The sequence below is a fragment of the Pygocentrus nattereri genome, chromosome 13, assembly GCF_015220715.1.
Source record: "Pygocentrus nattereri isolate fPygNat1 chromosome 13, fPygNat1.pri, whole genome shotgun sequence".
Classification (NCBI taxonomy): Eukaryota; Metazoa; Chordata; class Actinopteri; order Characiformes; family Serrasalmidae; genus Pygocentrus; species Pygocentrus nattereri.
In genome coordinates, this window is record NC_051223.1 from 13,972,345 (window position 1) to 14,044,433 (window position 72,089).

General features: G+C 39.3%; 3 protein-coding genes across 7 annotated transcripts in view; 1 reads left to right on the forward strand and 2 right to left on the reverse strand.

Annotated features, from left to right (window-relative positions):
• The window catches only part of tefa (TEF transcription factor, PAR bZIP family member a), a 5,970-nt gene extending 3,325 nt beyond the window's left edge, over nucleotides 1-2,645 (forward strand). The window contains exons 2-4 of one of the 2 annotated variants that reach the window (XM_017705501.2): nucleotides 79-462; nucleotides 1,074-1,294; nucleotides 1,520-2,645. In XM_017705501.2, the coding sequence (XP_017560990.1) occupies nucleotides 79-462; nucleotides 1,074-1,294; nucleotides 1,520-1,735 (821 nt within the window). In that variant the 3' untranslated portion in view covers nucleotides 1,736-2,645. The remainder of the gene's footprint in view (nucleotides 1-78; nucleotides 463-1,073; nucleotides 1,295-1,519) is intronic. The other variant, XM_017705502.2, reaches the window with a different exon arrangement.
• Nucleotides 2,646-11,434: 8,789 nt separating this feature from the next.
• Nucleotides 11,435-16,297, reverse strand: phf5a (PHD finger protein 5A). Its single transcript, XM_017705449.2, has 4 exons — nucleotides 16,159-16,297; nucleotides 15,154-15,177; nucleotides 14,839-15,005; nucleotides 11,435-11,645 (listed from the first exon to the last, which is right to left on the reverse strand). Exons 1-4 carry the CDS (start codon nucleotides 16,208-16,210, stop codon nucleotides 11,556-11,558), a joined length of 333 nt encoding a protein of 110 aa, XP_017560938.1. The 5' UTR covers nucleotides 16,211-16,297; the 3' UTR covers nucleotides 11,435-11,555.
• Nucleotides 16,298-21,735: 5,438 nt separating this feature from the next.
• On the reverse strand, nucleotides 21,736-54,869 carry kctd17 (potassium channel tetramerization domain containing 17). 4 transcript variants are annotated; one of them, XM_017705509.2, is made up of 7 exons: nucleotides 54,418-54,869; nucleotides 40,145-40,253; nucleotides 39,968-40,059; nucleotides 38,978-39,073; nucleotides 37,327-37,452; nucleotides 36,875-36,996; nucleotides 21,736-22,527 (listed from the first exon to the last, which is right to left on the reverse strand). In XM_017705509.2, the coding sequence occupies exons 1-6, from the start codon at nucleotides 54,760-54,762 to the stop codon at nucleotides 36,904-36,906; spliced, it is 861 nt and encodes a 286-aa protein (XP_017560998.1). In that variant the 5' UTR covers nucleotides 54,763-54,869; the 3' UTR covers nucleotides 21,736-22,527; nucleotides 36,875-36,903. The 4 variants fall into 4 exon arrangements, with proteins under 4 accessions (XP_017560998.1, XP_017560996.1, XP_017560999.1 ...); XM_017705507.2 differs by having other exon boundaries at nucleotides 38,930-39,073; XM_017705506.2 differs by lacking the exon at nucleotides 21,736-22,527 and adding an exon at nucleotides 34,493-34,653 and having other exon boundaries at nucleotides 38,930-39,073.
• Nucleotides 54,870-72,089: the final 17,220 nt, after the last annotated feature.

The window sequence follows — 72,089 nt, forward strand, 5'->3', positions numbered from 1 at the left end:
AACAGTCTGGGGACAAATGGATGCCTTGGGAACTGAAATATATTTTTGCCAATATTTGTGCCAATTGTGGTATTTCAGAAAATGAGAAAGACAAACTGTCAGGGGATGATGTGGATGGTGGAGGAGGGGTCAGTGGGCTTGGACCATCAGCTGCCTTGACCCCTGCTATTTGGGAGAAGACTATTCCCTATGATGGTAAGACTTTCCACTTGGAGTACATGGATCTGGAGGAATTTTTGATGGAGAATGGTATTCCTGCCTCAGCTGATGAAGGTCAACAGAAAGAACTTGCCAAGAAGAACTCCCAACAGACACTGGAGAATCCACCTGCTGCCATCCTAAAGACAGAACCAACCCCATCAGCCGCAGTTTCTCAGCTGCCAATCATGGAACTTAACCAGTGTAAGGGGGAGGTGATCACAACCACTGCATCAAACTTAGAATCAACAGAGACCAAAACAGGTCAGTACTAGTATAGTATGGGGCAGTCCCAAAGGAATAATATATAACTTTACTGCAGTAAAAATGCAGCAGATTTTGTTTACTTCTAATTATTATTTTAAAATAATTTTACACTGTTACATTTTAAATGATTTTAAAACCTCTGCATAATTAATTTATTTAGATTTCAGTGGCTGACCGATACCTGTGGGACATTTGGGAGGCAAAATTCTTCAGTCATTTGGCAAAATCACTGGAATTTTCCTTTAATGGTTAATCCTGAATCCAATACAGTGGTAATAATAATATAATGGAAAATAACCAGTATTTGTTTTGGACTTGAAGTCAAATGACTATTGTTATTACTTAGCAGCATAACACCGTTATGCCAAAATAAAACATTCCATTATCAAACAAAACAACATAAGTAGAACTCAAAATTAATACACTGTATTGATTTTTAACTATACAGCATAGTACATTCACATAGTTTCAGAACTCAGGAATCTCAGTTCCTCTGTCAAAGACTCAGGATTATTTGCTAAACAGTGAAATAAGCGTTTTATACAATTTCCAGAATGTCTGAATTGTTCTTTATGACGCTCTAAACATGATCGAATCACACACTTCAGGCTTTATCACTAACATAGACCACATGACACCGAAGCCCATTAAACCAGAGGACATTGAAGTGGAGGTGAACTTTGAACCGGATCCCACAGACCTCGTTCTATCTACTGTACCTGGAGGAGAACTATTTGACCCTCGCAAACATTGCTTCACTGAGGAGGAACTCAAACCACAGCCCATAATCAAGAAAGCCAAGAAAATATTTGTGCCTGAAGACCAGAAGGTAGGCTTATTTACATCAAGATGAACATTTATAAATGAATCATACATTTAACTCTTTAAAGCGTAAGGATATGTGGCTTCACACTTAATTTTCTGTTTCAGAACTTACATATTAGTTTCACAGTAGTTAAGGAATAGTTATAGTTTTAAACAGTGAAGGTGCATAGTTGGAACTGTTGCATAAATGTCCTTGCATCCCAATGGTCATTTTCACAAATGATTTCAGAATGAGAAATACTGGCAGAAAAGGAAAAAGAACAACATTGCAGCTAAACGTTCGCGAGATGCCCGACGGCTAAAGGAGAATCAGATCACAGTCCGAGCAGCCTTTCTGGAATGGGAGAACTCTGCATTGAGACTGGAGGTGGCTGAGCTGCGAAAGGACTGTGGACGCTGCAAGAACATTGTGACTCGCTACGAAGCCAAATATGGACCACTGTAAGAGACAGATAATGGAAGCCTTTTTTGTAGTCACATTTCTTAGACGCACATACCTGCAGGAAAGTAATAAATTGATATAATTGATATAAATAGATTGTCTCAGAGTGAAAGATATTATAAAATAAAAGATAAGTGACAATAGCAATAAAAGACTCCCACTAGTCATATAAAGCAGTGCAATTTATAGCAACTTATAACATGAACAGTCACCAAATGTAGATAAATTAACCACATTTACATCCTGGACCACTCAAAGAAGAGTGAACTATGTTTTCACCTTGAAACCCCATATTTAAAAGTTTATTCTGCGTAACACAAACTGAGCAGAAATCCTACATGATGCATGCAGTTGTATGTACAAACCCAATTCCAAAAGAGTAGGTAAAATGCACATAAAACCAGAAGCAAATGGCTTCTTTTACAGTTATTTAATAGAAAAGCATAAAGAATAGACATTTAATATATTATCTAACTCTCTTTATTAATTTTTGTAAATATAAGCTAATTCCAAATTAGATGCCTTCAACATATTCTATAAACATTGGGACACCAACATTGTAAGACTGGGAAGTTAATGCAGTGGTCTACAACATCTGTTTTTCAAATTCTCTAAGTAACAGGTGATGCTAATTGCGAATGTAAGGAGCATTAACAAAATGAAAGCAAGAATAAGTCATGGTTTGCCACTTTCCCAAAAACTGTCAGGGGAAATAGTTCCAGTTAAAAAAACACCTAAATCTCTGTGGATAAACCACAAGGCCGAAAACTAATATAAAATGCCCATGGCTTTCGATCCATCAAAAGGCACTGTTTTAAAAATCAACATGCTGATGTAATGAATATAACCACATGAACTCTTGTATCTTGGAAAACCTTTTCAATAAACACAGTTCCTCGCTGCATCAACAAAAGCAAGTTAAGCATCTGTTTTGGTATGGGGTGTGACATGGGTAATTTGCACATCTGTGAAGGCACCATTAATGCTGAGGTGTACATATGCATTTAGAACCAATATATGATGCCATCTATGGATGTTGCCGCCTGTTTCAGCAAGCAAACATTCTGCACATGTTACAACAGGGTGGTTACAGGTGCTAGACCAGCCTGCCTGCAGGTTCCCATTGAAAATGTGTGGCACATTATGAAGCACACTGTACAACAATAGAGAGCCCAGACTGATGAGCAGCTGAAGTGTTATAAAAAACAAAAATAGGAAAAAAATCAATTTTTGCTACTACAGTTGATGTCCTCAGTAGAGCTGTCATGATCATAAAATTTAGCTGACAATTATTTGACATATCAGTATGTGATCAATTAATTCATTGTTTTTTTTGTTCATTGTATACAACTACTAAATTAGCAGCCTAAAGGTGGCCATATTAGCCATCTTGCTTCTTTGTTTATTAGGTAGCTAACACTATTAAGTAAATGATATACTACACGGTTGTGTGCGCACACGAACAGATGTCTACACCAAATCATCAAGCAAAGCTTAAATTTTTCTCAAGGGTTAAAATGTAAGCAAAAAACAAACAAACAAAAAAAAACCACTAAAAACTTTAGATTAAACTGCATAGCTAACACATAACCAAACGTTATTCAGTGCTGCCCTTTCAATATTTTACAGCACAAGTTAAAAGTTAGAGATTTCTTTTGTCTTTATAAGTCCCATGATGTCTCTTAATGCATTTACTGTTTTCTTTCCTTTATTTACATTTACCTGCCCATTTATTATTTTGCTAGGTGTGATATGATATGACCTTATCTCTAATGACTGTAGAACATGATGGTGATAATATAATTGCGATTAGGCAATTATGTAATGATTGTGACAGGCCTAGTAAACATTGTTAAAAAGATGTAACACAGTGGTTAACATGCCCCTGTCAGAACATGTTGCATGCATTGAATTTAGATTATCAGGGTTCCCCAGTAGGCGGTCCACAGGCCTAGTGTTAATCCATTGGACACAGGTACACATGTACGTTACTGCCGCAAAAAGCTCACTCTGTGGACATGGGGCACAAAGTCGTGCTTGTACTAAACCTGTGGCCAGTGCTATAGAACAAAAAGTTAATAATGAAAATAGACACCTGAGTTCTGTTTGGACCGAAGAATTTTATTTTACCAAATCATACTAATTAAGTATGCCGACTTGTTAGCTATGCTCTTAAAATGTATCTATCTGGATGGTTCTAATATTAAGTGGCACTTCGAAACTTCAGGCAAACTTACCTGCAAAATTTTTGTTTTGAAAATAAAAGACTGAAAATTTGAGTGCATCCTACAACTATTCTGTTATCTCCATTCACAAAACTACGTCTGCCAGCATGTCTCTGTGTCTTGTGGAACTTTGCGAAAGCTAAGAAGTCATTCATGGATGCTGAGTTGACGTAGACATGTGCAATTGATATGATGGAAGAATTTTTAAGTGACGCTGAAAAAGAAAGCGGTGACAGACTTGTTGAAGCAGGTGCCACTATCGGACAACACTGCAGTGAGAAGAATAGAAGCGGAGAACTGCCTGTCTGCTCTGCTCCCTGATTTAAAGAAAGCTGATTCCATGTCACTCACCACTGAGTGTGGTTACATGCACTTAATAATCCGATAACGGCAAAAAATCAGATTTTGTCAGTAATCCTTATCAACTTGTTTACATTCAGTTGATTAATCAGATAAAGAAAAACTCCGGGTCTACATGTTTCAGACAATAATCATATTTTGATTTGCCACCAGCTAATAAACTCACAGAAGAAGACATAAACATAATGTAAACTCAAACTTCATGCCACAGCTTTTTTTTCTTTTTTTTTTTTTTAAACATCGCACCACTTTTCCTGACAATACAAACGTACCTCATCATCTAGATTTGAATCCTTCATTTTCTCAAGCAGGTAGATGGTTTTCAGCATTGCTCCAAAAATTGTTTGCTTGCGACAACACTGCTTACTTATTTCTGGTACTGTGGTCTGTTTTCACACATGCTGAGAAATCTGAAAGAAATCAGAGTAACAGTGTAAATGCACTGGGAAATCAGATTACTGAGCTAAAATCCAGCTCTTTTTATCAGATTTCTTAACTAGATTTCTAGACAGTACGAAAACGAAATTGGAGTATTTTTTTGTAGCCTGTTAGCTTGCTAACGAGCCTAGTTGTTTAAGAAAATCAGTAGTTTTAACAACTTACTTTATCAGTACACTAGGTGTTCCATGTGAGCAGTATTAGAGTCAAGGATTACTCTGTTAACAGAGCAAAGTTTTTTTATGATGTGGTGCAGTACTGATACCAAATTCAGTTGTTGCAAGGCAGTCCTAGGTGTGCTTATAATAAGTATTTTACAATGGTTTTGAACACAGCTCAGCCAATCAAATTTTAGGACTACAATTATATTTATTTTTAAATAATTATTATTTATTTTATCTAAAATGGACTTGCATCTTTAAGTCGTACATGCATTCATCAGTCATTAATACATTCCAAATCAAAATCCATTATATGTGAATCGGTACTATAATGTTGGTGTAGAGGTATTTACCCAGCATTGCCTAATCCCGTTCATATTATGTACCTTGATGGAAGTAAAAGTATATTAGTGGTGATGGTTTCTTATATAGGACAGGGGAGAGAATGTAAAGAATGGGCTATTTGTGAGAGTTGTTGGAAAAAAAAACCCAAATTTCAACAGATATATCTTAGCCCAGAATGCCAAGTGTATATACAACTCATTTGCTGTTTACTTGCATTGCAAATCTTAGAAGTCTGGAGTCATTGTCCTTTTGCTATACTACTCAAATGTTATTACATCTTAAAATGATTAAATTCATTATATAACTTATTAAATTCTGCATTGAAAAGTTCATTTCAAAGTTAACAAATGACAAATATATGGAAAAATGTACCACTAAACAAAGAACCTTTAATCAAATGTAAATGCTAAAATATTTTCCACTTACAAACTCAAGTCATATGGTCTACCACAGTAATTACTATATGCTTGTTTTCATATTATGCTGTGAACTGTGAACTGTGTGTGTGTGTGTGTGTGTGTGTGTGAGAAGTGCCTTCTTCAGTGAACCAGAAGTGAAGTGACCTTGTCTCTGGCATATGGTTATTCTGTAGGAACCTCAACATGTTGGTTCAGATTACACTGGAAGGACGGAATTGGTTTGCAACAGCATGTAGTTGTAGCTTATTTTATGTTTTTCATTTTTGCTTTGCAGTTTTTAAAAAGTATTTTAATATGTGTTGTAATACATATTGTACATATTGGACAGGACATAAAGGAATACCTTAGTATTCTTAAAGTATGCAACACTGGCTATGAACATAACTATTGTAATTGTCGTCTGTGTTGTGAGCAGATTGTCAGTGTCCATGTCCATGACTATATGACATATACCCTATTTTGTAGTAACAGCTCAGGTCAAAACAGTACAAAATCATGTGAACTAGCAAATAAATTATACTGTATCTCCCATGCGCACACACACACACACACACACATATATATATATACACACACACACACGTGGACAAAATTGTTGGTACCCCTCGATTAATGAAAGAAAAACCCACAATAGTAACAAGAATAACTTTAATTTGACAAAAGTAATAATTAAAATTCTATGAAAATGAACAAATGAAAGTCAGATATTGCTTTTCAACCATGCTTCAACAGAATTATTTAAAAAAATAAACTCATGAAATAGGCCTGGACAGAAATGATGGTACCCTTAATTTAATATGTTGTTGCACAACCTTTTGAGGCAATCACTGCAATCAAACGATTCCTGTATCTGTCAGTGAGACTTCTGCACCTCTCAGCAGGTATTTTGGCCCACTCCTCATGAGCAAACTGCTCCAGTTGTCTCAGGTTTGAAGTGTGCCTTTTCCAGATGGCATGTTTCAGCTCCTTCCAAAGATGCTCAATAGGATTTAGGTCAGGGCTCATAGAAGGCCACTTCAGAATAGTCCAGTGTTTTCCTCTTAGCCATTCTTGGGTGTTTTTAGATGTGTGTTTTGGGTCATTATCCTGTTGCAAGACCCATGACCTGCGACTGAGACCAAGCTTTCTGACACTAGGCAGCACATTTCTCTCTAGAACTCCTTGATAGTCTTGAGATTTCATTGTACCCTGCACAGATTCAAGACACCCTGTGCCAGATGCAACAAAGCAGCCCCAGAACATAACAGAGCCTCCTCCATGTTTCACAGTAGGGACAGTGTTCTTTTCTTGATATGCTTCATTTTCCCGTTTATGAACATAGAGCTGATGTGCCTTGCCAAAAAGTTCCATTTTTGTCTCATCTGTCCATAGGACATTCTCCCAGAAGCTTTGTGGCTTGTAGTTTGGCAAATTCCACTCTGGCTTTTTTATGTTTTGTTTTCAACAATGGTGTCCTCCTTGGTCGTCTCCCATTAAGTCCACTTTGGCTCAAACATCGACGGATGGTACGATCTGACACTGATGTTCCTTGAGCTTGAAGTTCACCTTTAATCTCTTTAGAAGTTGTTCTTGGCTCTTTTGTTACCATTCGTATTATCCGTCTTTTTGATTTGTCATCAATTTTCCTCCTGCGTCCACGTCCAGGGAGGTTGGCTACAGTCCCATGGATCTTAAATTTCTGAATAATATATGCAAATGTAGTCACAGGAACATCAAGCTGCTTGGAGATGGTCTTATAACCTTTACCTTTAACATGCTTGTCTATAATTTTCTTTCTAATGTCCTGAGACAACTCTTTCCTTTGCTTCCTCTGGTCCATATTGAGTGTGGTACACACCTTGTCACCAAACAGTACAGTGACTACCTGTAGCCCTATATATAGGCCCACTGACTGATTACAAGATTGTAGACACCTGTGATGCTAATTAGTGAACACACCTTGATTTAACGTGTCCGTTTGGTCACATTTTTCAGGGGTACCATCATTTCTGTCCAGGCCTGTTTCATGAGTTTATTTTTTTAAATAATTCTGTTGAAGCATGTTTGAAAAGCAATATCTGACTTTCATTTGTTCATTTTCATAGAATTTTTATTTATTATTACTTTTGTCAAATTAAAGTTATTTTTGTTACTATTGTGGGTTTTTATTTCATTAATCGAGGGGTACCAACAATTTTGTCCACGTGTGTATATGAAAACATTGGTTCAATCTACAAATCAGTGTACTTGTTTACTTACAAAAGGCACAAATGTGTTATAAATCATCATCATCGTGCTTCTAGTTCATTTTATATGAATGAATATTTAAAGGTTTAACATTAATTCTTTCTTTTACTAATATGTTGGCACTGTTTGGGCTTAACTATGAATAGAGCTTATTTATACGCTTCTCCATGGCCATCTTTACCATGTTTGAAACTTTTTAAAGGAAATATAACCAAAATTTAAAATGATCTACAGTACTGCCTTAAGAACTTACTCCTTACTTATATTTCATGTCAGTGCTTTCTCTTCAAAAATGGAACATTATCTTCCTATCTTAGATTACTAGAGAATTTAAAGGGGATTACTTTTCTTTTCTACACTGTACAGGTTTTTTCTTTAGGTTCTGTTTTGTTAACTAAGCAGGAAATTTGTGTCTGGGAGAATTGTCAGTATGTCAGTAGGAGTGTGTGTCTCTCTCTTTTTTACAAGTAAACTATGTTTAGTAGTGTCCATGTCTTAAGTACACAAATAATTTGGAATTATTTGTTTTCAGTGATTATAGCGCACAATAGTGAAATCAATTTTAAAAATATTTTTATGACCCATATTCATTCAATATATCATTCAATATGGCCCATATAATTTTCTATTTACTGGAAAATATCCAATAGTTGTCATGGAACAGATTTAGAAACAGTATGTGCTTTGTACATTTTCTTTTAACAAAAATAATAAAACAAAAACCCAACACTGGGACAGTAAATGAAAAGGCAAATAAAAATAGAAAGCAGTGACTTGCTTGACCGGCATTTAAACAAAAACAGTACAATAAGTGTTGAATTAACTCACTGTGGCACTGAAATGGCACTGCCTTAAAGACCATCATGCATGTTTTGTGATGAATATCCCCACATGGGTTTGGGTATACTTTGACAAACTGCTGTCAATAAATGGCACTTCTCACTGCATCCACAAATGCAAGTTTGATAAGACTGTCCTATACGCAGCAGAAGCCATGTCAACAAAATCCAGAAATTACTTTTCCTGGCTCAAGCCAAAATGGACAGATGCACAATGGAAACATATTGTGGTCTGACAAATCAACCTTTGACTGATTATGGAGAAATGGATGATTTGTTCTCCAGGCCATAGAAAAAAAGGACCACTTATATGATGTAAGAAAATATAAAAAAAAGACAGCTTTCAAAAAGTTGTGTGCAAAATAATAGCAGTCTAACATCACTAATGTGTTTTATTACTGATTTTGACAGAAAAGAATACAACATGGGGGAAAAATTAATGACTAGGTGTAGCCGAGTAATGGCCAATCAACAGAATCAACAGTGATGACATGCACACTGTTAATTGGGTGTAATTGACTAATTTAATGAAAGGTGTGTTCAAATTAATAGTAGTGTGGTGTTGGCGACCTGTCCAGGGTTTATCCTGCCTTTCGCCCAATGACAGCTGGGATAGGCTCCAGCACCCCTGCGACCCAGAAGGAGAAGCAGCTTAGTGTGTGTGAGTGTGTGTGTGAGTTCAATTAGTGAGGTCATTCATTCTGTGAAGAAACAGGTGTCAATTATGGCCCTTATTTAAAGAAGGAGGGCAGCAAATGTTGTACCTGCTGGTTTTAGCCCTTGCTCAGTGAGTAAAATGGGTCGTTCCAGACATTTTACCGAAGGAGAAAGAACTTTGATCAAGAAGTTGATTGGAGAGGGGAAAACATATAAAGAAGTGCAGAAAATAATTGGCTCATAGAATAAGAATGGCAAAGAAGCATTCAATGATCAGCTCCATGGAAATCAAAGATGATCTTCAGTTAATAGTCAGTACTGTAACAATCAGAAGACGCCTACGTGAAGCCAAACTATTTGCAAGAAACCCTCGTAAAGTAGCATTGCTGAAAAAAAGACGTGTTGAAAAGGTTAGTTTACCAAAGAACACATTGACTGGCCTAAAGAGAAGTGGCACAACATTCTGTGGACAGATGAGAGCAAGATTGTTCTTATTGGGTCTAAAGGCCATAGACAGTTTGAGACGACCCATAAACACAGAATGCAAGCCACAATACACTGAAGACTATAAGACATGAAGGTGCAAACATACTGGTTTTGGGATATTTCTCATACTTGGGAGTCAAGCCCATTTATCACATACCAGACACCATGGCCCTGTTTGAATATACCAAAATACCAGAAGATGTCATGTTGCCTGAAGAACAAATGCCCTTGAAATGGACGTTTCTGCAGGACAATAACCCCAAATACACCAGCAAGTGGGCAACATCCTGGTTCGAGTCCAAGATTGATGTTATGAAGTGGCCAGCCCAATCCCCAGACCTCAATCCGTTTGAGAATTTGTGGAGTGACATCAAAATGCTGTTTTTGATGCACAACCCAAGAATGCAGAAGAACTGTGGACTGTAGTCCAGTCAGCTTGGGCTGGAATATCTGTTCACAGGTGTCAGATGTTAGTTGACTCCATGTCACCCAGATGTAAAGCAGTTATCAGAAATAAAGGTTATAAACTAAATATTAGTTGAATGTTTAACAGAAAAGCTGAACCTGTAAAAAAAGTTTTATACTGTAAATATACAAGTTTGTAAATGAAAATGCAGACAATGTTAGAAATCTTGGTGTTTTACTCGACTCATCACTCTGCAGCTAGAGTGCTCACCCACACTAAGCGTTCACCTCATATCACCCCCGTTCTCTCAGCTACACTGGCTACCGGTCCTGTCCCGTATAAAGTTTAAAATCTTACTTCTCACTTTCAAAGCTTTGCATAATCTTGCTCCCCCCTACCTCAGAGAACTGCTGACCTCTTACACTCCCTCTCACTCTCTCAGATCTTCCAGCAATAACTTACTTGCTGTTCCACGCACCAGACTTTCCACTTTGGGCGGGAGGTAATTTAGTGCCATGGCCCCCAAACTCTCTTTGAGGAATTCTCTTCCTCAATCTCTCAGGGACTGCTCTTCTCTTTCTTCTTTTAAATCTGACTTAAAGACTTTTCTGTTTAATGCACATTTTTCTTCCTCCTCCTCTGTATAGTTTTTTTTTGCAATGTGAAGCAACTTTGGGTTTGTGAAAGGTGCTATATAAATGTAATTTATTATTATTTATTAATGCTATTGTATTGAACAGCCCATTATTCTTTTTTTTCATTTTCAGTTTAAAATGTGATAGTTTGTTCATGTTTTCATTTGACATTGAATGTGCAGTGCTCCCATTGCCTTTGTATATATGGAAATAAATGCTATTATGAGGATTGAGCTTTTCCTGTTTTTTAAAATGCATTATTATGTGCTATTATTTTGCACATAACTATATTTGGAACTAACATTTGTATCTGAAATTGCCACTTCAGTGAGTTTTTCCATTTATGTACAATAACATGTCCATGTTAAAAAGGGAAAATTATTCAGACAGGTGATTCATTTTTAAAAATTTGTAACTAAATTGTGGCGCTCATGTTATTAAAGAAAATATCTTGTTAAAGATTCCATGTCATGACCTATTTTACAATTGTCAGAAAGAAACATGGCAGATTGTAAAACACCTTTTATTATATTGAAAAGACAATAAAGAAAGATCCTTTAACAAGTAAAAAAAAAAAAAACTTGAAATCACATCTGAAAGGTCATCTTCAGAGTTCTTAGAAGTCTTCACCTCTTTTTGAAGCCATATTTTTTTCTCTCGTAAAAGAGATCCGTTTTAGAGCTGCCCAGGTTCACAATCTTGGGACAGCCATCACGCTGTGTAGAAGAAAAAAAAAGAATTGCTGTTAATCACTAACAATGTGTTCTTTTTGCACAAACTCAGAAGGAAGCACGTGTGTGTAATATTTTATATATATATATATATATATATATATATATATATATATACACACACACACACACACATATATATACATATATACACACACACACACACACACACACACACACACACACACACACACACACACACACACGCCATTAAGTTCCATGCAAGCTGATTGATTCAACCAAAATTGGACTGAGCCATAAAACTCCAATAAAAAAAACAAAAAAAAGCTTGCTTTTTGGTAATGACAGTTTTGGAATTTAGTGTAAGGAGCTGGGGAATGAACTGCTAGCTGTGACATAGCAACAAGCTGCTTGTTACGGAACTACGATTTGGTGGAAGGAACTGTGAACACAGAACTGTGAAAACATTAAATTTTTCACATTCACAGTCCAAATCATTTCTTTATTTATTGTTGCATAAAAGCAATATAACACTCAAGGTTTTGTGTTATTGCTATAACCAAATCACAGCTGTTATGTTATTTTGCAGTAACACTCAGTTTAGTGTTCTATTGCTTTTACATATTTATATATAAAACACAACTTTCAGGCATTTTGTAGTTCTACAATTACAGACTGTACACCATCTGTTTCTCTGCATACTTTGTTAGCCCCCTTTTACCCTGTTCTTCAGTGGTCCTCATGGACCCTCATAGAGCAGGTCACTGTTTGGGTCTATTCTCAGCACTGCAGTAACACTGATGTGGTGGTGGGGTGAGTGGATCAGCAGTTTTTAAAAACCTCAGTGTCAATGCAGGACTAAGAGTTGTCCACCAACCAAAAATATCCAGTCAACAGCATCCTGTGACCACTGAGGACTACAGAATGACCAACACAAACTTGGCAGCAGCAGATGAGTGATCTCTGACTTTACATCTATAAGGTGGACTGACAGGGTAGGAGGGTCTAATAGAGTGGAGAATGTGTGGACACAATGTATAAAAACTCCATAACATTCTACAGAAACATCCATTTTTCTATCTATCTGTAGGTGTCACATGTCCTCATTGGTGTCACACATAAGAAAGGTAACACCTTTTTTTGACGTTTCAGGAAAAATTCATTTTACAAAATGGATGCTACAGAGCATCAAACCACATGTTAATCATGGAATATCCACTAAAATATGTGATTTAATCCATTTCTATTCTATTTTTTGACAACTAAAAGCTTCATATGAAATCATGAGCTAAATGAGAACATTTCTTATATTTGAAAAGACAGTGAACTTACCATGTGCTTTTTTTCACAGATCCTCAGAAAATAGTTAAAAGTCAGGTGATAATGTGTTTGTTTCAAAATGATTTTTTGCAGTAACACTAGTGAGATCACTCCTGGGGACAACAACTATCATTATACACTGCTCAAAAAAATAAAGGGAACACTTAACACAATATAACTCCAAGTAAATCAAACTTCTGTGAAATCAAACTGTCCACTTAGGAAGCAACACTGATTGACAATCAATTTCACATGCTGTTGTGCAAATGGAATAGACAACAGGTGGAAATTTTTGGCAATTAGCAAGACACACTCAATAAAGGAGTGGTTCTGCAGGTGGGGATCACAGACCACTTCTCAGTACCTTTCTGCTTTCTGGCTGATGTTTTGGTCACTTTTGAATGCTGGTGGTGCTTTCACACTCGTGGTAGCATGAGATGGACTCTACAACCCACACAAGTGGCTCAGGTAGTGCAGCTCATCCAAGATGGCACATCAATGTGAGCTGTGGCAAGAAGGTTTACTGTGTCTGTCAGCGTAGTGTCCAGAGGCTGGAGGCGCTACCAGGAGACAGGCCAGTACACCAGGAGACGTGGAGGAGGCCATAGGACGGCAACAACCCAACAGCAGGACCGCTACCTCCGCCTTTGTGCAAGGAGGAACAGGAGGAGCAGTGCCAGAGCCCTGTAAAATGACCTCCAGCAGGCCACAAATGTGCATGTGTCTGCATAAATGGTTAGAAACAGATGCCATGAGGATGGTATGAGGGCCCAACGTCCACAGATGGGGGTTGTGCTCACAGCCCAACACCGTGTAGGACGCTTGGCATTTGCCAGAGAACACCAGGATTGGCAAATTCACCACTGGCACCCTGTGCTCTTCACAGATGAAAGCAGGTTCACACTGAGCACGTGACCGACGTGACAGAGTCTGGAGATGCCGTGGAGAGTGATCTGCTGCCTGCAACATCCTTCAGCATGACCGGTTTGGTAGTGGGTCAGTAATGGTGTGGGGTGGCATTTCTTTGGAGGGATGCACAGCCCTCCATGTGCTCGCCAGAGGTAGCCTGACTGCCATTAGGTACCGAGATGAGATCCTCAGACCCCTCGTGAGACCATATGCTGGTGCGGCTGGCCCTGGAGGTGGCGGATGCTTTAGTCCAGGTCTGGGAGGAGATCCCTCAGGAGACCATCCGCCACCTCATCAGGAGCATGCCCAGGCGTTGTAGGGAGGTCATACAGGTGCGTGGAGGCCACACACACAATACTGAGCCTCATTTTGACTTGTTTTAAGGACATTACATCAAAGTTGGATCAGCCTGTAGTGTGTTTTTCCACTTTAATTTTGTGTGACTCCAAATCCAGGCCTCCATTGGTTAATAAATTTGATTTGTGTGATTTTGTTATCAGCACATTCAACTTTTTTCTGTACAAAGTATTCAACAGGAATATTTAATTCATTCAGATCTAGGATGTGTTAGTGTTCCCTTTATTTTTTGAGCAGTGTATATATTATATCTATTTGGCACTTGTTTAGGTCATTTAAATCATATTTCCTAGTCATGTACAGATTACTGCAGAAAAACTTTTTTTTTTCCCCTTTACACATGGCTGTGGAGGCAAGCACATCTGTTGTGCTTGGAATTCTAGATAATTGAGAGAAAACCATTATTGCTTTTGATGGCTCAAGAAGGTGTAATTGTTAAAATAACTTAAACAGTTTTAAAGTAATAAATCTGTAAATGCTAGGGACACAAAAACGGACATTTATATAGAATGACCCATATACTCTTTTTTTTTTTTTTTTTTTTTTTTTCCTCTTTCCTGGATCACAGTGAATGGAGAAGCAGGCAAAACTCTGGCTGGGTCAGAGCTCAATAAAACAAAGATTTACCCACATCTTTCTCCTGAATGGTGCATTCCTTGCAGTAGTAAGCGTCCGACACTCCTGGGCCTCCACATATCACACAGCGTCCTTGGTAGGACCCATAGTTACATTCGTCACAAATGCGTACAAGTGTGCAAGGTCTGACGTAAGAATCACAGATAACACATTTCCCATCACCTGAGTGGAAAACATACATATGGGTCATTACGTTAAGCTTATATAATACTTAAACATAAAGATCTCAGTCAAAAATCAGTTACACAAGAAATCTAAATTCTCACACACACCATCAAAATGGTAAATCAGCTAATACTCTAAAACTTACATTTTTCACAAAGCCTCCCAATAGCTGTAAAAACAAAAAACAAAAAGTTAGTATAAGGAAAAAAATCTGCATGACTCAGAAGTCATTCTGAGTGATTTAATATGATGCGATTCCAGTCATTATTGTTCACAAGGTAACACGAAGCATTAGAAAACTTAATTCTTTTACATTAATTGTTACCCAACACATTGCCTAATGAAATTGTGTACTGTAAGTTTGAGATAAGGATTTGGCTTAAAATCTATTGTTTTAAAGATACATCATCATATGGACAAGTTAATACATTCTGTACAGAGAACAAACATAAACAGCCTTTTTGCAAATTGTAGAGCACAATTTCTATTTATTTACTAAGTTTAACACATTGGAGAAAATAAAACAAATGCGCCATTTGCACAAGCCACATTTTATGGCTTTTCCTCCCGTATATGTTAAATTTAGCAAATAACCTGTAATAAGCAATGCAACGAATATGTAGAGCCGAGTTCTCTGTGAAAATGTGTACTTTTTTCATTTTTTAAAAACACACACACACACACACACACACATTTTCTAAGCCACCTCTCCCTCAGGGTCGCGGGGGATGCTGGAGTTTTAAACTTAAATAAATAAATAAATAAATAAATAAATAAATTCCCCTTTAAAGTCAGTCACGGACCAGAGCTAATTGTAAGCGACAGACTCCTTCAGCTCCATAAACCTCATGAAAGATCTGCCTTTGTTGTTTGAAAAGTACTTATTTAATATGAGCAACAGCAAATCGACAAAATGCACATTTTGTAACTTGCATGCACAACTCCTTTCCACAACAGCTCAAACACACCAGCGCTCATCTATATTAGAGTTACAATAGCAAAGCTTTGCTATGCTAATGTAGCTAACTAGCAGCGTGACCAGCGAGCTGGCTCTACAGCGCATCATTTCAGTCCAATTACTGAGTATATTTTTGGCCTTGCGAAACCTGCTACAACAAAATACGACCATCTAGTTGATGGTACAACTTACCGACACCAGCCTGTTTCCTACAGAAGATCAAATCTGGATGATGTTTAGCCATTGTATATTAGCCTGTAGAGCAGCCTGCTTGGAGTAGGGCTCATCAAGCTTTTATACGACAGCTCTGAAATACAGCGCCACTTGCTGGATAGGCTGTCCACAGTGATATCAGGGCCAGTGTTACTGTAAATTCGAGTAGGGTCTGACAGCATAGCAGGAGGCAGCTGTTCCAGGACCGCAAATCCAGAACCCTGTGTTGTGGATATAAGGACCGAATTTAAAGCGTGGAAAAATGGGTGATGACAGTCGGAGTGCGACTACAGATCGTGATTCAAGTTTTATATAATTAACTTTAAAACGTTCTGCTGTTTTGAATTAGACAGCAAAGTTACGTCAACTAGCAAACTACATAGTCAAGGCACTGTACGCAGTTAACCTGTTAGCTTATGATAGATTAAATCAGCATAGATTTTTGTTTTCGGTGTAAATACTTAATACTTACTATTCTACCATTTTAATTATGCTTAAATAATCGTACCAATTAAACTGTCCTGTTGTTGAAGCAAGGCTAAGGTGAGAGGTTCAAATCAGTGAGCAGCAGTTTGGTTTCATGCCCAGAAAGAGTACCACAGATGCAATTTTTGCGTTGAGAGTGTTGGTAGAGAAGTACAGAGAAGATCAGAAGGAGCTACGTTGTGTCTTTGTGGATCTAGAGAAGGCATATGATAGGGTGCCAAGAGAGGAACTGTGGTACTGTATGAGGAAGTCAGGTGTAGCTGAAAAGTATGTTAGGGTGGTGCAGGACATGTATGAGGATAGTGAGACAGTGGTGAGGTGTGCAGTTGGAGTGACAAATGGTTTCAAGGTGAAGGTAGGGTTACATCAGGGATCAGCTTTGAGCCCCTTCTTGTTTGCAATGGTGATGGACAGGTTGACAGATGAGGTCAGGCAGGAGGCTCCATGGACCATGATGTTTGCAGATGACATTGTAATCTGTGGTGAGAGTAGAGAACAGGTGGAAGAGAATGTGGAGAGGTGGAGGTTTGCACTGGAGAGGAGAGGAATGAAGGTCAGTAGAGATAAGACGGAATACATGTGTGTGAATGAGAGGGAGGCAGGTGGAAAGGTGAAGATGCAAGGAGTAGAGGTCGTAAAGGTGGATGACTTAAAATATCTTGGGTCAACCATCCAGAGCAATGGACAGTGTAGAAAAGAGGTGAAGAAGAGGGTGCAGGCAGGATGGAGTGGGTGGAGACGGGTGTCAGGGCTGATGTGTGACAGAAGGATAGCAGCAAGAGTGAAAGGGAAGGTTTACAAGACAGTAGTGCGTCCTGCTATGATGTATGGTTTGGAGACTGTGGCTCTGTCTAAAAGACAGGAGGCTGAGCTGGAGGTGGCGGAGATGAAGATGCTGAGATTTTTGTTGGGAGTGACAAGGATGCACAAGATTAGAAATGAGCAGATCAGAGGGACAGTGAAGGTGGAGCAGTTTGGAGATAAAGCCAGAGAGGCCAGGTTGAGATGGTTTGGACATGTGTTGAGGAGGAATAGTGGATATATTGGTCAAAGAATGTTGGAGATGGAGCTGCCGGGTAGAAGGAGAAGAGGTAGACCTCAGAGAAGGTTTATGGATGTAGTTAAGGTGGACATGGAGATGGTTGGTGTGAAACTAGAGGAGGCAATGGATAGGGCAAGACGGAGGCAGATGATCCGCTGTGGCGACCCCTAAAGGGAGCAGCCGAAAGAAGAAGAAGACTGTCTGTTTACCCCACAATATGTGGTGTTCATTCTTCATAGTTATGATATCAAAAGGTGTTAACAGACCTATGTACAAAGACTTTATTGGTATAAATGTATATTTAAAAAAAAACTGTTTAAAAATGATCATCTTTTTCATTTGGTAGGCAATCATATATATGGCCTAACTGTGCTGAAGAATTTATCCTTGCAGAAGACTGAGGAAGTCGTCCTCTGTGGTCCAGTTTATCACCACAGGTGAGAGTAGATCATGTAATTGTTTTTACATAATGGCATACAATATTGGTCAATGCTTAAAATTAAAATTCTTAAAATCTATTGCAGGAGTCATTGAGAAACCATCCTAACTCTAAATGTCGCTTTTTAACCCATTTGCTGTTTTGTATGTGTGTGTGATTGAGGGGGATTATACCTTTCTTGTTGAATCTTTTTGGTTGTTATTGTTGATATTTTAAATAAATATTATGGCACCAAAGCCTGTCTTGTTTCTCAAATATCTGGTTGAGATTTAATAACTGTAAAAACAATATGTGCAATTGATTGTATCTTTATTTTTACATAATTACACAAAATGCAACTCTTTGTAAACAAGTTTAATTCTGAGACAAAGTAGTAATTGGATGGGATAAAATTAAAACGATTAGCTAGATAAGGTTGTAGTATTTGGGTGAGATAATCCTTTAAAACTGTAAGTTAGATGAAGTAGTTGTATTCGGGTGGAAAAGGCCTTTAAAACTGTAAGTGGTTAGGTAGACAGGAAGGAGCATTGGTCATCCACGTCGCTAGGCGGCAGTGACGCAAAAACATATGGTCCTGGATATAGTATAGTATATATAGTATAGGGGGGTAAATTCAGAGCCGGTGTTGTGCCGAATTGGCCACTCCTGCCGCGAGTACCACCCCCTCACGTGAGGGCGCGCGCAAATTGTTTTACTTTACATATATGGATTTGAAGAACTTTCCAAACATTACTTTCTTTTTGATCAACAACACAATAAATTGCTGTTTTACATAAAAGAATATATTCTTCTAAAGTACAGTGACTCGTAAATAGTAATCCAAAAGTATAGTGTAGCCTATACATCGCTGCTTACTTATTCTTCCACATAGCAGTCTGCATTCACCGTAAAATGCGGTTTAGACGCGCACTTGAACCTTTAGTGTAGATAGCGCGACCGAGCCTTTTCTAAGTGCAGCCCGTTTAGCTTTGTCCTTCTTACTGTATTTTGTGGTGTGTATTTGATTTTTATGTGTATTAAGATTAGAAGTTATTGATGGATTTGTGTCAGATTATGTTTCTCGAGCTAAACTCGGTTCTTAACGTCAGGTGCAGAATTCCTGCTGGTCCGGATGGCTAATTAGCACGATCATTGATTAAAGAAACAAAAGCTACCGAGAGCAGTCCATCCAATCTAGATTACTCTATGTCTGATGATTGCAACAAAACAAATTAGGTGAAATTCGATTGAGTAATAAGGGAGTTGTGGCCGATTTAGTGCTCAGAATTCATCATCTCTCAATACAAGTGAATTTGTTCAGAAGCGGATCTTGACCGCTCTAACATGGCGGACACGCCGACGTATCACCTCAGATGGAGAACAACAGACAACGCGGCATCTAGGTATGTATATGACTCCGAGTAACATCGATTTAATGCGCCATTTCTAATTTAATTACCTTACATACAGACATATTCTGTTGTTCACACTTTTTAAGGTGTATTTATTCATCATCATTTAAAATGTAATTGCACAATTGACAGGTTAATTATAAATATTCTGGGTGATGATCTGTCAAGTGTATACAGCTGTACCGTCAACTGCTCTGAGCCCCACATCTTTACATGCTCAGCCAACGTATCTCCCCATCTGTACTGCTACAGAGTGGAAGGAAAAGTGTTTCTTTGCTTGTAAATTTCCTCCAGGTGCATGATGAGGAACAATCTCAAATCTAGTTGCAGTTTTGGAATTATCTTCCAGTCAGTGTTCGAGACTCAGACACATCCTATGTCGTTAAGTCTAGGCTAAAAACCCACTTGTTTGGTCAAGTCTGTTAGATAAGAGGTGTAGAGCTGGGGGTTCATGGATATAAAGGATTATGGTAAACTGGGAGTGTTGGTGCTGTCGATTGTTTGATTGTTCTCACACATTCACTCAAGGTTTGCTGATGGTGGAGCAGAGGGGTGCCAACATCTCAGGGAGCCCTCATGTCTCTGTTAACTTCTGGCTCTCCCGTTTAGATAGGCTGTAACAGCTAGACTTTTTTTTTTGGCTTGCTCACCTGGGGGTTTTACATTTCATGTTAAAACTTTATCTTTACTGGAATTCTGTGAAACTGCTTTGTCACATCAGTTATAAAAAACGCTATACAAATAAATTTGATTTGATAGGCCTGCCGGAGTCTGTGCTGCACTCTTCACATCCTGTATACTGTAATGTATCACTTTTTACAGAACTGTGTTTTCTTTTCTTTGCCAAGTTGAACTACTGCCCATCCTGTGCGGTCTGAGGCTGTTGCTTCTTCTTGCTTGATCGGGTACCCACTACTTGCCAGCCTTCTGGACCACCATGGCGCTTCAACACTGTGCAGACCTCACCTGCATAAACTCACCCTTCTGATGATAATGATACTGCACATAATCTATTTAATTATAAAATTTAATTATATATAATAATATAATTCACCTGCTTTTCCATTTTACTACTGTTTTCAGTACTACAGTGTCAACCAGAGGAGGATGGGCTCTTCTTTTGAGTCTTGGTGTTCCTCGCAAGGTTTATTCGTCCTGCTTTTAGGGAGTTTTTCCTTGTCACTGTCATCATTGACTTGTTAATGGGGGCTTGGACCCGGATTTTTCCGTAAGGTTGCTTTGTGACAACACCCGTTGTAAAAAGTGCTATTTAAATAAACTTTGATTTAAATGCTTCATTTATTTACATTTTAAACTATGCTAGTTTTCAGTTTGAAGGAGTACTGGTTGTTTTTCTTTAGTTGGCTTTAGTATGTGCATGTTTTTCTGTTTTTTTTTCACATTGGCTCAAGACCTCAATTTCTTTTTTCAAAATAAGAAATTTTTGTTACTCTTTGCTGTATTTGTGTTTATTTACATATATTGTAATGATAGTGATTTTTAATCCAGAAAACACTCATTGACAGTGCAAGTGGTTTTAAATAATGTGCTTAGAGTACCTGAGCCACTTGTGTGGGTTGTAGAGTCCGTCTCATGCTACCACGAGTGTGAAAGCACCACCAACATTCAAAAGTGACCAAAACATCAGCCAGAAAGCAGAAAGGTACTGAGAAGTGGTCTGTGGTCCCCACCTGCAGAACCACTACTTTATTGAGTGTGTCTTGCTAATTGCCAATAATTTCTACCTGTTGTTTATTCCATTTGCACAACAGCATGTGAAATTGATTGTCAATCAGTGTTGCTTCCTAAGTGGACAGTTTGATTTAACAGAAGTTTGATTTACTTGGAATTATACTGTGTTGTTTAAGTGTTCCCTTTATTTTTTTGAGCAGTGTATATATACACACATACACACACACACCCCAAATTCCAATGAAGTTGGGACGTTGTGTAAAACCTAAATAAAAACAGAATATGATGATTTGCAAATCCTTTTCAACCTATATTCAATTGAATACACTACAAAGACAGATATTTAAGGTTCAAACGGATAAATTTTATTGTGTTTTGCAAATAGTCACTCGTTTTGAATTTGAGGCCTGCAACACGTTCCAAAGAAGTTGGGACGGGGCAACAAAAGACTGGGAAAGTTGAGGAATGCTCAAAAAATGCCTGTTTGGAACATTCCACAGGTGACCAGGTTCATTGGAAACAGGTGAGTGTCATGATTTGGTATAAAGGGAGCATCCCTGAAAGGCTCTGTCGTTCACAAGCAAGGGGGGGCGAGGTTCACCACTTTGTGAACAACTTCATGAGCAAAAAAAAGTGCTTATTAGTGCTTATGAACACAAAGTGCTTATTTTGACCTTGCTAATTTTGCTGAATCAAGGCTTGTTTTCAAAGAATTTAATTTCTAAATAAAAATTCAAAGATACACTTAGTTTTTAAACCTAATCTCAAATCTACTGATTAACAATGTAATTGTAGGTATCTATTAAAGTAGGCCAGAACTGCTAAAGTGGCCAGAACTGCTGATTTGCTGTCTTGCTTCCTAGCTGTCAATACTTACTACGGAAGACTTCCAGCTCATAATCAAATAAACAATATTAACTGCTGCCCTCTAAAGGTTTTATAGCAACAGTCATAATTTAAGACTCATGATGTGTTGTTTGCATAAGACTAGACTGGCCAACCGTTACGCATTCTGCGTAGCAGCTACAATTTTGACGAAGTACCATACCTCACCATACCTTGACTCATACCTCACTTTTCCTTTTAGACATCCTTAATGCACAGTTTGAAACTTCTTGCCTTGAATTTTTGACACTGGTTATAAGGTGGATCATCATCACTCCCCCCCCAGCTCTCTGAGAATGGAAATTTAGTAGTTCTTAATGGTAATTCTGGTGATCCAAAACTGGATCTGGAAACTTGACAAAAGTGAAGATGAAGTGGGCACTCTATATCCGGGATCCACGAATCTGGAAAAACTGAAAAAGTTAATAAAAATGATAAGGCACAATGTAACAAAATCTGAGTTTTTTTTCTGAGCTTACAATACAGCTACAACTTAGCACAAGTGATTCACGTAAGTAGTAATAATGACTGCTGAATAAAGTCTAATAAAAAGGAAAAATGTTCATGAGGTGGACTAAATGAGCAGAGACTCTGCTGGACAACTACAGGAAACCTTACACCTCGACAGTTTGCTCTGAATCTAACAGAAAACGTACACTCCAGTAGATGGTGTCACTGTGAAACAATAGCAATACTTCACAGAATGAAGCACAAATGGTTTATATATATATAGCCAGCTAGGAATCTTTCTGTACTTGTTTTAGGAATTCTTTTCAACTCTTTCTTGTAGAATACTTTTAGTTCTACTATAATCCTGTGTCTGTCTTGTATGCAAATTTTCAGTGATGGCTGATGTTTATTTAGTCAGTAGACTATGAGGACCATTCCAAAAGCTTCAGCTTTATGTTGCACATTTTAAGGTATGTTTTGGATAATTGTCACGTTGTAGAAACCAGCCTCTTTTCAGCGTCAGTTTCTAGACTCACTGTGTCACATTTGCTTCCAGAATTTGCTGATATTTGTTGAATTCCATTCTTCCACTTACCCATACAGTGTTAGTGGTGCCACTGGCTGCACAACCCCAAAGCATAACACCTATGACTAACAGTTGGCAAGGCGTTTTTCCAAGACATGCTGCTCTTTTTTTTTTCCTCATACATACATAGGGTGAATAAAGTGTGTCTGGCATACCTAGATGTTCTGCATACTATAGACACTGACCTTTGTGTTGAGATCACAAGTAAGGTACATGTCTTGACTCTTCCATGTTTGTGTAAGCAATCATATGGTGTTTTTTCTTTGCCTTTCTAGGCAGCACATGAGCAGTTCTATCTGAGAGTTCTTGGTCTTTCAGAACTTGCCTTGACGTCCATTTCTTAATGGCATTTGAAAAAGTGGAAATTGTATGCTGGAAGCGCTTTATCTTTTTATATCTTTTCCCTGCTTTATAGGAATCAATAAGCTTAATTGTTAGATCCTCCATCAACTGCTTACAGGAGCCCATGACTGTTGAGTGTTAGCACATATTTTGAAAAGTCAGAGTATTTATTATGCTCCAGAACTGTCAGCAGCTGACAATTCCTAATGAGAATTTCTGACCTGCCTAGTCAGTCTTAAAGAGACAAGTAAGGCCTAAGAGTTGAACCGTTGAAGAGTTAGACCCGACATTCGGAAGAGTGTCCAAACTTTTACACATGCTAAAATTATTGTTTTTTTTCTCTATTTCTTTAAGTTAACCGGATATAAAGTAACTGAATTAGCATTTGCATTAAAAAAAATACATAAATATTAGGACTGCACAAAGATAATAATTATTGCAGAATTTTTAATGAATGAAAACAAAATCGGCATCTGATGTTTAGATGTGGTCAAATTTCCCAATCAATATTTGATGACGTATTAATTGTACTCTGGAACAACAGAATGGGCTACTGTGCTAAAATGTCTGCATTTTATTGGTTTTACAGCATTTATAAACGTATATGTTACATTTCTTTTTAATATTAATCAAGAAACACCTCGTCTCTCTCTCTCTCTCTCACACATTATCTAAGCTGCTAGCTCATCCTGGGTTGTGGGGGTTGCTGGAGTCAATCCCAGCAGTCATCATCATTATTATTATTATTATTATTATTATTATATAATAACATTTTATATTATGCTACGTGTGGCACAGAACATGCAAACTTCACATAGAAAGGACCCTGGAATACAACCCAAGCCTTCCTGCTGTCAGGCAACAGCCAACTAATAGAATCACTTTTTGCTGTAATAACATCCATCCAATAACTGATTTTGAGGGATGGCCTTGTCTAGACACTGCCAGGGTGGTATGATGCCACTTTCATTTTCTCACAATTGATCCAACAGGGCTCACTGGGACATCCAAATACTTGGATATGATTTTAAAATAAAATATGATCACACAAATCTGATGTATTAAGGGTCTTTTTTCACAAGGCTCTGTATCTATGTAAAAATTACAGGCCATTATAGGCCATGAAAACAAGATTTTCAGCATCTTAGATTTATAGTCAGGTACATAAATATTTGGATGCTAACAAAGTTATTGCTACTTCAGCTATATTGTTATTTATGCATATTGGAGTCAACAGTAAATAATAATTATAGAGCTTAAAAGGCAGGCTTGCAGCTTCAATTTTAAGGAATGTGTATCCGAACTGGGTGAAAGGTGTAAGAACTGCAAGAATTTAATAACACAGCTACCTATTTTAAGGAGCTCAAATTAATTAAAGTAATTGAACAGTTGGATATGGGTGCATGTTATTAGGTGAGTGTAATTTTCTCATTATTTCGCCAAGTAAACAGATAAAAAGGCCAAAGAACTTTCACTGACAGTGAACCAAGTCATCATTAGGCTGAAAAATCAAAACAATTTGGTACATTCTCAAAAAGAAGAAGAAGAAAAAAAATGCACTGTTAAGCTCAGAAAACAACTGTGGTGGATTTCAGAACAATTCTTTCCCTGGTCAAGAAATAACCCTTCACAACAGTTAGCCAGATCAGGAACACCATTCAGGAGGTGGGCATATCTAGACCAAAAACATCTTTATAAAAATAAAAATTAAAATAAAAAAAGCCTGTACAGTTCTGGAACAACAACTTCTTTGGTCATTCACATTCACAGCCTATCCACTGCTCACCCATTTCCTGAAGGTGTCGTTGAACAACTACCACAGTTAAGTGACAGAGAGACTGTCATTTTGAACACTCTCACTCCATGGTTACCACAGTTGTTGCTCACCGACACTTACGGAAAAGATAATACTGGTCTTTTCTGTGCTTTTCTTTCATCTTTCCTCTGCATCCACCTTATTTTTCTCATGAAAAATCCACCTTATTTTTCTCATGACCACTTGTGTTTCATATTTATGAAAGATTCAGTTGGGGAACGGAAGTGTCGTTCATTGCCGGTTTTAGGGAAGGGTGCTTATTTTTGAAATTAAAAATTTTAAATGTAAATTAAAAAAAAAAAATGTCTCTATGGCATTCTGAGATAACATGCAGTTTGCGACGGTCAGTACAGCCAAGTAAGGTTGGAATTTCTGCAAGAACAGCAATGCTACATGCATAAACAGCATAGAGTGTCAGCAGACATAAGACTTCGTAATAAATTCTTGCAAAAGCAAGTTATATTCTTACATGTTATTAGGGTTCAAGCACATAGTGCACTGAACCCTATTGGAATTCAGGTGCAAGAAATCAGCCCAGTTGGCTATAAGGGGGCGCTATTGCGCAGGTCAACGCATTTTGGCCTATAACTCCTAAACCAGATTTTTGCCAATCAAGCCATATTTTTTTTCCAGGTTCCTTAGGTCCAAACAAATCAATTTGCAATTTAAACCATTTAGCTCCACCCACTTAGATTGAGCTAATTTGCATAATGTGCAAAACCTACTTTTGCGAACTAGTCCTCCAATTTTCGCCTGATCCTCATGTATTTGGTGTCAAAAAATTCTGAAGAACCTAAACCTCAATAACCATCAAAAACATGTTGAACTTTCATGGCTGCTATGTTGAATTTTTATGGCTGCCATATGCAAATGAACTCTTCTGGATAAATTAAAATGTAACTGTATAATCCTTCAGCCAAAAAACTTGACAGCCATATTCTGAAGTAGCCATTCAATTTTCATGTACATATGTAATTAGGGGGTGGGGCTAATGCTACATGGCTGTTTCTCAGGATCCATACAGCCAATCAAGCTGAAACCTGGCGGACAGTATCTATTAGACATAGTGTAAGGGATACTCTAAGGATATTTGATAAATTGAAATTTGTGGTCGCCATCGGCCAATCAGGATTTAGCAAGCTTTTGACAGGCTTATCATGGCCAATCATCATGAAACTTGATTGGTCTCTGTATGTACCCAGTGTCTAACAACCAGTCAAGTTTCAAAAGATTTGACCACTGAGGTGGGGGGGGGGGGTTGTAGGGTACTGTTCATAAAAAAATTATTACTATATTATTACAATTTTGATGCAAACTCCATATGAATCCATTGTCCTACATCATTAAAAACAATTTTGCAAATGCATGTTTATTACAAAACTGCAGTTTTTCCATAATCGTTAACTGGTCGAAAACCATACTTTTTGAACCAGTCTCTGGATTTTGATCCAATTTTTTCGAAATTAGAATAGCTATAATAGTATAATAATCTAGTATAACTATCTGGCATCGCTAGGTAAATAATTATCAAAAACATTTTGACTTTTCTACTCAGGGTTGAGTGGATCAATCAATTAATTACTGTGGCCATGGCACTGCTAGCTTGATTTGATATAACTCAGTCATTGGCCAGATCATCTTTAAACATTAAGCATCTTTACATAGTCAGACATTAAGAGTGTATGCCGCTTTTGGTTTAGGGGGCACTTCAGCACACAAAAACACTTATCATCAATTAAATTGCTATTACAATGTTATTACAAGGTTCATACGACTCTGTTCACTCACCTGTACAATTTTCTAATTGCATGTCATGTCATACATTGTGCTGCTTGGCTTATTTTTTTCAAAGATTTCACTATACAAAGGCTTATTAAACAAAGGTCAAAAGGTCATTCTGACCAAAACCTGGTGAACGGCTATGGTTTTAGTCCTTGATCAATACTGATATCATATTGAGGCCTTTTGACTAATTCTGACCCTATTTCACTGAGCTGCTCTACACCTAAAAAGCCCCTTATGAGTGCATTAGGCCTCACTATGGCCTACATCAAGTCAATGGGATTAATATACAACCAATCCACAGTGCAAGTGCTACTATGTGAGAAATACTGCCATTAATCATGTAGCTCTGACATCTGTTCACAACCTCTTGGATGTTCTACAAACCAGTGTAGCTCAGTATATATGAATGTTTTTTTTTCTGATTAATACTTTTTTTTATTTTTTGAACAGTGTAGAATAAACAATACAAATATAACAACATCCCTCTTTGTATACAGAAGTATGTACAAATAATACCCTTCCACCCACCCCTCACTCCACCCCCACCTTTAAATGTCATCATAGGGAGAGAAAAATAAATAATAATAAAATAATAAAAATAAAATAAATAACAAAATAAATAAATTCTGGTCTGGTTATGGACGTTTGCATTCCTATTCCACAAATTGTCTTCTGCAATGGACCCTGTGTTCTAATAATCAGAAAATATATAAATATATGCCATCTAAAAGCATCAATATCCATATTTTTCTCACATTAATAAAGAATGGAACAAATATATACATATAATAAATACATATACACATATCTATACACATACATACATCCACAAAGAAATATTAATACCCTTACCTAAAGTAGCTATTCATTCGGTCCATGCCTTCTTTTAAACATAACAAATAAACCAATACCCTGTGCATCTCTCCACTGGTTAACTGCCTGAATTATTCAGGAAGGTTAAGTATTTACCTCATTTCTTCCCATACTCAAATCAATCCACCAAACTGTTTATAAGACATCTTTTCAAAAGCAGCCACCCTAGCCATCTCCTCTTCCCACTCCCTTACTGGTGGGATTCCCCCATGCTTCCATCTCCTGAGCAGCATTTGCCTACCCACCATGATACTTGTCTGTATCCAACTTCTAGTGTTTTTATCTACCCCTGATAAAACTGATTCGTCACCCAAAACAAATAACCTAGGACTAAATAAAATTTGGACGTCTGACACTTCAGAAAGTACGTCATGTATCCTGGTCCAAAAATCTTGTACTTTATCATCACAAGACCACAGACAGTGTAACAAATGACCTTCCTCAGAATTACATCTCCAACAAGTCGTTGTGTCTTTTAACCCCAACCTTAACAATATGGATGGAGTCCAATAAAAACGATGTATAATTTTAAATTGAATAAGCCGTACCTTTGCATCTCTGGACATAATATTTCCAATTCTAACATTTCCACATATCCTATCCCACTCTTCATCTCCCAATCTTTGATTCAAATCCGTTTCCCATATCTTCTTGAGAGCTAGTAAAGAGTTTCTACCCAAGTTTTGAATCATCATCGAGTAATACACTGAAGTTTCATGACCTTTTCCATAGCTCTTTACTATAGTGTCTAGAAAGTCTGCAGAGGGGCTATAGAATCAGATTTAAAAATCCTAAATAATAGATGACATAGTTGTAGATATCTAAAGAACTGAGATCTTGAAATTCCAAACTGTTGCACCAGGTCTTCAAAGGATTTCAGAACACCGTTATGATAGAGATCACCCAGTATATAAATTCCCTTTTCTATCCATTCTTTCCAGCGAGGATTTACCAATACATACCTTAGGATTCAACCAAATACTCAAAGAAACATTTAAATATGGGTCCATTGCAAACATTCGTGAAACTTTAATCCAAATTGACTTTAGATGGGCAATTACTGGGTGTGCTTTCCCTTCTCTAGTTAAATTGGTAGAAATACTCTGCATACTCTGAAAATCTTGAAAAGGAGTCAATAATTTTAAAGAGACAAGATCGACCTGGGTCACTAACAAATAACAGTATATCGTCCGCATAAAGCATAATTTTGTGAACTGTCCCACCTACTATAACCCCTGGAAATTCCACCGCTCCTCTTACAGCCGCCGCCAGAGGTTCTATAGCCAAACAGAACAACAGTGGAGAGAGGGGTGACCCCTGTCTCATTCCTCTACCTAGCTCAAAATATTCAGAAATTAGGCCATTACTTTGCACCGCTGCCTCTGGGTGACTATATAAAACCTGTATCCACTTTATAAATTTATCCCCAAACCCGAAAAGCTCCAGAATTTTAAATACAGTGCCCTCCATAATTATTGGCACCCCTGGTTAAGATGTGTCAAAAGCCTTAAAATAAATTCAGTTTTTATTGTGGAAACATACTGTCACACTGAAAATTGTAGAAAAATGTAACCTTTAACTCAAGTAGAGTTTTAGGGGGAAAATAAAATCCCTGACTAAGAAATAATTTTTCTTCATAAAATCACCTGTTCCACAATTATTGGCACCCCTAACAATTCTTAGGAAATAAATGTAATTAAAGAATTTCTGTCACTTCTACAGTAGTTTACGAAGTTAATCAAAGTATGTAGGAACATTTAATTAGCAATTCACAACTTCCTGTTTCCCTAGGGTATAATTATGACGTGACACAGAGGCCATTTCTCTTCAACATGGGAAAGACAAAGGAACATAGCATTCAAGTAAGGCAGATGTGTGTTGACCTTCACAGGTCAGGCAATGGCTACAAGAAAATAGCCACTCACCTACACCTGTCCGTATCTACTGTCAGAGGAATTATTAAGAAGTTTAAAACAACTGGAACAGTGGTAAACAAGTCTGGACGAGGACGCAAGTTTATTTTGCCACCACGCACAGTGAGGAGGATGATAAGAGAAATAAAAAGTTCTCCAAAGCTCACTGTTACGGAACTGCAACAAATGGTAGGGGTCTTGGGGTCACGAAGTCTCCAAAACAACCATCAGACGCTATCTACACGCCAACAAGCTGTTTGGGAGGCATGCACGGAAAAAACCTTTTCTCACTCACAATCATAAACGTAAACGTTTGGAGTTTGCTAAGCAGTACTGGGACTTCAACTGGGACCGTGTGCTTTGGTCAGATGAAACAAAGATAGAGCTTTTTGGCAACAAATGCTGTAAGTGGGTCTGGCGTAACACAAGAGCTGAGTATGCAGAAAAGCACCTCATGCCCACTGTGAAATACGGGGGAGGATCAGTGATGCTGTGGGCCTGCTTTTCTTCCAAAGGCCCAGGGAACCTTGTTAGGGTGCATGGCATCATGAATGCTTTGAAATACCAGGACATTTTAAAACAAAATCTGGTGGCTTCTGCCCGAAAGCTGAAGATGGGTCGTCACTGGGTCTTTCAGCAAGATAATGACCCTAAACATATGGCAAGATCTACACAGAAATGGTTGACCACACACAGAATCAAGCTCCTCCCATGGCCATCTCAGTCCCCAGACCTTAACCCCATTGAAAACCTGTGGGGTGAGCTGAAGAGGAGAGTGCAGAGGAGAGGACCCAGGTCGCTGGATGATTTAGAGAGATTGTGCAAAGAGGAATGGTCGAAGATACCTCTTTCTGTGTTCTCCCATCTTGTGAAACATTATAGGAGAAGATTAGGTGCTGTTTTGTTGGCAAAGGGGGGTTGTACAAAGTATTAACATCAGGGGTGCTAATAATTGTGGCACACATTATTTGATGTTAAACAATTATTTCTTAATGTGGGATTTTTTTCCTACTGAATAAATGCACTTGAGATAAAGGTTGGATTTTGCTCTTTTTTCCATCGTGGTCCTATATTATTTAAAAAAACCCTCAATTTATTAGAAGCTAAAGAACACATCTTAACCAGGGGTGCCAATAATTATGGAGGGCACTGTAAATAGCCTGATTCTACCACATCAAAAGCCTTTTCGGCATCAAGGGAAATTGCAGCCACCAGGGATTGAACTTCTGTCATTGACCACATAATATTAATAAAACGCCTTATATTATCTGCCGAGTTACGACCTCTAATAAACCCTACCTGATCAGTATGAATTAAAGACGTGATTACCGGATTTAATCGATTAGCTAAGATTTTAGAAATTATTTTAACATCAGTCTGAATTAATGAAATTGGGTGATCATTTTTACATTCACAGGCGTCTTTACCCTTTTTTGGAACCAAAGTTATCAATGTCTGCCTCACTGTTTTTGGTAACTGGCCCCTTTCTATGGCCTCTGTGTACAATTCTAACAAATATGGAGCCAATTCTGATGCATAAGTCTTGAAAAACTCAGCATTAAAACCATGAGGCCCTGGGACCTTACCCGCTGGAAAATCCTTAATCACGTCTATAATGTTATATCAGTATATACAGTTATATCAGAGTCAAGATATTCTTTCTGGTCCTCCGACAATTTAGGAAGCCCTAGAGGTTCTAGGAAGTAACACATTTCCTCTTCTGTGGCGGTAGATACAGAGCTATAAAGATCTATATAAAATTTTTTAAAGGTCTTATTAATCTCCACATTTGCTAATACAATATCCCCGGGAGAGGATCTGACTACTGGGATAGCAGGAGCTATTTCTTTCTGTTTTATATATCTAGGAAGTAAACTTCCCTGCCTTATCTCCCGACTCAAAATAAGTATGTCTTATGCCCTAAATAAGTTAAACTCCACCTTTTGGGACAGAATAGCATTATATTGATATTTTAATTTAGTCAATTCTCGAAACCCCTCATTAGAAATTTGTCGTTTCTGCTCTTATTCCCCACATTTAATTTTATCATGTAAATCTAACAATTCTTGGGCTTTTATCCTCTAACTGAATGAGGTATATTGAATGTTACGCCCCCTGAGGACCGCCTTCAGGGCTTCCCATGCTACCCCTCTAGACGAGACTGAGGACCAGTTAGTTTCAAAATACTCTTTCAGCTCATCTCTCAACCATTCTACATTATGGGGTTCCTGTAGAATCAATGTGTTTAGTCTCCATCAACAGGACCGCCGCCTTTCGTGCTGAGATAAATTCAGACTCACCATAGCATGGTCAGATATTATAATATTCCCTATTGAGCAATTTGTTACATTAGAGATAAATGTCTTCGATATTAAATAAAAATCCATCCTAGAGTAAATTTTATGCACTGATGAAAAAAACGTATAATCCCTCCCGCGAGGATGCATAAGCCTCCAAATATCCACTAACCCCAAAGAACTACAAACTCTCTTCAACGTTAACAAGGCTTTAGGTGCCCTATTAACCGTCCTCCCTCTATGGTCAAGAATAGGGTCCATTAACAAATTAAAATCCCCTCCCAAAATTATTTCATAATCCCCAGCCGCCTGCAATTTACCTTCTAGATCTACAAAAAAAGCTGGATTGTCATCATTGGGGGCATAAATATTAGCTAAAATAATTTTTTGTCCCTGTATTTCAGCCAAGACAATAATAATTCTCCCTAGATCATCCTTAATTTGTTTAATACACTTAAATTGTAAATGTCTACTGACCAATATAATGAGTCATTTGCTTTTACTAGACCCCTGACTGCAAAACACATGACTAAACATGCTCAAGCAAAGTTTTTTAGACTCTTCTAATGAAATATGTGTTTCTTGTAGAAACACCACATCATAGTTATAACCTCGAAAGCTATTCAAAATTTTCCTTCTCTTAATCGGATTCTCCAAGCCATTAACATTCCAAGTGGAGAGACGCAATGAACTTAAAACAGGCGACATAGGTAAAGTATTACCAACCAATGACCAGACCCAAAATATCCGTTCAACCAATAGCACTGATAACAGTTCCCAATGATCTCCCCACAAACTACTCCCCAATGAAACCCGAACTTTGCACAGTGAAATACCCCCCAGGTACTAACCCACGGAAACCCGACATTTACGAGGTTCCGCCAAACCGTAACGCCCACTCTGCTAAATATTAAACTACCACAACCCAAGTACCTATTTTAATAAAAAAAAAACTATGTGAAAATGAGCCTCCTTCCCCGTCTTCTCCACCATCACTTACTCCATAGCGTTAGCGAACGCCAGAGCCTTCTTAGGACAGTCAAAAGTCTTAACACCCTCTTTAGTTTTGATTTTCAGCTTGGCTAGATACAGCAGTCGGAATCTCACCTCCCGTTCGTGCAGTTTTTTCTTGCATTCTTTGAATTTGTCCCGTTTCATCTGCGTGGCCTTGGAGTAGTCGGGGAATAGCATAATGTTGTTGTTTTCCCAACACAGCTTGCCTTTATCCATGGCCGCTTGTAGCACCTTGTCCCTGTCTGAGGACCGCAAAAATCTCACTAGCAAGGGTCTGGGTCTGTCTCCCGCTGTGGGCCGAGGACCCGAGACCCTGTGAGCCCGTTCAATTTCACATTTCTTCTCCATCTCAAGTAATTGTAGAATCAACTCCTCCATGAATTTCACCGCATCGGTTCCTTGCCTTCTCGAACTCCGATAAAGCGAACGTTGTTACGCCTCGAGCGGTTCTCCATGTCCTCCAGTTTCTCCCAGAGCAGGCTAAAGTTAGTCTTCCTAGCCACAGCAGGTCTGCCTCTCTGTCTTTCTCAACTGATTCGAGGAATTCCACCCATTTCTCGACCTCCTCGATCCGGGTAATCAGAGCAGAAAGTTTTGCTTCCACCGAGGAAGTGGAGCGACGTATTTCTTCCAGACCCTACAGGTCACTAGAAATCTTGGTTAATGCTGCAAAAATGTTTCCAATATCTTGCCCTAGGTCGTGCGAGTGTGGCGCCCCTAGCATTTCAGGTGCCTCTCCGCCATCTTGATCTCCGGCAATTTCTTGCCCATGAGAACGTAGATGTCGTTTTATATCTCCACAGACTGCCGACTTCAGATTTCTCAGCATGTTTAGGCCCTTGCTGATATTATCCACCAAACTGAACACAAAACTTAGAGGTTGTGAATAATAAAAGGATAAATTAGAGCAGAGCAGCGCGGAGCTCACTACTCAGCGAACTTCCCCCGCATCGCACCACGTTACACCTCCAGTATATATGAATGTTAACTTATATTAATTCTGCTCCCTGCTCTTTGTTTATGGCAACTGAAGGCCTTTTGATGAACTGACATCATTTCAGTTCTATTCACTATGCCTGTGTTTAAGACCCAAACTGCTTGAGGCCTTTTTAGGCCAAACGAACTAAACCTGCAGAAGGGCCCGAGCTGCTGGTTCGTGCCTGAACCCACTCATCGCCGCTTGTGGCTATATTATTCTTTTTATAATTGTCTATATTTTGCCCTCGCTAGCAGGCTGGACAGACAGCAGAAAGCTAGCTGGCCGTCAGGCTAATGCCACAATAACAAAAGACAAACTTCAAGTTTAAGACATTAAATAAAGCATTACTTAAATTGGAGATATATAAAGAATCCATCCATCCATCCATTTTCCAAGCTGCTTCTCCGTCAGGGTTGCGGTGGGGGGGCGGGGTGCGGTGCTGGAGCCTGTCTCAGCAGTCATCGGGCAGAAGGCAGGACACATCCTGGACAGGCGCCAGTCCATCGCAGGGCAGACAGACAGACACAGACAGTCACTCACACACTCACACCCAGGGGCAATTTAGCATATGCAATTGGTCTGACTGCATGTCTTTGGACTGTGGGAGGAAACCAGAGAACCCAGAGGAAACCCACACAGACACGGGGAGAACATGCAAACTCCACACAGAGAGGCCCCCAGTCACATATAAATTAACAAATGCTAATTACTTTCTTGGCACATGCTTGAAATGTTCTTATTTAAACCAGAGCTGACATAAAAATTCCAAATAGCATGAAACTAACCCTGCTGACTTGATACCAATATAACTTGATATATTAGACGATATGGTGACTATGGTATTGTCCCAGCCTGAGCTCCTAAAAATGGGGGCTATGTATTAAATGGTTGCAATTCCTATACTAATCACCCAAATTTGATATAAATACAACCCCAATTCCAATGAAGTTGGGACTTTGTGTAAAACATAAATAAAAACAGAACACGATGATTTGCAAATCCTTTTCAACCTATATTCAATTGAATACACTACAAAGACAAGATATTTAATGTTCAAACGGATCAACTTTATTGTTTTTTGCAAATATTCACTCATTTTGAATTTGAGGCCTGCAACACATTCCAAAGAAGTTGGGACAGGGGCATGTTTACCACTGTGTTACATCACCTTTCCCTTTAACACTCAATAAGTGTTTGGGAACTGAGGACACTAATTGTTACTCCTTCAGTCCTTCTCCCCCTTCAGTCGGTCTCCATTGTCCATTGTTTTTTGCGCTTCATAATGCGCCACACATTTTCAATGGGAGGCAGGTCTGGACTGCAGGCAGGCCAGTCTAGTACCCACACTCTTTTACTACGAAGCCACGCTGTTGTAACACGTGCAGAATGTGGCTTGGCATTGTCTTGCTGAAATAAGCAGGGATGTCCCTGAAAATCATGTCGCTTGGACTGCAGCATATGTTGCTCCAAATCCTGTATGTTCCTTTCGGCATTAAATGGTGCCTTCACAGATGTGCAAGTTACCCATGCCATGGGCACTAACACACCCCCATACCATCAGTGATTTGAACTTTGCGCTGACAATCCGGACAGTCCTTTTCCTCTTTGATGTCCATGATTTCCAAAAACAATTAGAAATGTGTACTCGTCAGACCACAGGACACTTTTCCACTTTGTGTCAGTCCATCTCAGATGAGCTCGGGCCCAGAGAAGCCAGCAGCGTTTTTGTGTGTTGATATGTGGCTTTCGCTTTGCAGGCAGAGTTTTCTGAGTTCCAGAGTGTTCCTGAGCCCATGTGGTAATATCCGTTACAGAATGATGTGGGTTTTTAAATGCAGTGCCTCCTGAGGGATTGAAGTTCATGGGCATTCAATGTTGGTTTTCTGCATTGCCGCTTACTTGCAGAGATTTCTCCAGATTCTCTGAATCTTTTGATGATATTGCGGACCGTAGATGATAATCCCTAAATTCCTTGCAATTGCACGTTGAGAAACGTTGTTCTTAAACTGTTGGACTATTTGATCAAGCAGTTGTTTACAAAGTGGTGAACCTCGCCCCATCCTTGCTTGTGAATGACTGAGCCTTTCAGGGATGCTCCCTTTATACCCAATCATGATTGAAAAGGATTTGCAAAATCATCGTATTCTGTTTTTATTCATGTTTTACACAACGTCCCAACTTCATTGGAATTGGGGTTGTAATCTCAAATTAAAGATAAAAGTATTTACTTCTCTACATTTTGAGCACTCCTTATTTAATTTCAGCTTCAATATGCTGTGGTAAAGGGTATACCAACAATACCTTTGTCAACATCCTAATATTCATGGACCTGACTGTACACTGCTGCGATAAACAGAGTTTAGTCGAATTTTTCAAAACCCTTGCACATTTAATTGCAGTTTGTTAAAAAAAAAACAAAAATAAAAAAATAAATATAAAAAAACAAAACAAAACAAAAACAATGTGTAGTGGGAAGGCAACTTTGCATGTCATGTAAATCGCAAATATGGATTGATTTAAATAGATTGGCAAAACAGACATCACACAAGCCATCACATAAGAATAATGTGATAATCTGTCATTGGGAATGAGTTTGTTGCCCAATTCAATGAAATACAACACTCCAGCATCCTCTTACTATGGACCATTTAGGATTTTTATATATACACCATCAGCTACCAACAACACAGAGCGTTTGTCCTCACCCATTGCTGCGACAGGAACAATGACACTCCTAATCTCTAATCCACTCATTAGCGCTGGCATTTCTCTCGCTCTCCTCCTCCTGCTCTTCCTTTTCTCTTTCTTCCTTCTGAGTCTCTGATGTCTTGATGTTTAATGGATGATTGACAAGGAGAACAGTAAAAACGAGCAGAAACCACACAGGTGACAATAAAAGAGGAATGGACATAAAGACGGTCAAAAAATAAGAAGTGCAGATGGATGCCAAGGATTTTGTAGAAAAAAAGCATACCAATATACCAATATATGATAGTGAATGGGCATTGATAAAAATGGCAACATATTAAACGATATATAATTACTGTACAGTATGAGTAATAATAATACGTTTGTGGAGAGTATGGTATGTTATTCTGACAGCTAGACACAAAGTGGAAAACTGGAACAATAGTGTGTACAAGTTGTCTGCTCTAACCTTAGTCTTGTGGCTCAGCTCGGTCTCCATACAACCACCAGATGTGTGCAGCTCTTTGGACACAACACAGAGGAACTCAGCCTGGTCCTCTGAGCCGTAGCTATAGGACGAACCAATGTTCACCATCTACACCACCGAAAAGGGATAAAACAAGAGGGTGAGAAGAAAGACAGTCTTCCATTACAGCAGGTCTTCAAAACTCAAAAAAGTGTTATGTTTGTAAGGGAAAGTCAGGCTGGATCAAATGTTATTATCTTAGCCATTAGAGTAAAGTTGAGTTACTACTTTCATTTCATGATGCCGTTCAAATGTAAATACATGATTACATAATTATGTAATCATGTAATTATGATTGTGATAATTTTGATTACAGAAATATGTTGACATTCCTCCTAATTACGGAGTGTTTCAATCACATATAAATGGGTGCATAAAATCAAGCATATAGTCATCTCTATAGACAAAACACTGGCAGTAGGGTGGGTCGTACTGAAGAGCTCAGTGACGTCAAATTCACCATCATAGGGTGCTACCGTTTTCGCACATCAGTTTGTTAAATTTCTGCCCTGCTACAAGTCCCAGCCAAGTGTAAGTCCTATTATTGTGAAATAGAGGGATCTATGAGCTGTGACAGCTCAGCCACAAAGCAGCAGACCACTCACAGTGCGGGACTGCCGAGTGCTGAAGCATATAAAATCACCAGTCCTCTGTTGCATCACTCACTAGAGTTCCAAACTGTCTCTGGAAGCAACAACAGCTCGGAACTCTGTGCAAGGAGCTCAGCGAATCATGTAGCGTGGTCACATAGCCAAGCACTGCTACAGACTGCCAATGGGGAGAGTCAATAAATGTTATTCTCATCTAAATTGGATGAAATAAAACTTAAAGTAACAAACTTGACATTGTGAAACTAAAAGATACAAGGTGAAAAAAAAAATGTAAAAGATGTTTTTTCTTCACGCAAATTAAGATTAAGTATGAACTGAAAGTTTAGAATCTGCACATTCAATAGTATTTCTCCCCTTCCTGTAATGAGCCATCATTGACATAATAACTCTTGAATTATGCCATGCTTTTACTGTTGCCGGGCAGCAATTGTGACATTAAAGGGTTAACCAGTTATGCACAAACATTAATCATTTTTATGTAGGTCCTGATTTACAAATTGATTAACAATCAGAAAGCCTTTTGTAACTGCTCAAGCAAGTCTGAAGCAGGGAGTTTACAATTATTTAAATAGATTCTTTAGGGAATGATTCAAATGGATCACGAAATCTCAAATTTCACCATAATCAGATTTGCTTATTTTGGTACAATTCAGAATTATTTTTAAAAATGTGCTGAAATACACAAATGTGACTAGAGAAGCTATTAACACAGTATTGGAATAAAAATTTTTAAACTGTATAAGCACATATTAGTATATTTGATTGTTATTTAATAATGCATTTTTATACCCCTCGTCTTAAGAGACCCTGACACTACATTATATGTGGGTATCATTTTTGAACATCAGATCATTCTAGTGGACTGAGTTCTGGAGGGACAGTAGGACACTGGGGGGCAGAAGGAGTGAAATCAGTTCAGCGTCAATCCAACCCACAGTCCAGAGCAGTCCAGGGCGGGGCTTTCGGCAGGCTCGCACGCTGACCTGCTCAAACTTCCAGCCGTCTGACATGGTGGACACCATCTGAGTCAGCTCCTCCTCCTGGCACTGCAACACTCTGTACACATGCTTTGGAGGCACCTGCCATAAAAGTGAGAGTGTAATAAAGAGAAAGAGAAGAGAGATGTAAGAGGTGAGGCATAGTTGAAGTGAAAAATGAAATAAGTATGTGTTAGAGAGGAAAGATCAAGAGCAAATGGTGAAAAGGTGTAGAGAACCCTGGACCAGAGTAAAGACACAGTGCGGGACTAAGGGTTGTTGGACAAGACAGAGAAGAGTATTGATAGTTGTGCAAGATGCTGAAGGAGTGGAAATTCTAATATACAGTTTGAAGTAGGGTCCAACTGATATATTATCTGGCAGATAATATTGAAATAATATTAAGGTTAAACATTAATTTAAGCAAAAAAAATACCCATCAATTTAAGTGTTCTTATAAGTGTTTTATATTGTAACAAGCAACTTTATTTCAACTTCTTTACAACAAGATGAGGCATAAAATAATGGCTAAAATAGCAAAAACATGAAAAATATCACAACCTTGAAGTCAATAATGTGAAAAAAAAATTTATGTGAAAAGAACTGATACAAATAAGATTACTTTTTTTTAGATCAAATTAATACTAATCAAAATTATGAGAAACCAACAAAACCACTAGGGAGGCTGAAAAGCTCCAACCCCCTGTCACTACAATACTTATATTATTTAAGACTAATGGACAACTGTAAGAGTTAAAACCTGACAATCATATTTGATAATTCACTATTCATAATAACATTATTCCACAAATCACTGTTTAAATAAAACGACTGGAGTATGTTTAATTTTTGAACACTAAAAATTATTGGACTTTTTAGCTCCTTTATAAAAAAAATCTCTTGTTATGAAATTATTATATCAGACAGACCCTATGAAGAATTAAAAGAAATAAATGTGTGTTAATCAGAATATTGTTTAATATGACTGCTCGTTACCTGAGACGCTTTACAATCTCGCTCTAGGATCCTCTCTTTAATTAATTTTATTAATGGCGTAATGTTGTAAAACTCTGCCTCCTCCAAGACACCTGAAGTTATAGAACATTTTGTGTTATAAACATCCATTAATGTCTAGTTAATGATGAAAGAAAATATCCATAATAAAGGGCTCACCTTCTTCAGCCAGTTCCTTGTTATAAACCAGTTTCCCATGTCGAAGGTAGTTGAGTATAGGACCGAAATATGTAGGGTCTCTGTCGATTACGTAGGCACCCGTTTCATCCTACACACAAAGACTCAGCCTCAGTCAGAATTTCAAGAGTATCATAGATTTATCCTGATGCATAAAATATCTTAATTCACTCAGTTATGTAAATATTTATTTCATCATACCAGACCCTGGGTGAGGGGGAAGAACAGAAATAAAACTGGCTGAGAAACCATAAATAAGACAACAGTGTATACAGCTAAGGAGTAGGGATGGGATGATATACTGTAGACATCATTAGGGCTACTGATATTCTTTTTTCATAGTAGTTTTTTTTGGTGTACTGGAGAAAAATAAGATTTCGATAGAATGTCTATTATATAACACCTGTGGTGAAATATTTCCAATGTGTATGTGTTTTTAGCAGTAATTAAGTACTCTACTTATTATTTTGCAGATCAACTGAGCATTTTTTTTTATTAAAGGCCAGACCATAAACAATAGACTACAACTGAACAATAACAAATTATGTATGACAATTCTAAGGCCTTTAAAAATTAAATTTAAATTAAAAAGCTTTGAAAAAGACATCATTTAAAACAAAAAAACTGTGGCAGAAATGCTAATAAATGGGAGTCTCTCTCAGGCTGTTTTTGCTCTAGGAGGGACTTGCAACTTCCAACTAATCACTGCTGATTCATTAAAATGGTACATTTAAATCCATTTTTAGCTGAATATTCAAGATCAAATAACTGACAGCCTGAGGTTTTTCTTTAGATAATCCCAGTATATTTTTCCGAATATACTGATAATACTGAAAAGGTGATATTTTTACTCACTGATGTTACGATTGGAAATGTTCATATTGTCCCATCCCTTTTATGAAGAATATTAAAAAGTCACTGGGAGAAAAGGGAAATGTAAAAATAAAAAGAGCATTAGTCGAGGCTGTGACTGCACGAGTTACTTTAGATTAAATTAAGTGACCTTTATTAGTCCCACAATGGGGAACTTTCACCTCCGCAATCTAACCCATCTGTGCAGCGAAACACCACACAAAAACACACTAGTAAACACACACACACACACACACACACACACACACACACACACACACACAAGCTACTGGAGCAGTGGGCAGCCCTATCCGCAGCGCCCGGGGAGCAGTTGTCTTGTTCAAGGACACCTTAGTCACGTCCTGTCGGCTCAGGGGATTGAACCATCGAAGTTCTGGTCACAAGGCTGGTTCCCTAACCTCCAGCCCACGACTTTCATTGCTTTGCATGGATGAATGGCTTCTCTCTGCAGTGAATTAATCTTAAAAGCTCTTAAATGCTTACTTCATTGTCCTTTTCTTAGCTCAGAGATAAGGGCTCTTCAGATCATGCCCTGCAGAGAATATTACACAACCAAGTCTTATCCTTGACTACACTGTAAGAGCAAAAAAGCAAGGAGAAATTATAAGGCGATAGCAAGAAAGAATGTAAGTGTGTGTGTGTGTGTGTGTGTGTGTGTGTGTGTGTGTGTGTGTGTGTGAGAGTGAGTGAGTGAGTGAGTGAGTGAGTGAGTGAGTGAGTGAGTGAGTGAGTGAGTGAGTGAGTGAGTGAGTGAGTGAGAGGAAAGAAGGGAAAAAGAAAACAGGATGGAGGAGCAGACATTTGTGGTCTTGCATCACCAGACACTATTGGTGAAACAGTGTACATCATAAAAGTCAGCCATTAAAGTGTCTGACTCTTTATCAACTCAATCCATTATAAGTGATTTCCATTATCAGTGACTGTTTGTAAATAACAGACATTTTGTAGAACAAAAGTGCCACCAAAAAAGACAAGATACTAACACAAAATCATATAGTTCATATCAGTTAAAGGGCTCTTATCAAGGGAAACCCAATTTCTTCGTTTTTGTTGAAATAACTCTTTGATGTTCTAAATATACATTGGTAAAAAGTCTAAATACTGTTCATTCTCAAGTCCAAACCAAGCTTCAAAAACAGAATTACCACAACCATGAACATTTTTACTGTAGTTTAACCACCCATTAATGTTAAAGTAAAGCAGTGCTGTTACTGCAGACAGTTTGTAGCAGAGCTATTAGTGTTTTATAAATTTGTCAGGAGGAGACAGAAAACTGGGTATTTAGATTCTGAGCTTTATTTATATGCAAGCAGACAGTCATGCACAGGCACAGCTTGATCATCAGTCTGTCACCAGTCCACTGAACACAGTCTGACATGGTTTAAGTAGACATACTAGAGGTTAGTAAAGGGGGCAAAAAGGGAGAGGAAGAAAGTGAGGGTTCTGGGGTCAGGGGAGGGTCATGAAATCATTTAAAACATCAAAAGAGACAAAACTGTAAGACAATACAGCTAATGCAACAAAAAGACAACAAATTTAGAGCACAGAAAAAAGTACATGTGAAAAGACAAACATTTTCTTCCAATTTCCCCTTTCACTCTTTCTAAAGAACTACAAAATCGTGTAATTGAATTCCACAATGTCAGTCAACTGGACATCACTGAACAGCAGGCATGCAGCTCATCACAGCATAAGTGTCAAGATACACTATATTGCCAAAAGTATTCACTTGTTTGCCTTCACACGCACATGAACATGAGCGGCATCCCATTCTTAATCGGTTTAATATGATGTTGGCCCACCTTCTGCACCTATAACGGCTTCAACTCTTCTGGGAAGGCTTTCCACAAGGGTTAGGAGTGTGTTTATGAGAATTTTCTTCCAGAAGCGCATTTGTGAGGTCAGACACTGATGATGAATGAGAAGGCCTGGCTCACAGTCTCCGCTCTAATTCATCCCAAAGGTGTTCTATCAGGTTGAGGTCAGGCCAGTCAAGTTCTTCTACACCTGACAAGTTATTTCATGTTTTTATAGACCTTGCTTTGTGCACTGGTGCACAGTCATGTTGGAACAGAAGGGGCCATCCTCAAACTGTTCTCACAAAGTTGGGAGCATGAAATAGTCCAAAATCTCTAGGTCTGCTGAAGCATTAAGCATTACATTCCTTTCATTGGAACTAAGGGGACGAGCCCAACTCCTGAAAAAACAACCCCACGCCATAATCACCCCTCCACCAAACTTTACACTTGGCACAATGCAGTCAGACAAGTACCTTTCTCCTGGCAACCACCAAACCCAGACTTGTCCATCGGATTGCCAGATGGAGAAGCGTGATTCATCACTCCAGAGAACACATCTTGACTGCTCTAGAGTCCAGTGGCAGTGTGCATTACACCACTGCATTCTACGCTTTGCATTGCGCTTGGTGATGTAAGGAATGGATGCAGCTGCTCTGCCATGGAAACTCATTCCATGAAGCTCTCTACTTGAAGGCCACATGAAGTTTGGAGGTCTGTAGTGACTGACTCTGTGGATAGTTGGCGACCTCTGCACACTATGCACCTCAGCATCTGCTGACCTCACTCTGTCATTTTACAAGGCCTACCACTTTGTGGCTGAGATGCTGTCGTTCCTAATCGTTTCCACTTTGTTATAATACAGACAGTTGACTGTGGAATGTTTAGTAGCAAGGAAATTTCACGACAGAACTTGTTGCACAGGCGACATCCTATCACAGTACCATGCTGGAATTCACTGAGCTCTGAGAGTAACGCATTCTTTCACAAATGTTGGTAGAAGCAGTCTGCACACCCAGGTATCTGGTTTTATACATCTGTGGCCATGGAAGTGACTGGAACATGAATTCAAAGATTTGAATGGGCAAGTGAATAATTTTGGCAATATAGTGTATTTGTGCCATACTAAACAGCAGCACTGGCTTCAGTTTATTTGTAACACTAAATAAAGAAATATTTGCATCAATGTTTGGAGGTTATTCATCCAAAATTAGATTATCTGCTAATCCCTGCTATTTGTCCCTCAGACAGGGCTGGAATGGTTACACACAGTGTGTTGAAATCTTCACCAGTCCCCCACTGCCTAAAAAACATGCTTCTTCCCTGAGGTCTGTGCTTCCCTGAGGTCTGCCCCCTCTCCAACTGTCCCTACGACTTAATCCTGGGATGCAAACACCCCAGTGAGAGACATACAACCAAAGAGTGCACAGCTAGATAAAGAAAGTAATTTTTCAAGTACAAATTGTTTTCTCCCTTTGGTCCACACAGCACCTGTAGCAACTGTGATGTCTGAATACAACCATATCCAGAGTTCCCAGTTCAGGTTGTTGGACTGTAGCAGTGTTGCCTTTTAGCAGATCGTATAGTGGTTTTAAAATAGCATCCTAAGAAACTATTCAATGCCTACTATAAAACCTCTGCGAAAGAACCTCTGTGAGACATTTTATGTTTGTTTTTGTTTATGTTAATGTCATCCACTGTGTGTCAAACCAAGTCAGTTGGAGCAGTTACTAACCATTAAGGACAATGTTTCACCTAGAATCATTCCGGAGTTTGTTCAAAAACCTTCAGAGCCCTTTGAAATGCTCACAATGGATGTGCTGGCTCTGCTCAACCTGCAAAGGAGGCAGCAGTGAGGTAGACAAGCCAAGTCAAGACAAGACGAGTGCTTGTACGCCTGAGACGGCATGGATTTCAAACTCCTTTAGTGTCTTCATTTCTCTCCAGTCTGAGATATCTCTGCTAAGGCTTCAGGACATCTACAACAGTGAGATGAAGCATACTGGCAACATTATAGCTGACATCCTGGACATCACCTTTTCCAGCAACTCCCTCTGGTAAAAGATTCAGGGCTATTGTTTTTGACAATACCAGACATTGTTTTTGTCATAGGTCATAAGGTGATGTTTTTCGTTTAATCCCGTTCCCATATATGGGACACCAACTAATTCTTACTTCAATAAAATGACCTATTGGTTGAGAGCGCGAGAGTAAAAGTTCTCCATATATAATCCAGCAGTTTTTTTTACTTCATGTTTTAAATCAGCTATAGTTCGTCTTTTCTTCATGAGTGATACGGATTCGCGGGCTAATCGTCACTTGCTTCCCGCTAGACCAATCAGGTGGCTACTTTTTGGAGCCGGAATCCAAAATGTCTGTGCCCGTGTTGTCAGCATCGAGTACTGAAGATGAAGAATTTACAAGACTGCCTTGAAAAGTGCATAAAAAGGGTTTAAAACAATGCTATATGCATCTCAAGTCCATAAAGAAAAAAGAGGCAAAGGATTTTACACGCATGTGGTGGAATACATTCAGAAACAGTGTCAGTGTCAAACTGTGGCTTGGCTTGAAGGGGGAGAGCCAGAGGATAGCAGAAACAAAAATTGCATAGAAATAGAGTTTGACAATATTCCTGAAGATGTTGGGTTTCACCTCACTTGCTACCGGCATTTTACAGACAAAAAGCGCTTGGATGCGGCCGAGAAACGAGACACACATTGTCTTGAAGCTCAGGATACGGATGGAGGCAAGTCTGTGCCATCCTCTAGTCCTTCTACATATTATTCCCAAACAAAGAAACTTAGGTCCAGGATAGGCTTGCCAGTCCCTTTTATTGGTCCTGTGCTTCCTGCTTTGTGAATAATATGCAAGAAACAGGACAAGTATCTAACTGTTGAAGGCAAACGCCAGAAGGACCATCTGTCACAGGCAGAAACGTTTTCAGTAAAAAAAAATGTTTAATTAACTAAAGTTATAAAAATGTATTCATTGCATTAAGGCTAAGAAGTAAAATAATTTATACAAATAACTACAAATTACATGAGGCGCTAAACAGAGTATGGAACCAGGACTAAGTGATGACGTCTTGATTTACATACATATATGAGAGAGAGAGAGAGAGAGAGAGAGAGAGAGAGAGAGAGAGAGAGAGAGAGAGAGAGAGAGAGAGAGAGAGAGAGAGAGAGAGAGAGAGAGAGCGCGTATTAAAAAGTGAACATTTGCCACTGTTTGTCCCTGTTGTGATAATAAAATATCCTCCTCCTTTGATTATTTAAAGGCCCATTTCTAAAAGCTGCCAGTATGAAGGAAGACACTAGCATTCTTGTACATATTCAGGACAAAGACCGTGTGTCCCTGGAGGTGCGATACCAGAAGTCACAGATAGTACACCAGATTCTTGTCAAAGTCCACTGTAACAGTTACTGGGGCCCCAGAAGAACAGTCACACATCCTTCTTGCCACAGTGAACTCAGTGTCAAAGGCCAGAGGACTGTCCAATGTCAAAGTGTCCACGGATTTGCTTCAATTGCTTGTGACCAGGCTACTGAGCAAACATGCAATAGAGACTCCAAGACAAAAGGTGGTTGGATAGGGATGACACAGAATCGAGCTGCAGTGTATTGCTGGATATTATCACAACATGAAAGCGCTGCCATAGCAAGACAATGTGAGTCAATGGCAGGTAAATCTCCTGAAATATGGAAATGAAAAGACCTTGACAGCACACAAATTCATGCTGATAAAAAGGCTGTGACCAGAAACATATCCACCCTAGATTCCATGCTGAACCCTTTTGACACACACCAAGATGGCACTGTGTGCCTTAGCTCTGAGGCAGTTGGAACTGAAGAATTCCAGGAGGATTTGCTTGCAGCTCTGGAAATAGGATGTCAACAGAATGCTGTCAATAAGTTTATGTGCCAAAGGCTGTTATCACCATCAGTTGACATATTTGCTACCATCAAAGCACACAAACTGAAGACCCTCAGTGACCAGTCAAAGACATAGAAAAAAATCAGCTGCATGCAAAGAAGTGATTCTGCATGCTGATAAGAAGCTATTCTCCAGACTACTCAAAGTCAAAGTAGAAAGATAGACCTGAAATTCTGTCCTACTCCTTGGGAATGGTTTTATATCCTTTAGTCAGAACACCTGCATGCACTAGCTATCAAATGTTAGAATTGACCATTAAGATTAAGATTAAGTGACCCTTATTAGTCCCACAACAGGGAAATTTCACCTCTGCATTTAACCCATCTGTGAAGTGAAACACCACATTCACTATAGTGATCGCACACACACACACACACACACTAGGGGGCAGTGAGCACACTTGCCTGGAGCGGTGGGCAGCCCAATCCACAGCGCCCGGGGAGCAGTTGGGGGGTTAGGTGTCTTGCTCAAGGACACCTCAGTCATGTGCTGTCAGTTCTGGGGATCGAACCAGCAACCTTCCGGTCACGAGGCTGGTTCCCTAACCTCCAGCCCATGACTGCGCCACAACCATGCTGTGATCTTAACACACAATTCTATACTATGTATTAACAGATTTTTAGCTATATTGCATTTATTTTGGAATTGTCAAATTTTCTTCATTATTTAAACCTAAAGGGGGTGCAGTAACATTGATTCATTTCAGCTACCTTGGCCCAAAGTCTGTAAATGTTTTTTCTTTCTCTGATTACACAGTGGCTACTGAAAAGTTTGATGTATAACATCAGTGTATAAAACATCACATTGTGTTTATGCTTCATTTTGTTTAGCATCAATTTCTGAAGTTTATCTAATTAAATACTTGAGTGTACTAAACCATTAATATTTGTCTTAGATGTTTAGGTACATGTAGGTCAGTTTGAGATATATTTTATGTTGTGAAATGGAGATAAATTAAGTTATAAGCAAAACCAGCAGCATATAATTTTAGTTTTTTTTTGGATTCACATTTATCTAAGCACTTTTTGCTAGTTCACCTTATGGCCTATCAGAGCTGTTGTACTCTTTAACTACAATCGAAACCTTGAACTTTAAAAGCTAAACAGAACCTAACAAACCCCTTTACTGTATTACTCCTTTGTAATATATTGCTTATTTGCACAGCTGTAGAAGTGTTTTTACAAGTGTTCATATTCTGTAATAGTCTGTATAGAATAGTTATTATATGTCTACTCAGACCTGCATGTGTGTACATATTCATATCAGCACATGCACAGATTCACGCATCTCTTTAGCTCCTTTCACACTGGCTCACATCAAGCACAGCATTATTTCAGGCAGGCCACAAAGTCAAGCTCCAGTGCCAATTTAAAATCACGCTCTGTTATCAACTGATCTCAATCAGCTGACGGCTCAGCTGACTGCATGCTACACATTTATTTAAGCTGTTTTAGAATGCCCATTCTTGTGCTTCCTCTGCAAGCTACTTTGCAACACACCTTTACCCCAACTCATCCTTCGTGCTGTGTCTACCTTGCTCAATGTCATGTTGTCATTGATGCCCTGCTCAAATGGATGGGCAAGGAAGTCCCAGAACAGAGCCATACCACCAAATATAACAAAGTGCAACTGTAAACTGTAAATATTTTCTTTCAATAGTGCTCCTAACAGAGTTTTCTTTTTCTTTATTCCATTTACTGTATTTTTATTTTATTTGCCCCTTGCCTGTGTGCTTGTTTGGTCTGTTCAGTATGTTACCGGTCATACTTGTGTGCACTCACCAAGACAAATTCCTTGTATGTGTAACAGACTAGTCGAAATAAAGTGATCTTGATTGTAATTCCACAGTAGGTACATAGGCCTAAAAAGGACCCTCCGTTGTTGTAGGCAACAAAATGACATCAACAGCAGAGCTTCAAGTGGCAAATTCCTCTAGAACATTTGTTAACTAATTTCCCTAATTACTGTGCACAACATAACTTTTCTGTGTGTATATCTGTTGCTTAAAAACAAAACCCATAAGTGCTTTTACATTTTACCTGAATAAGTTTAACATAAACCTTGCAACACAGATGAGCTTAGCATTTAGTTGCAAGCAGGAGCAGCCAAAATTGTTAATATACCTGTAATTCCTTCTATCAGCTCTGCCGCTCTGTGACTGCAGGGGCATGGTCCTGATAATCAAAGATAAATGCACCTGTGAAATTCCTTGAAAAATGTTTCCTGCTGTGAAATTCCCCCAAAGAGATTATTTGCTCCCCTTCATCCTCGCACCCTTTTTGTGGTTATCTGCCTGCTTTTTACAATAGTCCCTGGCTCAGTGACCAGATTTATAACAGTTGTGACACTCCAAGGACTTAGTTAAAGTTAGAAAATTTCTAACTTAGGTTATGTTTGCATGCAAAGATTTCTGGCAATCTGATTTAAAACATTACAATTTAGACTGAAGTGTTTATATGCACACTCTCTTGAACAATCTGATGGAAAATCTCAGTTTTCATGCACACTACAAGTAATTTGATCCAAAATTACATGCATGCGTAGAGTACCACTTAAACCAGCCAGAATCTTACCGGTTTTCAATTACTTTAAAATTATGGCACACTCAGGAAAACATACTTCACACATACTTATTAAAGAATGGGGGAGAGGAAGACATGTTCTGAGACACATAACCTGGATGCCAGTCCCATCGCTGTCAGTTCAAAGCATAAACTCCATCTCCTCAGCAGACCAGTTTCTGGCTTCTGCCATCTTGAATATAAAATTTTGCTATGACGCAAACACACAGAACGTATTTAAACTTTCTATTTGGGAATGTAATATGATACAGGTGTTTACATGGGTATTATTCTTCTATGGCCTCAATTTGATTAGTCTATGCTGATTAAGGTGTATACATGGACGTATTCTATTCTGATTGAGATACTAGTTGGATTATTAACGGATTGTCAGGCTGCATGTAAACATAGCTATTGGCAAGTTCTTTGTGAGGTGTGTTTAAGACTGATCAAATCACTACAGCAGAAGTAAAAATGGTCCTGCGATTCGCCAAGAAAAATATTTCTTTTGCATTCTGCAAGTTCAGCAAAAGCGCTGCTGACATGTTTCCTTGCTCAGCAATAGCTCGGAAATACTCATCAGGGGGTCAACACAACTTGCCAAAGTTAAGTTCAGACAGTACTCTTTTGATTTCATCATTCATTCATTCATCGTCTCCTAAGGTCTGATCATAGGGATTTGACTAGTTTTCTAAAATGTGGATCATCAGTTTTATAGTCAATGTTATCACGATTGTATTTGTTAATACCAGAGTAACACAGAAAAGCTCTCTCAAACTGCTCACCAAATCCTGCTGCTGACTCACTTTTTCTGCCTGTATTTGGTCATTTGCCCCAGTTAGCAGTTTTAATCTCCTTTTAAACTCCTTTCAATGTCAATATCCTGGCTTTTTGTCACATACAGCATCTACCACCTTATTAGCAAGCTGTCTACTGTTTGTTAAGTGCATGGCTTGCTATGGCAACAGCATCACTGGGGTGCTGTGAGTGAAGGGTCTTTTTCTTTTGCATGAGGTAATGAACATGAGCCTTGGAAGACCCTAGGTGGACTAAATTCTCTGAACAGGTTGTCCAAGGCAGCTGCATCCAAATGAACATGACCAATTTCTACTCTGGTTTCCTTAACTTGACCTTCTTTCTTAAGTACCTCAGATGATATGATTATCAGTGTCCTCATTTGAACTTCACTTGTAGCAAGCAATTCATCACTATTTTGTGACCCATGCTGAGAGGATGAATGGCCACTGCCACCAGAATGATCAGTCTCATTGCCTATTCAGATTGCAGGCAGTAAGACTGACTGACGCTGGAGGATTTTCATCCCTTATGTAAAACGGCTGTCCTTGTGGAGCTGCAACAGAAGGAGGACTGATGTCACTGATGTCTTGATTTAGTTTAGTTACATTTGTTTTGTTCAGCATAAATTTATCTTGCTTGATACATAACCCAAAGCTGTTTTACCTTCCACAATACACTATTCTCCATTAGTGGAAAAGTAGTGTACTCTTTTCTATAGTTAAGAAGTTTCCAAGACTCTTTCTGAAGTTTCTGTTTTTGGCCTGTACTAATCACTGTGAGGTAGAAGAAGAACCAGCTATGGCAAAAACACTTTTAGACAAAAACACGTTTTAGAGAACCCATATTCACTTCTGGCCTTTACTCTACAGGGCTTCCCTCACTATCTGGGAGAATAACAGTTACAAAACCACTAATCTTCTTATCACCAGTATTTTCTTGCAACCTTAGAAGACACAGACACACACACACACAAAATGGATGAGCACAAACCTGACAATTACACCAAAAGTGTATTGCCAAATCTTATAACATACACAAATACAATATAAGCACCAGGAGGAGACCACAATCTATGGAAAAACCTTCACCAGCAGACACCTCCACTCTGGATGTTACTAGAAGCCAGTAAGTGGAATTGAATGTTTTTTTGAACGGGTACTTGATTCTTGAAATTTTGGAACCAGTTCTGAACTGGAATCAGGTTTTGATATCACTTATTCAGTCCGACAAACAAATTTTTCATTCACACATACTTCAAATACACAGTCACAATTACTGTAAAATATGTCTGAAAAGTCACAGCTACGTGCCAGGACCCATGCATGTTGTGTAATTCGTCAGCGTATTTTTTTTTTGTTTTTGTTTTTGATAGGCCCCACCTTTTGATAGGAGGACAGATCATGGGAATTGCTCCACAGTGTGGCTCCACTTTGTGAAAGAAAATGAAAAGGCAAAGTGCAATTTATGTAAAGTATCACAGAGTGGTGACGGCATTTATAGCAAAATGGCTACATCCTGTCTCAGCTGTCAAATCACCATCATTTAGGTAAGCAAAGTTTGCCCATATTTGTTTTCTTGTACAGTAGTGCTATGTTGTATTTATAGAGAGTGCATTTTTGCAGGAGAGATGACCAAGGTGCTAAATCCAAAGTGCACTCTACCTTCCAGAGATATTTTGACTTACCAGCTGATCCCTGCTTGGTACAAGGTAAAAAAGTCAAACAACATATCAAAGCTTAGTACTATTAGCAAAATCAAAATATTTTGCATCTGTTTTCACTGTACTGGAAACTTGGAATCGATAAGAACCAGAATCAGCATTGGAATTGATAAAATTCAAACAATACTCAACCCTATACTTGACTTGACAGCAGGTATGACAATACCTGTGCAGGACTCACTCACTGCATTAGTCACTCAGAAGATGAGCTGTCCTCAAACCATAGTACACAATTTTTTATGACAAGGGGATTCAGCACAGTAAGAGTCCTTATATTAATATAACGTTGATCCAAAGTTATTCAAAAGAAAACAAGTACCATACGTGTCAGCGCTTGACCTATGTTCATTTGCCCATGGAAATAAGAGAAGGAAATCCCTGTAGTAAACCACCTACCTCCCAGAGGAAGTACCTGCTAGGCAAATAAATTACTTGTTAATATTAATATGAGCAGCCATGTCCCTTTTCCTGTCCTGATCCATCCATATCATTGTCCGTTTGTGGTTTTGTTAATTTTCCCTGCTTAATAAATTGGAGAAGACTGAGTGCAAACAGTGCAGTCTTACATCAGAAGCAGTTTTCTGTTGTGATGATGTAGAATCATAGCATCTTCCTCAAAACATATGCAAACATTTGAATGCCCACAGTCAATTTATACATTTTGTTGATTCTGTAACTGAAAATAGTTCAAATAACCTCTACAGGGAACAAACTTAAATATGACTTTTTGCCAATTTCTATTTATTTCTGGAATTTAACAAATTTGAATGACTTTTGCACCATTTATGCTTTACCCCCCCCCCCCCCTTATCCTCCATTTATTTGTGAATACAGGGCTTCAGTCAAATCAGAGACACTTAATGGAGCTGGCTGCATGTCAAAAAGCAAGCAAAATCATACTCAGTGAAGGTCTCCAGAGTGGCTATTAGGCATAGCTTCCAAAGCAAAGCAATTACAAGACAAAGATAAACTAAAGCACAAATGATAGAGAATGTATGTGGAAAAAGCACCCAGAAAATGGTTTGGGAAATTATGGAGGAGAGGAGGAGAAGGAGAGAGGAAAGTATGAAATGAGAAAGGGCACAGATTGACCCTAGATGCAGACCTGAAAAGGCTTTTCAGTGAAAGATTCCCAGTCTTCTGAAATCAAGTGTATTACTGGGGAGTTGAAGTAACAGCCTAGACTCTCCTGTGATGGCTTTACAAGAGATGTTGAAACATTGCTGAATTGATTGCATTCAGCTATAAAACCATTAGTGAGGTCAGATACTGATGATGGATAATTAATTCTAGATCACAAACACAATTCAACTTAAGGTATTAGATGGTGTTTTGTCACTCCAGAGAATGCAGTTCCACTGCTCCAAAGACCGGTGCTGGGGAGCTCTCTATTCCATTGACATTGCTTTAATATGGAGCTTATACAAGCTGTGTGTGTGAAACTACAGCTCTGTATCAGCAACATTTGCACTTTAAAGCAGCTGAATTTGCTAATTAAGAGGTGTGGATACTTTTGGACAAATATATTATTTGGACAAACAGTTAATGTAGTTCAGGTGGCAGAAGAGACTAAAGATATGAAATGATGGGAGGGAAAATTGGCCAAAATAATTGAAATAATAAAATGTAAATGCAAAACTCTTTTGCTGAAAACTGAATTTGTTGTTGCTGATGTATCCATTTTGCATTTCATGTTCACAGATATGCAGCCTACTATGAAAAAGAAAAACGTAAACACTGCATTTAGATTTTAGTTTTGACATATATATTTCATGAAGAAAAGGCAAAGACAATGTGAATCTTGCATTTTCTTTTCTATTTTAGCTTTTCCATTTAAGATATGGCCATGAAACACCAGAATAATGACTAAAAAAAATGAAACGCCACATAGCTGTCTATAATTTTTTTTTTTTGTCAAAAATTACTTGTACTTATATGAAATTTTAAATTGCAAATGTAGATATTTAATTTCATTTTCAATTTTTTGCAGAATATTTGTGCAGACATTTGGAAAAAGAAATGGCAAAAAAGAAGTTTGCATTTACATTTTATTGCTTGCCTCCCATATGAAATTAGGGCAGTGAGCTTGCTATAACTGCACTGAAAGAGCCATTCTGTAGTATTATTACAGCATTGGCGATGCAGAAGACGCATTTCTCACTCACTCTGTGGACGGCTAGGGTTATTTCACAAAGCCAAATGTCTAAATTATTCATATAATTTAAGCCTAAAGCCAAGCTTGTAAAATAAGAGGTGAGTGGCACTCTTACTGAACAGTCCTCACTTAGGGCTTAAGTTCTGAATGTTACTAGGAACCGCTTTGTGAACTAATCCTCTGACCGTAAACTGACGTTTTTTCACAAGAGTATCTACAACACAGATGAAGCCTATAGAGAGCCTATAGCCTATTTCACAGGGTATGACTTCTGAGTTATTCAGATGACCTAAGCCCTGAATTGAGGATTGTCCACTAGGGACGCCCCTCAGCTCCTTTTCTATTGAACAGATTTTCAGAAGTTATCTGGCTAAACTCATGCTTATTGAAATACCTCTCTAATCATAAGTCGACCTTACCGTGTCAGAATGGAGGTCCTGCTGCTGGCACAGACGATACAAAAATGAGGTTTGCTCCTTCAGCAGCGTCTGCCGTGTGGTGAGAAACACCGTGCCACCCACGTTCAGTCGGACCCACTTGCCGTTTCCGTTTCCCCTACTAGCCACAGAGAAACCGCCGCCCGCCGGGCTGTTGTCTTCCCCACTTGTCTCTACAGGAACTGTCGTAGCCGTTGATGCCGCTCCTTCGCTCGCCTCGCTGTCTTTGTTGTTGTTGTTGTTACTGTTGTGGTTGATAAGCGCTGTAAAAGAAGAAGCGCTTTCTGTTATAGCCTGAGACGTCAGTTTCCATTTCTCCGCAGCCATCGGTTAATAAATGTGATATTAAGCTGGCGAATGTCGTTTATTTCTCCAGCTGGCGAATCTTTGTCCTCTCTCTGCAGATGCACTGCTCTCAGCTGCTGGTTTTCCAGTACCCCGCCCACCGCTCTGCACTGCGCAGACTCCCAGCCATGGCACACAGAACTGCTAGTTAATTAACACGGTAAATAACCTCTAATTAAGTTGGCTTGAAAAAAACAATTTACTGTTCTCCGTAATCTTCTTCTTATTATTCTCTACTCAAAAAAGTAAATGCTACTCCTCTCACAGTTTTCAAGCTAGAACCACGAAACTTTGCAGGATCGTAGATCACATACCGGCGGAGTGTGCTTGTGCTTTTCTAAGCGATCCGACGTTTCCCGGAAAATTAGCGTTCAAAGTCGATATTTTTCCCATAGGGAATAAATGGGCGGAATATTGGCAGCATGCCACACATGATGTCACAATGGGCCCCTCTCTCACACAACACATACAAACTCACGCACGGAGCACAATGGCTGTGTTTACATGCAAAGATTTTTGCCGATCCGATTGAATACAATCGGATTACAGATTCAGACTGAGGTGTTTATATGCTCACTCTGCTCAACAATCTGACGAGAATCTTCGTTCACATGCCCACTACAAGTAATCCGATGCAGAATGACGCACATGCGTGGAGCATCGCTGAGAGTAAACGTTACCATGACAGCGAGCATCACGTGAGGTCCAGTCGGCGTGAGATGAGTTTTCAGTCGGCGCGCTTGTGTTTTTAATGGCATTAAACTGATGTCAGGCTCAGAAAAACGTCCTTCACATGCACTTATAAAAGGAAGACGTCGTGCTCTGAGACACATAATGCCTGGTTCACACTACACGACTTTTTCAGTCGTCAGGTTTTTGTGCCGTTCACACTACATGACTGGTTGTGCTGTAATCGCGAGTCTTTCAGTTGTTGTGGCTTTCACACTATATGTCTGATCGGCGACACGGGCTCACGAATTAAACGACTTTCACCCTGGGGAATCGCCGACTCATCTGGCTGCTGTCCAAAAACACGAAAACACACGAAAACTAAACTCTAGAGAGAACTAGCAATACCACGTAGAAGATAGGTCTTTTCCAAAATGGACGTCAAAAAACAAGCAATCCGAGTTGCCACTGCGCTGATTTGTTGTGAGACTTGTAGTGACTCTTGCCAAAGCTCTATCAACTGTTCCTCCATTTCTTGTGTCCAAATAGAGCGAGAACCTCTTGTAGCCATTATTCTGTTTGTGTACTCCTCGACTGGCGCGCGGAGAGATCTTCAACGGTGACGCGGTTCTCTCTCTACGCGTTCCCATTGGCTGTAGCTAGACGCTGCTGTTGACTCACAGTCGCCGACCGGGCTAGATATTAAACATGCTAGATATTTGCCAGGCGTCTGCGATTAGTCGGCGACCACTCGGCGACGGCTCGGCGAGCGTCTTTCAGCCGTTCACACTATACGACTGAGCGAGCGCCAAGTGATCGCCGATTTGCCTCCGACCATAGGTTTCTGTCGGCGATCTACAAAAAACAGTCGGCGACTGAAAAACCAGGCTAAAATCGTGTAGTGTGAACTAGGCATAAGCTGGACGTCCATCCCAGCGCAGTCTTTTAAAGCTCAGAGTATAAACCTCGTCTCCTCTGCAGACCAGTTTTTGCTCCGCCACGATGAACGGTATAAATCTTTGGCTATGACGCGCCGCGCATGCGCAGAACGTTCCACCTTCGATTGGAGTGTAATCGGATTCAGGCGTTTACATCATTCTTCTATTTAACGGATTATTTAGAGGTTTACCCACCTCCTTCAATCGGATAGAAATTGTATTCCGATTGGCCTCAATCGAATTAGTCTATTCCGATTGAGGTATTCTATTGGACGTATTCTATTCCAATTGAGCTATTAGTCGGATTATTAACGGATTATCAGGCTGCATGTAAATGTGGCTAATGTCTCACAGGCTATCAGCCTGAGGCTCAGCAGTATCAGCACACATAAGGATTTTTTTTAAGGTGGAACTGCTTTTAAGGAATTACACTTGGGTAGCACTGTGGTAGAACTTAATTTAAAATAGCACTAAACATCAACATGTCACTAAATTCAATAGCACAAAAAACATCAACATGTGACTAAATTCAACTTGGAACAGAAATTAAGGTAGAACTTCAGTGAACATAGCACTAAACTTAACGAGGCACAGAATTTAAGGTGGAATGTCAATTAACATAGCATTAAATTTAAGGTGGAATTGCTATTAACCTTTCAGTAAATTTAAGGTGGAACTTCAATTAACATAGCATTACATTTAAGGCGGAACCGCTATTAACATAGCACAAACTTTAAGGAGGCACAGAATTTAAGGTGGAACTCTCTTTAAAGTAGCAATAAAATTAAGATGGCACAGAATTTAAGGTGGAACATTAACATTGCAATAAAATTAAAACTGAAATTAAGGTGGAATTGCATTCATGTAAGCACTGAATTTAAGGTGGAACTTTAATTAACATAGCAATAAACCTAAGGTGGCACAGAATTTGAGGTGGAATTTCTTTTAAGGTAGCAGCAAATTTAAAATGCAACTCTTTTTAAGGTGGCACTAAATTTAAGGTGGAACAGAATTTAAGGTGGAACATTTTTAAGGTGGCACTAAATTTAAGGTGGAACTTCAATCAACATAGCACTAAAATGAAGGTGGCATGGAATTTCAGTTAGAACTCTCTTTAAGGTAGCACTAAAAAACAGTAAAACAGTAGCACCTAGCAAAGAATTACCATCCATCACAGATACTGCAGCTTCTGTTTAACAACATTTTGGCAACATTGTAACAACTATGAACAGTTTTCAACCATTTTAACATTTTAACGAACTTAACTGGCTTTTTCAAGCCAACTTAAAGTTAATTGACGAACTTTCCCTTCCTAGTTAATAATATACACATTTCAACCAATTTCTTTACTAATAAATGTAGATTAAAAAAATCACTAAAATTTGCCATGTTTCTCAAAGATCTGTCTTTATTCTAAAACTTTTTAAAAGCTATGGAAAGAAAACAAGCACATAATTTTATTGATTTATGTAATTATATGTATATAACATATATCTATATTTATATATATTTATATGTCTAATTTGTTAGATTTAATTTGTATATTTCAGAATTGTGATACTGAGCTCTAGTTGTTGTACATGAAAATATGTTAATGTTCTAAGCCATGAAAAGTTAATTAGCCTAGTTCTCCTTTATTTAAGTTTACTCCAAAAGCTATAAAGATGTCTATTTTTTGAGCAACATTATTAATTCATTTGAAAAAGTAGTACTTTTGATTTATTTTTTTGGTATTTAAATTGTTTAATGTAAATTATTTAAGATATATTGATATACAGCCCTGGTCACCAGTCTATTGCATCCTGCCTTCCGCCCAATGACTGCTGGGATAGCCTCCAGCACCCCACCGCGACCCTGATGGAGAAGCGGCTTAGAAAATGGATGGATGAATGGATAATTTCTTGGTCCTTCATCACACTTCTGACCAAAGCCAATTTCTTGTGAGCAACACATTTTCAACATTAATTTTCATTAATTCATTATCATTAACCATTTAATCCAGATAGGGTAGCAGTTGGGAGAGCAGAGAATCCCAGACAACCCTATCCCCTGCAACTTCCTCCAGCTTGGAGATATAATCCCTCCAGCAAGTCCTAGGATGACCCAGGGGTCTTGTCGCAGTAGGCTGTGCCTGGTACACCCCCACCAGGAGGCACCTAGGGGCATCCAGATCATGCCCGAACCACCTCAACTGGCTCCTCTCAGTTTGGAGGAGTAGTGGCTCTGAGTTCCTCCTGGATGACCAAGATCCTCACTCTATCAAGTAGAATGTAGCCCACCACCCTGCAAAGAAATTAATTTCTACCGCTTGTATTCACATTCTTATTCTTTTAATCATTACTCACAGCTCATGACCATAGGTAAGGGTCATGATGTAGACTGACCAGTAAACAGAGAGCTTTAGCCTATGGCTCAGCTCTCTCTTCACCACTATAGTCCAGTACAGTGACCCTATTACTGCTGCCGCCTGTCCCTGCCTGTGGCAAATCTCACAATCCTTCTTACCATTCCTCGTGAACTAGAGATACTTAAAGTCCTCCACCTGGTGCAGGTACTTTCCCCTTACCTGGAGTGGGCAAGCCATCATTTTCCAGGCTAGAAGCATGGGTTCCTTTGTAGGCGCTGATCCGCATATCAAGCGTTTTACACTCAGTCGCAAACAGCTCCAGTGAGTGCTGGAGCCATGTGATCCAACTAAAAGAACATCATCTGCAAATAGCAGAGACACGCCCCTCTGGCCTCCACACATAATGCCCTCCTGACCATGGCTACGTCTTGACTGCATGGCAGTCAGCCGGGGACTCGTGAGTATCCCCACGCCAGCCCAGCGCCTCTCACCCTGTGAAGCTCTTGAGTAGGAGAGAGACCAGCCCCTATCAAGGAGTTTCATTCCAGAACAAACACTGGGTGGAGGTGAGCCTAACTATATCTAGTTGGTACCTCTCAACCTCCTGCACAAGGCTCTCGGTCCCCCCAGTGAGGTTACATTCCAATGTAAGGCAGCTTTGCTTATAAAAGACTTGAACACCTTGCTTCAACAGCATTCTTTTTGCATAGTACAAACTCTGTGCTTAGTTCTTAAATTCGACATTCAACATTTCTGTCTCTATCTTCCAATATCCACATTACAGTATCAATTTAAAGCAATTACAGTACATTTAGAGCACACTAAGGCATGCTGTTGGCAACAGATATTAAGGATATTGCCACACAGACCAAATGTAAAGCAGCATTGCTTATTAAAAAAAGACTAAGAAAAGAAAAAGACTTTATAAATTAATCATTTCTGTCTCTAACTTCCTATATCCACTTATATAATAAACACACATACATACATATACACACACACACACACACACACACACACACACACACACACAAACACACACACACACACACACACCTTCTAAACCGCTTATCCTCCTGGGTTGCAGGGGGAGTTGGAGCCTATCGCAGCAGCCATTGGGTGGAAGGGAGGATACACCCTGGACAGGTCACCAGTCCATCGCAGGGCATATCCACTTTACAGTATCAGTTTAAAGTATTTACAAATGTAACAATTTTACAATTGTATCACGGTCAAAACAGTCAACATATGCAAACATCTGAACTGCTCTCTGTCAAAACAGCAGTGCCATTGTTTTTGAAATCCTTATTCACTTTCTGATGCCTTAGCTCCATGTCATAGTGAAATAAATACACCAGAAACTGGCTTGGCCATTGATCTGACTTAGAGACATACAGAGAAGCCTGCACTGAATCTGATAAGTCTGTTGAGGAGGATGACTGGGTGGATGGAGATGAATTTGCAGTGTCCAGAGTGAACCTAACAAGTCAGAATCTGCTGTAATTGTGGTAAAACAACTTCCCAATGAAGTTTTAAAGTAGTTTTGTCTGGTGGCAGCTCTGAGATGTCATGCAAATTACATAGTTCAAGTCCGTTGTACTCTGGTTTGCATACTTGTTTTTAGCTACTGTCCTTTAGCTACTGATTCAAGAGAGGATATTTTAACCACTTTCACTTTTTTCGAGGTGTAATGGTGCTTTAAAGAAGCTTTGTGAGTCCAGAGCATGAGCTATCATTAGCTGATGTTTACTTGCCAATGTTTTGAGGAGATTTTTGAACTGATGAACATCATGTACAACCTTCTTGAAGAAGCTTTACCTCGAATCGCATTGGCCACAGATCAACTACTTGGTCCAAATAAATGGATCAGGTGCAGATAATGCTCAAGAAAATGATGTTTTGATCGCAGTCTCTGATTGGGAAAGACCTCAGTGCACAACTAATGATGATCTGAAATCTTACTCTCTAGATAACAGATAGACTCGTGTGACAATTTTTATCTCCACAAAGTACATAGTCAATCTACCTTCCAACACCATATCACCTACCATCAGAGAGATTAGTCTTAGGAGGGTCAGATTTTCGTGACCATTTCCTCCAATTGTTTGTTTGGGTTTTTTGAGAAAAAGGTCTTAGGGATTTTTACAGGATGGTTAACTCTATCAGAATATTTGTATGGGAAATGGTATGGAATAATGCTGTTTAGCTTTTCAAAGGTAAAGCACTTTTCAGCAATCAACGTCTGTAGACTCAAAGCTAATTGAAATGGCACTATCCCTTCCAACAGATCATGTAGTACATCTGGAGGAAAGCTATTTCTGTAGAACACATACAGATGTTATACCAAACACATTTGTTAATGCTTTGATGCTTTATAACTCAGCAATACAGCCATTGGGTTTCTCTGGACATCCACGTTGAAAAAGTCCCTGACTCACAGCTGTGGTCTAAATGTCATTTAAAGAGGTTACACAAAATCTAGTAAATTTCTTCACATCAAAACTTTCCCGAAACCCTACAAGTCCAAGGGCTCCAAGATTGCCTGCAGACACAGGGAGCGCTGTCTCCCTAACACTCTCACCCATCTGTTTAACAAACACCACATGCTGCTCAAAAATGCTTCATAGCCATGGATTTGGACTTCAGTACTCTTTCTGAATCAACTGAATTGAATTGAAACTTGAATTGAGCCAAATTCAAAATGACCCAATACGCTCTTGTAATTTTGTGTTTCTTTCGAGAGGTGCCCAGGTGTCTGATACTTCAAAATCATCCCTAAAGAGTGTCTTTAGAAGAGGAACATACATAAATGTATGATTTCTGTCCTATTAAAAACATATTCAACAGACTCAGTTACACTGAAATTGTTTTTAAAGTAGAGGGTCTGTTTATGGTCAATAGGCAAAGGATCTTTTTTAGTGGTTGGTGTCTAAAATGGATCAGCGATGTGTGACTGATCAATATTATAGTTATGCTTGTGCAGAATTTCCTCAATTGCGTGACAGGTGTTTAATTTTGACATCAACAGAATGCCATTTACACTGTCAAAGACTTGCTGAAAGGAACTTTTGGACACATACAACTTTGTGTTGAATACATAAGAACAAGGCTGCAAGCTTGTGTTCAAGTATATGCTCTGTATCTACAGAATCTAAATCTGAAATCTGTGCTTCTTCTTGAATTTCTTCATGTTCTTTAGCTTCACTTAGCACACCTTATGATGAAGATTTGGCAAACCCATTATCTGCACCAAGTGCAGTGCAAATAATTATCCTGAAGTCATGCACTGTGTGGTGTTAGTGCTTCTTGGACTTGTAAGCTCTAAAGCTGGTGTGATTAATACTTCTAAAATCACAATTTGACAATAGACACTGAATTCTCTCATGGTTTTGAAGATGTCTTCCTAAATGACAAAGAAATGCTGCCTGGGAGCATCCATCCATCCATCCATCCTCAACCACTTATCCGGGTCCGGGGGGCAGCAGCCTAAGCCAAGAGGCCCAGGCCTCCCTCTCCCCCGCCACCTCCTCCAGAGAGATACCGAGGCGTTCCCAAGACAGTCGAGAGATATAATCCCTCCAACATGTCCTGGGTCTTCCCCGGGGTCTCCTCCCTGTCAGACATGTCTGGAACATCTCCCTAGATCGCCGATACAAGTGGCCGAAATGAGCTTTCTCCGCAGGGTCTCCGGGCTCTCCCTTAGAGATAGGGTGAGAAGATCGGCGATTCGTGAAAGGCTCGGAGTAGAACCACTGCTCCTCCACGTTGAGAAAAGCCAGTAGAGGTGGTTCGGGCATCTGGCAAGGATGGCCTCTGGACGTCTGGGAGCAAACATCTTTAAATTCACATATTTCAAAACAAAATCAAGCATTTCCAGAACATTTGTCGGGTTTAGAATGTATTCTCACAACCTGATCTCATGGGATATAGGCACCTCTGACCACTTATTTGCAGAGCCACAAACACGTATCCTCAACTACATTTTGCAATAATTTTGAGAAACAAGTGCCCACTGGGGTCACTAAAGAGAAGCTTACACTTTAATGCCCAGTAGGAGCTGGATCCCTGCATGCTGGGTGACAGGCAGAAGTGGCTGCTCTTGTGGCAGCAGTAAGCAGCTACTTCGCAGCCACTTTTATAAGTGGCTACCATAGAACACTGTAGTCATGCATCATTCTGTAGTCCTTGTTATGCCCATAGTAGGAACTCCGGGTCTAAGCCCCATTTGTCTATCGCTAGAATGAATAGGGTTTACAAAAATTGCCTCTGTCACACACTGTGTTAAATAGAAATGTTCAGAACCAGATGCGTTTTGTTCTGTGTACATTTTTCTCCAGAATAGCACTGGATCCTCTGAATTATGAGGTCATAAAGAGTTATAATAATTTTTAAACAGCCTTGTTTACTGATGAGTGCCGTGCAACCCCAGATGGCCCAGATGGATGGAGTAGTGGATGGTTGGTAGATGGCCACCATGTCCCAACAAGCCCACGACGTCAGCAAGGAGGTTGCGGAGTCATGTTTTGGGATGGGATCATGGGGAGAGACCTCGGCAAAATATATAGTTTCTGACTGACCACTTTCTTCCATGGTACAAAAAGAAGAACCATGCCTTCCGTAGCGAAGTCATCTTCATGTACCATCTCATGCTGCGAAGAATACCTCTGTGGAGTTATAAAAGGAGAGAAACACAAGGTGTGGCCACCATCCTCCCCTGACCTCAACCCTATTAGGAACCTTTAGAGTATCCTCAAGCAAAAGATCTATGAGGGTGGGAGGCAGTTCATATCAAAACAGCAGCTCTGAAAAATTTTACTATGCTTTTAAGCATAAATAGAGAAACCTCCCCATATGTTGCCTTTCAACCCTTCATTTTTGCTGGCTGCTTGTTCAAATTTTCCCATTCCAAATTAAATGGTGCAGCAGTTCAGAACGTGACTGTTGCACCATTTAAGGTGGAATGGGAAAAGTCAAATGAAAAGCTACTGAATGTCCTGAGAAAATGTCCTCAAAAAATGTTACCAGCATTAAAATAATCATTAGGATATTCTGATAGCCTAAAACCCGCTTAAGGAGGGTGCCAGTTAAATGGCACATATTCAGTGCACAGTGTAACACGGGGGAGCGATGATGAGGTGGAGGCATACACTGAGAGAAGCGAGATTTATTAGGGGCAAATCCATAATCAGGGTCTAAACAGTCCAGGGTCAAAGAGCCAACACGGAGAGATCGTGGGACAAACATTACGAAAAGGAACACAGACTAGACACACAACGGATGCCAGAAGAAACAACACCATACAAAGACCAGAAACAAACAAGGGAAAACACAGGGCTTAAATACAAGAACAAGGAGGGTTAACAAGACACAGGTAAAAACAATCAAGGGCAAAATCTAGAAACAAGGGGGCAGAACATGGAAGAATCAAAATAAGGTAGCAGATGGACAAGACCAAAGGTAAACAAATAGGCCAATCGTGACACACAGTAGCATTAAGTCACATGTCACAATATTCATATTTCAACGACCTTGTCCAGAAGCTTAGACCCAGAGTTCCTGATAAGTGTATAACATGGTGCTGACTTCAAAATGACGACATGATTACAGTGGTCTACTGAGCAGCCACTTTATGACAAGCCACATCTTGGTCACTTTTATTAGCGACCACCATTGAGCAGGCATATTGCAGCCATTTTGTGGCCACTTTTATTAGTGACTCTAACAATGTATTGTTTACATGTTTTTTTTTTCTCTCTCTTCTCTTGCACAAGCTTCCACTCTCGCCACCTTGCTCTCCTGTCTATCATTACCGTCAGGGGCTGCTGCTGAGGGAGGTGTAATGGTGCGCACTGATTGGCTGTACTAGGTTCGGGGCAAGAGCTTATAAGCCTGGTGACTAGATTCCTAATGGCTCCTCCTCCTTCCCCTAATGTTGTCGCCAGACCAGAGAGATCAAGAAGTTCTAAGACAGAGTAGTTAGTTGGGCCTAATCTCTGTGTAATTGCTAGTCTAATGTGTTGTTAAACTGTCCACTGTGGTGGTATGTGAAGCCTTTTCTTACAGACTTAGACTTCTAGATTAGAAGCAGTAGGGGGTGTAGCTTTATTTTCTTTGGGGTTTGTCTTTGTTTTTTGTTGAGGGAATTGGGTTATGTTTTTGTATTTTTGTTTTGTTTAGGTAAGTTAGCTAATTTGGGGGGGTATATGTTTCTTTGTTCTTTTGGCTAAGACCACTCTTGAAGCTTAAGCTTACACATTCCATAATAAAACTCATGAGACTAGTAATACGTGTTTGAGTGTGATTGGTCTGGGGGACTGGTAATGGGAAATTGCTGGGAGACACTTTTATGTTGCGGCCCACCCTAGACAAGTCGTAACAACGACTGCCTTTGAGCAGCCACATCGTGACCACTTTGCAGCCATTTTTTATTAGCCACTTCACTGCCACTTTTATTAGTGATGTCACTTCATTTTAAATTTATATTTTAAATAAATTGCCATCTGCCACAATACATTCCAAACACAAAATGTATTTCAGAATATATTGCCATGTTAATAATATTAAATGCATTTATCACTGTTATCAGAAGAAAACCTTGTATCTCCATTTTGACATTTTTCAGTTTTTGACAATTTGTAAACACCTGTTGCCCTTTACATTGTCAATAAATTTCATGATGAATGAACTTAAAGAAATGACCAAAAATGACTCAGAAAAAACCTCTAGTTCCATTGACTTACACTAAAAGTAAAGTATGTTTTTTCCTTCTCCTACAAAGTTAACATTTTGGAGATACGATAAGGTTTTGTTCCGATGTTAAATGTTAAAATTTATGGGGAAATATTACACATAGAAATGTACTATAGAAAACTATATATATGTAAATGCAATTTATGAAGTACATTTAAAAATGTATGAAAATAGCCAAAATACTTAGTCTAATGCACTTCACTGTTTGGAAACATTTTGAAGTGAATTTGGATTCCAGTATCTTAATTGTAAATGTTGGTAAATGGACCTTTAACAGGACAAAAGCAAGTGTTGTAGACATTGATACACTGTGAAAATGTAGTTTGATGATTTGATATCTTGTTTATTTGGCATACATTTTGTGTGAATGTCTTACTGCATACGTAACGCAAAGTACAATGCAAAACACAGAAGTCAGTACCATTTTATTAGGCAAATGATTTTTTTCTCTGATTTTCCTAAATGGTCAATGCAAATGACAGTCAGTATAATTTTAAAGTCATCAACCGTTAGAGTATAAATTGAATTTTATTAAACAAACCTCCAAATGAAAATAGTATTTTTCAAAAATAAAAAAAATTTAAAACGCACTGTTCCAAATTATGCACAATATTTTATAGGTTGTAAAGAAGTGTAAATGGTCATGTGTTGGGTTTGCAGCATTAAGATGTTACATTTACTGAAATCAAAAGCTATTTCAATCAAAAACATCTTAACAGGCCAAGTTACATGTTAACATAGGAACCCTTCTTTGATATCACCTTCACAATTCTCCCACGGGGAGCAGCAGACACAGACAAGGGCGGGACAGGCGGGAACAAAGGGCATGGCGGCGGCTCCGGATGGTTTCAGAAACTCTGGCGGCATCCTCAAAGCCAGGAACTGACTGCTGCACCAACCTAGAGGAACACACAGAAATGGGTCTCTCTTGGCAGCTCCCAAGGCTCACCTGAGTTATTTGAAGCTCGCAGTGGTGCTTGAGAGCATGCTGAGTGCTGTTGAATGGGTTTCCTGAATGTTCCATCCACCTAACCTCATCTTGCGCTACAGGTTGCTCCTCCCTGCATCGTTGATCAAGATGGTTGGACCCAAGGCGCTTACCTGGGATCTTGTCGTTATAACACAAGGCAGGATCTTTCTTCAAAGTTCTACAGGAACGACGAGATGCCCATGTACCCTCAGTGCCAGGGGATTTGCTGTCTCCGTCTTGGTGGCGTTGAGACCTGGCTAACTCTGGCTGCATCGAAACAGCTGGAGTTCTGTCCCAACGGAACAGGCCAAGTTACATGTTAACATAGAAACCTTCTTTGATATCACATTCACAATTCTTGCATCCATTGAACTTAAGTTTTTGGAGAGTTTCTGCTTGAATTTCTTTGCACAATGTCAGAATAGCCTCCCAGAGCTGCTGTTTTGATATGAACTGCCTCCTGCCTCATAGATCTTTTGCTTGAGGATACTTCAAAGGTTCTCAATAGGGTTGAGGTCAGGGGAGATGGTGGCCACACCATGAGTTTCTCTCCTTTTATGCCCATAGCAGCCAATGATACAGAGGTATTCTTTGCAGCATGAGATGGTGTATTGTCATGCATGAAGATGACTTTGCTACGGAAGCCACAGTTCTTCTTTTTGTACCATGGAAGAAAGTGGCCAGTCCAAAACTCTATATACTTTGCCAAGGTAATTTTCACACCATCAGGGACCCTAAAGGGGCCTACCCGCTCTCTCCCCATGATCCCATCCCAAAACATGACTCCGCAACCTCCTGACGTTGCAGCCTACAACCCCAATTCCAATGAAGTTGGGACATTGTGTAAAACATAAATAATGGAATATGATGATTTGCAAAGCATTTTCAACCTATATTCAATTGAATACACTACAAAGGCAAAATATTTAATTATTTAATTGAATAAACTTTATTGTTTTTTGCAAATATTCACTGATTTTGAATTTGATGCCGGCAACATGTTCCAAAGAAGTTGGGACAGGGGCAACAAAAGACTGGGAAAGTTGAGGGATGCTCAAAAAACACCTGTTTGGAACATTCCACAGGTGAACAGGTTCATTGGAAACAGGTGAGTGTCATGATTGGGTATAAAGGGAGCATGGGTATAAAGGATGGGGCAAGGTTCACCACTTTGTGAACAACTGCATGAGCAAAGAGTACAATAGTGTAAGAATGTTTCTCAATGTGCAATTGGAAGGAATTTAGGGATTTCATCATTTACAGTCCATAAGATCATCAAAATATTCAGAGAATCTTGAGAAATCTCTGCAAGTAAGCAGCAAGGCAGAAAACCAACATTGAATGCCCATGACCTTTGATCCCTCAGGCGGCTCTGCATTAAAAAACGACATCATTCTGTAACGGATATTACCACATGGGCTCAGGAACACTTCAGAAAACCATTGTCAGTGAACACAGTTCGTCGCTCCATCTGCAAGCGCAAGTTAAAACTCTGCCATGCAAAGCAAAAACCCTATATCAACAACACCCAGAAACGCCACCAGCTTCTCTGGGCCCGAGCTCATCTGAGATGGACTGATGCAAAGTGGAAAAGTGTCCTGTGGTCTGACAAGTCCACATTCCTAATTGTTTTTGGAAATCATGGATGTTGTGTCCTCTGGGCCAAAGAGGAAAAGGACTATCCAGATTGTTATCAGTGCAAAGTTCAAAAGCCAGCATCGCTGATAATATGGGGGTGTGTTAGTGCCCATGGCATGGGCAACTTGCACAACCAGGTTTTGGAGCAACATATGCTGCCATCCAAGCAATGTCTTTTTCAGGGAAGTCCCTAATTATTTCAGCAAGACACATTCTGCATAACAATGTGGCTTTGTAGTAAAAGAGTGCGGGTACTAGACTGGCCTGCATGCAATCAAGACCTGTCTCCCACTGAAAATGCGTGGTGCATTATGAAGCGCAAAATACGACAACGGAGACCCCGGACTTTTGAGCAGCTGAAGTTGTACATCAAGGAAGAATTAGAAAGAATTCCACCTAAAATGCTTCGACAATTAGTGTCCTCAGTTCCTAAACGCTTATTGAGTGTTGTTAAAAGGAAAGGTGATGTAACACAGAGGTAAACATGCCCCTGTCCCAACTTCTTTGGAATGTGTTGCAGGCATCAAATTCAAAATGAGTAAATATTTGCAAAAAACAATAAAGTTTATCAGTTTGAACATTAAATATCTTGTCTTTGTATTGTATTCAATTTAATATAGATTGAAAAGAATTTGAAAATCATCGTATTTTGTTATTATTTATGTTTTACGCAACATCCCAACTTCATTGGAATTGGGGTTGTAAATCTGATCAACATGAAATACTTATCTAATAATTATAAAATCCAGAATCATTAAAATAAATATATTTTGTTTTGGACTGAGACTGTTGTAGTAAGGTACTCTAAGATTTTTGCACCATGCTTTGTTTTGGCAGCAGTGTTGGGTCATGTTTTGGCATCCTGTCAGTCATAGTAATACTTTATTTGATCTCATTTGGTTTTGTCTTGGTTTTGTCTTGGTTTTGTCTGGTTCTATATTATAAAATGTATCCATAAGTGCATGTATACACTGACCAGCCACTTCATTAACTCCACCTCCTTGTTTTTATCCTCATTGTCCATTTTCTCAGCTCCACTGACCATACAGTTTCACTTTGTAGTTCTACAATTATAGACTGTAGTCCATCTGTTTCTCTGCATACTTTGTTACTCTGTTCTTCAGTGGTCAGGCCCACAAGACCACCATAGAGCAGGTACTATTTGGGTGGTGGATCATTCTCAACACTACAGTGACACTGACGTGGTTGTGGCGTGTTAGTGTGTATTACATGTGGATCAGACAACAGCAGTGCATGATGTGCCCTGAATAAGTGTGATGATGACTATGACCGAGTCACCATCACCAGACAAATTTTCCATGTTCGAAGCTGGAAAGTGCAGGTGATTGCTCATAAGGCATTTTGGCACTATTGGCTTTTCGTACAGTGAGCACACAAACAGGAGGAAAAGTCTCTCGCATAGTTCCCTTAGGAGACAAGAGAGTGCAAGAGAACTTTGCTCTTTACAATTATTTCAATTATTTAATTTGGCAGACACTCTTACATAGTCAGACAGACTACATGCTGGAAAGGAGAAGAAAATGAATGACAGAAAACCGAGGAAAGTTTGGACAGATTTCAATGTGATAGACAGTTCAAATGCAGAGTGTAGACTGTGCAAAGTTTAGTGATGTTTTGTTGATGTGTTGTTTCACTGTACAAATTTACAAATAATATACACAATCAAAGATTGAACATTTTTGTCTAATTTAGATGGGTCTTTTTGTATTTTATAATTTATTTTTGTAGCACTCTGTTCCATGTTGAGTATATAAATAAAGCAATATAAATAATAAACATTTGATGTAATGTATGTTTTTTTCATTAGTAATTAATTTTACACATAATTTGATAATAAATTAATTTAAGCAACAAAAAACCTGAGGAGCCACTTCGGAGCCGAAAGAGGTGGCTCTTTTTAGTGAGCTGAGCTAAAAGAACAGGCTCTCTAAAAAGAGCTGGAATTCCCATCACTAATGAGCAAAAAATCTGAGGAGCCACTTGGGAGCCAAAAGAGCTGGCTCTTTTTAGTGAGCCAAGCCAAAAGAACAGGCTCTCTAAAAAGAGCTGGAATTTCCATCACTAATGAACAGTTCAAAGAGCCGCAATCTCTTCTTCTCCATGTGTGCCAAAGACATTGTTAACATCATCTTTGGTGGGTTTGGTCCTGAAGTAGTCGAAATTAGTCTGCCTCTTTCCTCAACTGCTTGCTCCATTTTTCTGATGGGGACATCGGTAATTGGCTCAAAATGTTAATATAAAGTGTGAGAGGCCAAGGAGTCCTGCAGGATGAAGGTGGAGCAGAAATTAAGGGAGATTAACATGAAGGAGGTATGGAATGGTATGGACTATTACAGGCTGTAAGCAGAGGATGGACAGTGCATTAAACGGTGATGCAGAGAGAGCCAATGAGTTCAACATCTTCTATAACCGGTTTGACTGCCCTGTTCAGATCTCCACAGTGCCTGTATGTCCAGCAGTCACCTCCACACCCTCCCTTTTCCCAGCTCCTGGCACTTCAGTCTCTGTCTACCTGGACATCAACACCTCATTAGGTCTGATCTGCAGCACTGCTCTAACATGTTGCTCTAACATCACATCATGAAGGCGTTGGAGCACCTTCTCAGACCCCAGGTTCGACACACAAATGACCCCCTGCAGTTTGCCTATAGGGAGAAAGTGGGAGTGGAGGATGCCATGCTATACCTCCTCCATCGAGCCCACTCTTATCTGTACCCCTCCAACTGAGAGATAAGCTGGTTAGGATGCAAGTGGATCTGCACCTGGTCTCCTGGATTACTGACTACCTCACTGGCAGACCTCAGTATGTCAGGCTCAAGGACTGTACATCAGAGACTGTGGTCAGCAGCACAGTAGCACCACAAGGGACTGTACTTTTCCCCTTTGTCTTCACACTGTACACCTCATACTTTCAGTACAACTCTGAGATGTGCCACATGCAGAAGTTTTCGGATAACACTGTCATTGTGGCTTGTGCAAGGGGAGGGCAGGAGGAGTACAAGACCCTGGTGAAGGACTTTGTGGAGTGGTACCATGGGAATAATCTGCTTCTGAACACTGCCAAGACCAAGGAGATGGTGGTGGACTTTTGCAGGAATAGGGCACCCACACAGCCAATCTCTATTGAGTGGGTTTGAAGTGGAGAGGGTAATGACCTACAGGTATCTCAGTCTGCAACTGGATGACAGGTTGGACTGGTCAGCCAACACAGACATCCTGTATAGGAAGGGTCAAAGCCGGCTTTACTTCCTGAGGATGCTGAGGTCCTTTAACATCTGTGGGAAACTCTTGCAGATGTTCTATCAGACCATGGTTGCCAGCTGTCTTTTTTATGCTGTGGTGTGCTGGGGAGAAAGCATTAAAAGGAGAAATGAGATGCGACTGGACAAGCTGGTCAGGCGAGCGGGGTCAGTGGTCGGTGTAAAACTGGACTCTGTGGTCAAGGTGGCTGAGAGAAGGACATTAGACAAACTGCTCTCCATTATGGAGGATGATACCCACCCACTGCACACCATTATCAAGGACAGGAGGAGCATGTCAGACTCCACTAGTGTTAGCTGACTGTGTTCTTTCCCATGTACAAGCCGAAGTGGCTCACGGCTTAAATGATTCCTCACCATCACAGCCAATTTTAAATGCTTTTCTGAAGCGCACCTTTGGCCACACAGCACAGGCTTTTAATCCAAGCTGGTATCGATCCAGGCCATGGCTTAAGTATTCTTTAAGAACTGATGCATGCTTTTGCTTTCTGTGTTGTATATTTGGGGGCAAAAATGATAAAGATTTATCATTTACAAAGCATGGATTTACAAACTGGAAAGCGGCACTGGGCAGTGATAAAGGCTTTAAGAAGCATGCATCCAGTCAGAGTCATGTACGAGCTGCGGCTATGTGGGCAGAAAAGAAACAGAAAGAGTCAAGCAGTGACACTGTCTCTGGTCTATTAGGTCCAACCCAGACAGAGAAAACCTGCTAC

Bases quoted from the DNA above. Each gene is read 5' to 3' on its own strand.
- phf5a (XM_017705449.2), bottom strand. From the start codon at position 16,210: ATGGCTAAACATCATCCAGATTTGATCTTCTGTAGGAAACAGGCTGGT. The intron at 15,178-16,158 runs GTAAGTTGTACC...TTGTTTTTACAG, and splicing joins TAGGAAACAGGCTGGTGTCG to CTATTGGGAGGCTTTGTGAA. The intron at 11,646-14,838 runs GTGGGTAAATCT...TCTTCTACACAG, and splicing joins GCACCATTCAGGAGAAAGAT to CGTGATGGCTGTCCCAAGAT.
- kctd17 (XM_017705507.2), bottom strand. From the start codon at position 54,762: ATGGCTGCGGAGAAATGGAAACTGACGTCTCAGGCTATAACAGAAAGC. The intron at 40,254-54,417 runs GTAAGGTCGACT...CTTTGTGTGTAG, and splicing joins AGGACCTCCATTCTGACACG to GATGAAACGGGTGCCTACGT. The intron at 37,453-38,929 runs GTGGGTTGGATT...TCGGTGGTGTAG, and splicing joins GCCCTGGACTGCTCTGGACT to ATGGTGAACATTGGTTCGTC.